Source organism: Taudactylus pleione, unplaced genomic scaffold, assembly GCF_031769625.1.
Source record: "Taudactylus pleione unplaced genomic scaffold, aTauple2 ptg001716l, whole genome shotgun sequence".
Taxonomy (NCBI): Eukaryota; Metazoa; Chordata; class Amphibia; order Anura; family Myobatrachidae; genus Taudactylus; species Taudactylus pleione.
The window spans coordinates 103,631-175,719 of record NW_028286113.1 but is presented as its reverse complement, the minus strand read 5'-3'; the positions used below and the strand labels follow the sequence as shown (position 1 = coordinate 175,719).

The 72,089-nt window shown below is 46.2% G+C and overlaps 1 protein-coding gene across 2 annotated transcripts; it reads right to left on the bottom strand.

Annotated features, from left to right (window-relative positions):
- Positions 1 to 19,129: 19,129 nt before the first annotated feature.
- Positions 19,130 to 68,411, bottom strand: LOC148439544 (uncharacterized). 2 transcript variants are annotated; one of them, XM_088464604.1, is made up of 4 exons: positions 68,337 to 68,411; positions 38,239 to 38,431; positions 36,371 to 36,449; positions 19,130 to 21,568 (listed from the first exon to the last, which is right to left on the bottom strand). In XM_088464604.1, exons 3-4 carry the CDS (start codon positions 36,405 to 36,407, stop codon positions 19,377 to 19,379), a joined length of 2,229 nt encoding a protein of 742 aa, XP_088320730.1. In that variant the 5' UTR covers positions 36,408 to 36,449; positions 38,239 to 38,431; positions 68,337 to 68,411; the 3' UTR covers positions 19,130 to 19,376. The 2 variants fall into 2 exon arrangements, with proteins under 2 accessions (XP_088320730.1, XP_088320731.1); XM_088464605.1 differs by lacking the exon at positions 68,337 to 68,411 and adding an exon at positions 56,062 to 56,167.
- Between the last annotated feature and the right edge of the window lie 3,678 nt (positions 68,412 to 72,089).

The window sequence follows — 72,089 nt, the reverse complement described above, 5'->3', positions numbered from 1 at the left end:
TACTCTATAATGTCCCATTCCCAGCAGTCACCTCTCCGGTCATCACCCAGACACATCCCCCGGTGTTACTGTATAATGTCCCATCCCCAGCAGTCACCTCTCCGGTCATCACCCAGACACATCCCCCGGTGTTACTGTATAATGTCCCATTCCCAGCAGTCACCTCTCCGGTCATCACCCAGACACATCCCCTGTGTTACTGTATAATATCCCATTCCCAGCAGTCACCTCTCCAGTCATCACCCAGACACATCCCCTGGTGTTACTGTATAATGTCCCATTCCCAGCAGTCACCTCTCCAGTCATCACCCAGACACATCCCCTGGTGTTACTGTATAATGTCCCATTCCCAGCAGTCATCACCCCAGTCATCACCCAGACACATCCCCTGGTATTACTCTATAATGTCCCATTCCCAGTAGTCACCTCTCCAGGCATCACCCAGACACATCCCCTGTGTTACTGTATAATATCCCATTCCCAGCAGTCACCTCTCTTGTCATCACCCAGACACAGTCATTAGCCAGACACATCCCCCGGTGTTACTGTATAATGTCCCATTCCCAGCAGTCACCTCTCCGGTCATCACCCAGACACATCCCCTGTGTTACTGTATAATATCCCATTCCCAGCAGTCACCTCTCCAGTCATGACCCAGACACATCCCATGTGTTACTGTATAATATCCCATTCCCAGCAGTCACCTATCCAGTCATCACCCAGACACATCCCCTGGTGTTACTGTATAATGTCCCATTCCCAGTAGTGACCTCTCCAGTCATCAACCAGACACATCCCCTGGTGTTACTGTACAATGTCCTATTCCCAGCAGTCACCCAGACACATCCCCGGGTGTTACTGTACAATGTCCCATTCCCAGCAGTCACCTCTCCAGTCATCACTCAGACACATCCCCTGGTGTTACTGTATAATGTCCCATTCCAAACAGTCACCTCTCCAGTCATCAGCCTGACACATCCCCCGGTGTTACTGTATAATGTCCCACTCCCAGCAGTCACCTCTCCGGTCATCATCCAAACACATCCCCCGGTGTTACTGTATAATGTCCCATTCCCAGCAGTCACCTCTCCAGTCATCACCCAGACACATCCCCTGGTGTTACTCTATAATGTCCCATTCCCAGCAGTCACCTCTCCGGTCATCACCCAGACACATCCCCCGGTGTTACTGTATAATGTCCCATTCCCAGCAGTCACCTCTCCGGTCATCACCCAGTCACATCCCCTGTGTTACTGTATAATATCCCATTCCCAGCAGTCACCTCTCTGATCATCACCCAGACACAGTCATTAGCCAGACACATCCCCTGGTGTTACTGTATAATGTCCCATTCCCAGCAGTCACCTCTCCGGTCATCACCCAGACACATCCCCTGGTGTTACTGTATAATGTCCCATTCCCAGCAGTCACCTCTCCAGTCACGCTCTGTAGAATGCTCTCCCACGCACAACGCATTACCTGCTCCCATTCCCGGGTACAGGACTGTATTTAGGCTGCACACACACTGTAGAATGCTCTCCCACGCACAACGCATTATCTGCTCCCATTCCCGGGTAGAGGACTGTATTTAGGCTGCACACACACTGTAGTAGGCTCTCCCACGCACAACGCATTACCTGATCCCATTCCCGGGTACAGGACTGTATTTGGGCTGCACACACACTGTGGAATGCTCTCCCACGCACAACGCATTACCTGCTCCCATTCCCGGGTACAGGACTGTATTTAGGCTGCACACACACTGTAGAATGCTCTCCCACGCACAACGCATCACCTGCTCCCTTTCCTGGGTACAGGACTATTTGGGCTGCACACACACTGTGGAATGCTCTCCCACGCACAACGCATTACCTGCTCCCATTCCCGGGTACAGGACTGTATTTAGGCTGCACACACACTGTAGAATGCTCTCCCACGCACAACGCTTTACCTGCTCCCTTTCCCGGGTACAGGACTGTATTTGGGCTGCACACACACTGTCGAATGCTACGCACAACGCATTATCTGCTCCCATTCCAGGGTACAGGACTGTATTTGGGCTGCACACACACTGTGGAATGCTATCCCACGCACAACGCATTATCTGCTCCCATTCCCGGGTACAGGACTGTATTTAGGCTGCACACACACTGTAGAATGCTCTCCCACGCACAACGCATTACCTGCTCCCATTCCCGGGTACAGGACTGTATTTGGGCTGCACACACACTGTGGAATGCTCTCCCACGCACAACGCATTACCTGCTCCCATTCCCGGGTACAGGACTGTATTTAGGCTGCACACACACTGTGGAATGCTCTCCCACGCACAACGCATTACCTGCTCCCTTTCCCGGGTACAGGACTGTATTTGGGCTGCACACACACTGTGGAATGCTCTCCCACGCACAACGCATTATCTGCTCCCATTCCCGGGTACAGGACTGTATTTAGGCTGCACACACACTGTGGAATGCTCTCCCACGCACAACGCATTACCTGCTCCCTTTCCCGGGTACAGGACTGTATTTGGGCTGCACACACACTGTGGAATGCTCTCCCACGCACAACGCATTACCTGCTCCCTTTCCCGGGTACAGGACTGTATTTGGGCTGCACACACACTGTGGAATGCTCTCCCACGCACAACGCATTACCTGCTCCCATTCCCGGGTACAGGACTGTATTTGGGCTGCACACACACTGTAGAATGCTCTCCCACGCACAACGCATTATCTGCTCCCATTCCCGGGTACAGGACTGTATTTGGGCTGCACACACAGTGTGGAATGCTCTCCCACGCACAACGCATTATCTGCTCCCATTCCCGGGTACAGGACTGTATTTGGGCTGCACACACACTGTGGAATGCTCTCCCACGCACAACGCATTACCTGCTCCCATTCCCGGGTACAGGACTGTATTTGGGCTGCACACACACTGTAGAATGCTCTCCCACGCACAACGCATTATCTGCTCCCATTCCCGGGTACAGGACTGTATTTGGGCTGCACACACAGTGTGGAATGCTCTCCCACGCACAACGCATTATCTGCTCCCATTCCCGGGTACAGGACTGTATTTGGGCTGCACACACACTGTGGAATGCTCTCCCACGCACAACGCATTACCTGCTCCCATTCCCGGGTACAGGACTGTATTTGGGCTGCACACACACTGTGGAATGCTCTCCCACGCACAACGCATTATCTGCTCCCATTCCCGGGTACAGGACTGTATTTGGGCTGCACACACACTGTGGAATGCTCTCCTACGCACAACGCATTATCTGCTCCCATTCCCGGGTACAGGACTGTATTTGGGCTGCACACACACTGTAGAATGCTCTCCCACGCACAACGCATTACCTGCTCCCATTCCCGGGTACAGGACTGTATTTGGGCTGCACACACACTGTGGAATGCTCTCCCACGCACAACGCATTACCTGCTCCCATTCCCGGGTACAGGACTGTATTTGGGCTGCACACACTGTGGAATGCTCTCCCACGCACAACGCATTATCTGCTCCCATTCCCGCGTACAGGACTGTATTTGGGCTGCACACACTGTGGAATGCTCTCCCACGCACAACGCATTACCTGCTCCCATTCCCGGGTACAGAACTGTATTTGGGAGCAGTAGGAGTATAGGGAAGGACAGAGCAGATGATAGGGGGGCAGTAGGAGTATAGGGAAGGACAGGGCAGATGACAGGGGGCAGTAGGAGTATAGGGAAGGACAGGGCAGATGACAGGGGGCAGTAGGAGTATAGGGAAGGACAGGGCAGATGACAGGGGGCAGTAGGAGTATAGGGAAGGACAGGGCAGATGACAGGGGGGCAGTAGGAGTATAGAGAAGGACAGGGCAGATTACAGGGGGCAGTAGGAGTATAAGGAAGGACAGGGCAGATGAGAGGGGGCAGTAGGAGTATAGGGAAGGACAGGGCAGATGACAGGGGGCAGTAGGAGTATAATGAAGGACAGGGGCAAATGACAGGGGGGCAGTAGGAGTATAGGGAAGGACAGGGCAGATGACAGGGGGCAGTAGGAGTATAGGGAAGGACAGGGCAGATGACAGGGGGCAGTAGGAGTATAGGGAAGGACAGGGCAGATGACAGGGGGCAGTAGGAGTATAAGGAAGGACAGGGCAGATGACAGGGGGCAGTAGGAGTATAGGGAAGGACAGGGCAGATGACAGGGGGGCAGTAGGAGTATAGGGAAGGACAGGGGCAGATGACAGGGGGGCAGTAGGAGTATAGGGAAGGACAGGGCAGATGACAGGGGGCAGTAGGAGTATAAGGAAGGACAGGACAGATGACAGGGGGGCAGTAGGAGTATAGGGAAGGACAGGGCAGATGACAGGAGGCAGTAGGAGTATAGGGAAGGACAGGGCAGATGACAGGGGGCAGTAGGAGTATAAGGAAGGACAGGGCAGATGACAGGGGGCAGTAGGAGTATAGGGAAGGACAGGGCAGATGACAGGAGGGCAGTAGGAGTATAAGGAAGGACAGGGCAGATGACAGGGGGCAGTAGGAGTATAAGGAAGGACAGGGCAGATGACAGGGGGCAGTAGGAGTATAGGGAAGGACAGGGCAGATGACAGGGGGCAGTAGGAGTATAGGGAAGGACAGGGCAGATGACAGGGGGCAGTAGGAGTATAGGGAAGGACAGGGCAGATGACATGGGCAGTAGGAGTGTAAGGAAGGACAGGGCAGATGACGGGGCAGTAGGAGTGTAAGGAAGGACAGATGACAGGGGGCAGTAGGAGTATAGGGAAGGACAGGGCAGATGACAGGGGGCAGTAGGAGTATAGGGAAGGACAGGGCAGATGACAGGGGGCAGTAGGAGTATAGGGAAGGACAGAGCAGATGACAGGGGGCAGTAGGAGTATAGGGAAGGACAGGGCAGATGACAGGGGGGCAGTAGGAGTATAGGGAAGGACAGGGCAGATGACAGGGGGCAGTAGGAGTATAAGGAAGGACAGGGCAGATGACAGGGGGCAGTAGGAGTATAGGGAAGGACAGGGCAGATGACAGGGGGCAGTAGGAGTATAAGGAAGGACAGGGGCAGATGACAGGGGGGCAGTAGGAGTATAGGGAAGGACAGGGCAGATGACAGGGGGCAGTAGGAGTATAAGGAAGGACAGGGCAGATGACAGGGGGCAGTAGGAGTATAGGGAAGGACAGGGCAGATGACAGGGGGCAGTAGGAATATAAGGAAGGACAGGGCAGATGACAGGGGGAAGTAGGAGTATAAGGAAGGACAGGGCAGATGACAGGGGGCAGTAGGAGTATAGGGAAGGTCAGGGCAGATGACGGGGCAGTAGGAGTATAAGGAAGGACAGGGCAGATGACGGGGCAGTAGGAGTATAGGGAAGGACAGGGCAGATGACAGGGGGCAGTAGGAGTATAAGGAAGGACAGGGCAGATGACAGGGAGGCAGTAGGAGTATAGGGAAGGACAGGGCAGATGACAGGGGGCAGTAGGAGTATAAGGAAGGACAGGGGCAGATGACAGGGGGCAGTAGGAGTATAGGGAAGGACAGGGCAGATGACAGGAGGCAGTAGGAGTATAAGGAAGGACAGGGGCAGATGACAGGGGGCAGTAGGAGTATAAGGAAGGTCAGGGCAGATGACAGGGAGGCAGTAGGAGTATAGGGAAGGACAGGGCAGATGACAGGGGGCAGTAGGAGTATAAGGAAGGACAGGGCAGATGACAGGGGGCAGTAGGAGTATAAGGAAGGACAGGGGCAGATGACAGGGGGCAGTAGGAGTATAGGGAAGGACAGGGGCAGATGACATGGGGGCAGTAGGAGTATAGGGAAGGACAGGGCAGATGATAGGGGGCAGTAGGAGTATAGGGAAGGACAGGGCAGATGACAGGGGGCAGTAGGAGTATAGGGAAGGACAGGGCAGATGACAGGGGGCAGTAGGAGTATAGGGAAGGACAGGGCAGATGACAGGGGGCAGTAGGAGTATAAGGAAGGACAGGGGCAGATGACATGGGGGCAGTAGGAGTATAGGGAAGGACAGGGCAGATGACAGGGGGCAGTAGGAGTATAAGGAAGGACAGGGCAGATGATAGGGTGCAGTAGGAGTATAGGGAAGGACAGGGCAGATGATAGGGGGCAGTAGGAGTATAGGGAAGGACAGGGCAGATGACAGGGGGCAGTAGGAGTATAGGGAAGGACAGGGCAGATGACAGGGGGCATTAGGAGTATAGGGAAGGACAGGGCAGATGACAGGTAGGGAGGAGAGTGGGGGCACATAATATACAGGAGAGGACAGGATATATAGTAATAATATAATAATATACATCACCTCCTGGTATGATGGGCAGTGACTATCTGTGGCCACGCCCCTATAGCACGTCACGTGTCTCAGTCCTCCTCCATGTGAGTCTGTGGGGGGGATACAGGAAATGGCCACCGCTCAGCACTATAGGACATGTTATACAGTATATAGCCTGACCCTCTGTGTCACACTGATAGCCGCCCCGGTGTGCTGAGTAACCGGAATCTCCCATCACTCTGCTTCCTGTACTCCCCTGACCTGTCTCTGCGCACGCGCGTTACTACGGCAACGTGGGTGACGCCCCGGCGGCCATGTTGGATTGGGGCAGTGGGAATAACAGGGTGAGGTGATATAATTATGTCCCCGGATAATGAATGTAATATACATATATGGTGTGTAATATACAGTACAGATATATAATATATACCATACAGTGTATAATATAACATACAGGGTAATGTACATATGTAACATGTATGTAGTATAACATATAACACAGTACATATAATATACATATATGGTGTGTAATATACAGTATAGTACAGATATATAATATATACCATACAGTGTATAATATAACATACAGGGTAATGTACACATGTAACATGTATGTAGTATAACATATAACACACAGTACATATAATATACATATATGGTGTGTAATATACAGTATAGTACAGATATATAATATATACCATACAGTGTATAATGTAACATACAGGGTAATGTACACATGTAACATGTATGTAGTATAACATATAACACACAGTACATATAATATACATATATAGTGTGTAATATACAGTACAGATATATAATATATACCATACAGTGTATAATATAACATACAGGGTAATGTACACATGTAATATGTATGTAGTATAACATATAACACACAGTACATATAATATACATATATGGTGTGTAATATACAGTACAGATATATAATATATACCATACAGTGTATAATATAACATACAGGGTAATGTACACATGTAATATGTATGTAGTATAACATATAACACACAGTACATATAATATACATATATGGTGTGTAATATACAGTATAGTACAGATATATAATATATACCATACAATGTATAATATAACATACAGGGTAATGTACACATGTAACATGTATGCAGTATAACATATAACACACAGTACATATAATATACATACAAGGTGTGTAATATACAGTATAGTACAGATATACAATTTATACCATACAGTGTAGAATATAACATACAGGGTAATGTACACATGTAACATGTATGTAGTATAACATATAGCACACAGAACATATAATATACATATATGGTGTGTAATATACAGTATAGTACAGATATATAATATATACCATACAGTGTATAATATAACATACAGGATAATGTACACATGTAACATGTATGTCGTAAAACATATAATACATAGTACATATAATATACATATATGGTGTGTAATATACAGTATAGTACACATATATATAATATATACCATACAGTGTATAATATAACATACAGGGTAATGTACACATGTAACATGTATGTAGTATAACATATAACACACAGTACATATAATATACATATATAGTGTGTAATATACAGTATAGTACATATATATATAATATATACCATTAAGTGTATAATATAACATACAGGGTAATGTACACCTGTAACATGTATGTAGTATAATATATAACACACAGTACATATAATATACATATATGGTGTGTAATATACAGTATAGTACATATATATATATAATATATACCATACAGTTTATAATATAACATACAGGGTAATGTACACATGTATGTAGTATAACATATAACACAGTACATATAATATACACATATAGTGTGTAATATACAGTATAGTACAGATAAATAATATATACCATACAGTGTATAATATAACATACAGGGTAATGTACACATGTAACATGTATTAAGTATAACATATAACACACAGTACATATAATATACATATATGGTGTGTAATATACAGTATAGTACAGATATATAATATATACCATACAGTGTATAATATAACATACAGGGTAATGTACATATGTAACATGTATGTAGTATAACATATAACACACAGTACATATAATATACATATATGGTGTGTAATATACAGTACAGATATATATATACCATACAGTGTATAATATAACATACAGGGTAATGTACACATGTAACATGTATGTAGTATAACATATAACACACAGTACATATAATATACATACAAGGTGTGTAATATACAGTACAGATATATAATATATACCATACAGTGTATAATATAACATACAGGGTAATGTACACATGTAACATGTATGTAGTATAACATATAACACACAGTACATATAATATACATATATGGTGTGTAATATACAGTATAGTACATATATATATAATATATACCATACAGTGTATAATATAACACAGGGTAATGTACACATGTAACATGTATGTAGTATAACATATAACACACAGTACATATAATATACATATATGGTGTGTAATATACAGTACAGATATATAATATATACCATACAGTGTATAATATAACATACAGGGTAATGTACACATGTAACATGTATGTAGTATAACATATAACACACAGTACATATAATATACATATATGGTGTGTAATATACAGTACAGATATATAATATATACCATACAGTGTATAATATAACATACAGGGTAATGTACACATGTAATATGTATGTAGTATAACATATAACACACAGTACATATAATATACATACAAGGTGTGTAATATACAGTATAGTACAGATATACAATTTATACCATACAGTGTATAATATAACATACAGTGTAATGTACACATGTAACATGTATGCAGTATAACTTATATTGTCACAAGGCGGTACGGTAAAACTGGATGGTTTATTCACTTCAGCTTAGTAGCTACTGCACAAGAAGCACCAAGTCTGGTATTACGGCAGGTCACAAATATCATACAAGATAAAGCAGTACCAGGTTTGCCACTCAGGCTTACAGACAGCTGGGCACAAGATCTGTGGACCTGCCAAGTCCTGGCACCCTAATGCTGAGCTGAAATTGGGTGGGTAGAACTGTCGGTCATTGCTTCATGCCAGATTTCAGGGCAAAAACATAAAAAGCATTTAGGAGAAATCTAATGTTCCAACTGTCAGTTGTTTTTTCTGCCACTCTCAGTTAGGACCACTTTTCTGCTGTAGTCTATAGGGGATAACATTGGATTGCCACCGGATTGGAGATGACACAAAAGCAAATTTGAGATGGAGAAATGCTCAATTGCTTTTGGAGACCATTCCGTATTGGGATCGTCTGGTCATGTGTTGTGGGAGACACTAGAGCAGCGTAGTTCCTGATTGAACTCAGGGGAATTTGGAGACCATTCCATATTGGGATCGTCTGGTCATGTGTTGTGGGAGACACCAGAGCAGCGTAGTTCCTGATTGAGCTCAGGGGAATTTGGAGGCCATTCCGTATTGGGATCGTCTGGTCATGTGTTGTGGGAAACACCAGAGCAGCGTAGTCCCTGATTGAGCTCAGGGGAATTTGGAGACCATTCCGTATTGGGATTGTCTGGTCATGTGTTGTGGGAGACACCAGAGCAGCGTAGTTCCTGATTGAGCTCAGGGGAATTTGGAGACCATTCCGTATTGGGATTGTCTGGTCATGTGTTGTGGGAGACACCAGAGCAGCGTAGTTCCTGATTGAGCTCAGGGGAATTTGGAGGCCAAGTCTACACCTTGAACTCTTTGTCATGTTTTTATACCATACCTGAACAATTGCTGCAGTGTGGCACTGCCATCAGGGAATACCATTACCATGACGGGGTGGACTTGGACTACAGCAATGTTTAGGTAGGTGGTACATGTCAAAGTAACAGCCACATGAATGCCAGGACCTAAGGTTTCTCAGCAGAACATTGCCCTGAGCGACCCCCTCGTACAGCATGTCTTCCTTCCATGTGCAACATGGTGCCATCTCTTCCCCAGGTAAATGACGCACAGTCGTCCACATCATGTAAAAGAAAACGCGATTGATAAGACCAGGACACTTTCATTGCTCAATGGTGGACAGGGGTCAGCATGGGCACTATAACTGGTCTGTGGCTATGAAGCCCCATATACAGCAAGCTGCAATGCGCTATATGTTCTGACAGCCAGCATGATCTTTTTCAGCAATGTTAGCTCTTCTGTGGGTACGGACCACTTGCGCTAGCCTTCCCTCCCTATGCACATCACTGAGCCTCGGGCACCTGTGACCCTGTTGCCAGTTTTCCGGTTGTCCTTCCTTACACCATCTTTTATAGGCACTAACCAATGCATACTGACAATACCCTCACAAGACCAGTCGTTGTGAAAATGCTCTGACCCAGTCGTACTGGCAAAACAAATTTGGCCCTTGTCAAAGTCAGATCCTTACGCTCACCCAGTTTTCCTGCATACAACACATTCATATCACTTGCTGCTTAATATAACCCTCCTCTACCAGTGCCATCGTAGTAAGATAATCAACGCTATTCCATTCGCCTGTTAGTAGTTTTAATGTTAAGGCTGATGGGTGTGTGTATATATATATATATATTTTATATGCTAGCCATGCCTACCAGTCGCTGCCAAGTGATTAATGCCCTGGGTGCTCCCAATCACCCCCCGGCTGTCGGCTCCTCTGTGCACGGTCTGATGTTTCCCAGGGAAGTTTCAGATGCTGGGCAGGTAGATCCCAGAGGCAGCGGTGTGCCCGGTGCTCAGAGCAGGTCATCTCCAACTAGCAGATAGGGAATCAGCAGCAGCAACGCCCCCAGGGACTCATGCGCAAAGGCAGGGAAGGACGACGCACATGCATGGGGACATGGTGGATGCAGCCCCAGCAGCGGTCCATAAACATCAAGATGGAAGAAGCTGATGGGGGGTCAGAAATCCTGCAAACAGGCAGAAGAGACACAAGAACAGCTCAGACCAGTCCTTACTCCACCTCCCGGGGCACAGAGCACCAGAGCCAGGCAGTGCAGTCCCTTCGCCTCCTGGGGCACAAAGCACCAGAGAGCCAGGCAGTGCAGTCCTTACTCCGTCTCCCAGGGCACAGAGCACCAGAGCCAGGCAGTGCAGTCCTTACACCACCTCCCGGGGCACAGAGCACCAGAGCCAGGCAGTGCAGTCCTTACTCCACCTTCCGGGGCACAGAGCACCAGAGCCAGGCAGTGCAGTCCTTACTCCACCTCCCGAGGCACAGAGCACCAGAGCCAGGCAGTGCAGTCCCTTCTCCGCTTCCCGGGGCACAGAGCACCAGAAACAAGCAGTGCAGTCCCTACTCCACCACCCGGGGCACAGAGCACCAGAGCCAGGCAGTGCAGTCCCTTCACCTCCCGGGGCACAGAACACCAGAGCCAGGCAGTGCAGTCCCTTCACCTCCCAGGGCACAGAACACCAGAGCCAGGCAGTGCAGTCCCTACTCCACCTCCCGGGGCACAGAGCACCAGAGCCAGGCAGTGCAGTCCCTACTCCACCTCCCCGGGCACAGAGCACCAGAACCAGGTAATGCCGTCCCTACTCCACCTCCCTAGGCACAGAGCACCAGAGCCAGGCAGGTCAGTCCCTACTCCGCCTCCCGGGCATAGAGCACCAGAGCCAGGCAGTGCAGTCCCTACTCCGCCTCCCGGGCACAGAGCACCAGAGAGCCAGGCAGTGCAGTCCCTTCTCCGCCTCCTGGGGCACAGAGCACCAGAGAGCCAGGCAGTGCAGTCCCTTCTCCGCCTCCCGGGGCACAAAGCACCAGAGAGCCAGGCAGTGCAGTCCCTTCTCCGCCTCCCAAGCACAGAGCACCAGAGCCAGGTAGTGCAGTCCTTACTCTGTCTCCCGGGACACAGAGCACCAGAGCCAGGCAGTGCAGTCCCTTCTCCGCCTCCCGGGCATAGAGCACCAGAGCCAGGCAGTGCAGTCCCTACTCCATCTCCCGGGGCACAGAGCACCAGAGCCAAGCAGTGCAGTCCCTTCTCCACCTTCCGGGGCACAGAGCACCAGAGCCAGGCAGTGCAGTCCTTACTCCACCTCCCGGGCACAGAGCCAGGCAGTGCAGTCCCTTCTCCGCTTCCCCGGGCACAGAACACCAGAACCAGGTAGTGCCGTCCCTACTCCACCTCCCTAGGCACAGAGCACCAGAGCCAGGCAGTGCAGTCCCTACTCCGCCTCCCGGGCATAGAGCACCAGAGCCAGGCAGTGCAGTCCCTACTCCGCCTCCCGGGCACAGAGCACCAGAGAGCCAGGCAGTGCAGTCCCTTCTCCGCCTCCCAGGCACAGAGCACCAGAGCCAGGTAGTGCAGTCCTTACTCCACCTTCCGGGGCACAGAGCACCAGAGCCAGGCAGTGCAGTCCTTACTCCATCTCCCGGGGCACAAAGCACCAGAGCCAGGCAGTGCAGTCCTTACTCCATCTCCCGGGGCACAAAGCACCAGAGCCAGGCAGTGCAGTCCCTACTCCGCCTCCCGGGCATAGAGTACCAGAGAGCCAGGCAGTGCAGTCCCTTCTCCGCCTCCCAGGCACAGAGCACCAGAGCCAGGTAGTGCAGTCCCTACTCCACCTCCCGTGGGCACAGAGCACCAGAGCCAGGCAGTGCAGTCCCTTCTCTGCCTCCCGGGGCACAGAGCACCAGAGCCAGGCAGTGCAGTCCCTACTCCGCCTCCTGGGGCACAGAGCACCAGAGCCAGGCAGTGCAGTCCTTACACCACCTCCCGGGGCACAGAGCACCAGAGCCAGGCAGTGCAGTCCCTACTCCGCCTCCCGCGGCACAGAGCACCAGAGCCAGGCAGTGCAGTCCCTACTCCGCCTCCCGGGGCACAGAGCACCAGAGCCAGGCAGTGCAGTCCCTACTCCGCCTCCCGGGGCACAGAGCACCAGAGCCAGGCAGTGCAGTCCTTACTCCGTCTCCCAGGGCACAGAGCACCAGAGCCAGGCAGTGCAGTCCTTACACCACCTCCCGGGGCACAGAGCACCAGAGCCAGGCAGTGCAGTCCTTACTCCACCTTCCGGGGCACAGAGCACCAGAACCAGGCAGTGCAGTCCTTACTCCACCTCCCGTGGGCACAGAGCACCAGAGCCAGGCAGGCAGTGCAGTCCCTTCTCTGCCTCCCGGGGCACAGAGCTCCAGAGCCAGGCAGTGCAGTCCCTACTCTGCCTCCCGGGGCACAGAGCACCAGAGCCAAGCAGTGCAGTCCCTTCTCCGCCTCCCTGGGCACAAAGCACCAGAGCCAGGCAGTGCAGTCCCTACTCCGCCTCCCGGGCATAGAGCACCAGAGCCAGGTAGTGCAGTCCCTACTCCGTCTCCCGAGGCACAGAGCACCAGAGCCAGGCAGTGCAGTCCCTACTCCTCCTCCCGGGCATAGAGCACCAGAGCCAGTCACTGCAGTCCCTTCTCTGCTTCCCGGGGCACAGAGCACCAGAACCAGGCAGTGCAGTCCCTACTCCACCTCCCGGGGCACAGAGCACCAGAACCAGGCAGTGCAGTCCCTACTCCACCTCCCGGGGCACAGAGCACCAGAACCAGGCAGTGCAGTCCCTACTCCACCTCCTGGGGCACAAAGCACCAGAGCCAGGCAGTGCAGTCCCTTCTCCGCCTCCCGGGGCACAGAGCACCAGAACCAGGCAGTGCAGTCCCTACTCCACCTCCCGGGGCACAGAGCACCAGAGCCAGGCAGTGCAGTCCCTCGCCTCCTGGGCATAGAGCACCAGAACCAGGCAGTGCAGTCCCTTCTCCGCTTCCCGGGGCACAGAGCACCAGAACCAGGCAGTGCAGTCCCTACTCCACCTCCCGGGGCACAGAGCACCAGAGCCAGGCAGTGCAGTCCCTACTCCGCCTCCCGGGCATAGAGCACCAGAACCAGGCAGTGCAGTCCCTACTCCACCTCCCGGGGCACAGAGCACCAGAACCAGGTAGTGCCGTCCCTACTCCACCTCCCTAGGCACAGAGCACCAGAGCCAGGCAGGTCAGTCCCTACTCCGCCTCCCGGGCATAGAGCACCAGAGCCAGGCAGTGCAGTCCCTACTCCGCCTCCCGGGCACAGAGCACCAGAGAGCCAGGCAGTGCAGTCCCTTCTCCGCCTCCCGGGGCACAGAGCACCAGAGAGCCAGGCAGTGCAGTCCCTTCTCCGCCTCCCGGGGCACAAAGCACCAGAGAGCCAGGCAGTGCAGTCCCTTCTCCGCCTCCCAAGCACAGAGCACCAGAGCCAGGTAGTGCAGTCCTTACTCTGTCTCCCGGGACACAGAGCACCAGAGCCAGGCAGTGCAGTCCCTTCTCCGCCTCCCGGGCATAGAGCACCAGAGCCAGGCAGTGCAGTCCCTACTCCATCTCCCGGGGCACAGAGCACCAGAGCCAAGCAGTGCAGTCCCTTCTCCACCTTCCGGAGCACAGAGCACCAGAGCCAGGCAGTGCAGTCCTTACTCCACCTCCCGGGCACAGAGCCAGGCAGTGCAGTCCCTTCTCCGCTTCCCCGGGCACAGAACACCAGAACCAGGTAGTGCCGTCCCTACTCCACCTCCCTAGGCACAGAGCACCAGAGCCAGGCAGTGCAGTCCCTACTCCGCCTCCCGGGCATAGAGCACCAGAGCCAGGCAGTGCAGTCCCTACTCCGCCTCCCGGGCACAGAGCACCAGAGAGCCAGGCAGTGCAGTCCCTTCTCCGCCTCCCAGGCACAGAGCACCAGAGCCAGGTAGTGCAGTCCTTACTCCACCTTCCGGGGCACAGAGCACCAGAGCCAGGCAGTGCAGTCCTTACTCCATCTCCCGGGGCACAAAGCACCAGAGCCAGGCAGTGCAGTCCTTACTCCATCTCCCGGGGCACAAAGCACCAGAGCCAGGCAGTGCAGTCCCTACTCCGCCTCCCGGGCATAGAGTACCAGAGAGCCAGGCAGTGCAGTCCCTTCTCCGCCTCCCAGGCACAGAGCACCAGAGCCAGGTAGTGCAGTCCCTACTCCACCTCCCGTGGGCACAGAGCACCAGAGCCAGGCAGTGCAGTCCCTTCTCTGCCTCCCGGGGCACAGAGCACCAGAGCCAGGCAGTGCAGTCCCTACTCCGCCTCCCGGGCACAGAGCACCAGAGCCAGGCAGTGCAGTCCCTTCTCCGCTTCCCGGGGCACAGAGCACCAGAGCCAGGCAGTGCAGTACCTACTCCGCCTCCCGGGGCACAGAGCACCAGAGCCAGACAGTGCAGTCCTTACTCCGTCTCCTGGGGCATAGAGCACCAGAGCCAGGCAGTGCAGTCCTTACTCCGTCTCCTGGGGCACAGAGCACCAGAGCCAGGCAGTGCAGTCCTTACACCACCTCACGGGGCACAGAGCACCAGAGCCAGGCAGTGCAGTCCTTACACCACCTCCCGTGGGTACAGAGCACCAGAGCCAGGCAGTGCAGTCCCTTCTCTGCCTCCCGGGGCACAGAGCACCAGAGCCAGGCAGTGCAGTCCCTACTCCGCCTCCTGGGGCACAGAGCACCAGAGCCAGGCAGTGCAGTCTTTACACCACCTCCCGGGGCACAGAGCACCAGAGCCAGGCAGTGCAGTCCCTACTCCGCCTCCCGCGGCACAGAGCACCAGAGCCAGGCAGTGCAGTCCCTACTCCGCCTCCCGGGGCACAGAGCACCAGAGCCAGGCAGTGCAGTCCCTACTCCGCCTCCCGGGGCACAGAGCACCAGAGCCAGGCAGTGCAGTCCTTACTCCGTCTCCCAGGGCACAGAGCACCAGAGCCAGGCAGTGCAGTCCTTACACCACCTCCCGGGGCACAGAGCACCAGAGCCAGGCAGTGCAGTCCTTACTCCACCTTCCGGGGCACAGAGCACCAGAACCAGGCAGTGCAGTCCTTACTCCACCTCCCGTGGGCACAGAGCACCAGAGCCAGGCAGGCAGTGCAGTCCCTTCTCTGCCTCCCGGGGCACAGAGCTCCAGAGCCAGGCAGTGCAGTCCCTACTCTGCCTCCCGGGGCACAGAGCACCAGAGCCAAGCAGTGCAGTCCCTTCTCCGCCTCCCTGGGCACAAAGCACCAGAGCCAGGCAGTGCAGTCCCTACTCCGCCTCCCGGGCATAGAGCACCAGAGCCAGGTAGTGCAGTCCCTACTCCGTCTCCCGAGGCACAGAGCACCAGAGCCAGGCAGTGCAGTCCCTACTCCTCCTCCCGGGCATAGAGCACCAGAGCCAGTCACTGCAGTCCCTTCTCTGCTTCCCGGGGCACAGAGCACCAGAACCAGGCAGTGCAGTCCCTACTCCACCTCCCGGGGCACAGAGCACCAGAACCAGACAGTGCAGTCCCTACTCCACCTCCTGGGGCACAAAGCACCAGAGCCAGGCAGTGCAGTCCCTTCTCCGCCTCCCGGGGCACAGAGCACCAGAACCAGGCAGTGCAGTCCCTACTCCACCTCCCGGGGCACAGAGCACCAGAGCCAGGCAGTGCAGTCCCTCGCCTCCTGGGCATAGAGCACCAGAACCAGGCAGTGCAGTCCCTTCTCCGCTTCCCGGGGCACAGAGCACCAGAACCAGGCAGTGCAGTCCCTACTCCACCTCCCGGGGCACAGAGCACCAGAGCCAGGCAGTGCAGTCCCTACTCCGCCTCCCGGGCATAGAGCACCAGAACCAGGCAGTGCAGTCCCTACTCCACCTCCCGGGGCACAGAGCACCAGAACCAGGCAGTGCAGTCCCTTCTCCACCTCCCGGGGCACAAAGCACCAGAGCCAGGCAGTGCAGTCCCTTCTCCGCCTCCCTGGCACAGAGCACCAGATCCAGGCAGTGCAGTCCCTACTCCACCTCCCGGGGCACAGAGCACCAGGCAGTGCAGTCCCTACTCCACCTACCGGGGCACAGAGCACCAGAGCCAAGCAGTGCAGTCCCTTCTCCGCTTCCCTGGGCACAGTGCACCAGAGCCAGGTAGTGCAGTCCCTACTCTGCCTCCCAGGCATAGAGCACCAGAGCCAGGTAGTGCAGTCCCTTCTCCTTCTCCCGGGGCATAGAGCACCAGAGCCAGGCAGTGCAGTCCCTTCTCCGCCTCCCTGGCACAGAGCACCAGATCCAGGCAGTGCAGTCCCTACTCCACCTCCCGGGGCACAGAGCACCAGGCAGTGCAGTCCCTACTCCACCTACCGGGGCACAGAGCACCAGAGCCAAGCAGTGCAGTCCCTTCTCCGCTTCCCTGGGCACAGTGCACCAGAGCCAGGTAGTGCAGTCCCTACTCTGCCTCCCAGGCATAGAGCACCAGAGCCAGGTAGTGCAGTCCCTTCTCCTTCTCCCGGGGCATAGAGCACCAGAGCCAGGCAGTGCAGTCCCTACTCCTTCTCCCGAGGCACAGAGCACCAGAGCCAGGCAGTGCAGTCCCTTCTCCGCCTCCCGGGCATAGATAGAACACCAGAGCCAAGCAGTGCAGTCCCTTCTCCGCTTCCCTGGGCACAGTGCACCAGAGCCAGGTAGTGCAGTCCCTACTCTGCCTCCCAGGCATAGAGCACCAGAGCCAGGTAGTGCAGTCCCTTCTCCTTCTCCTGGGGCATAGAGCACCAGAGCCAGGCAGTGCAGTCCCTACTCCTTCTCCCGGGGCACAGAGCACCAGAGCCAGGCAGTGCAGTCCTTACTCCGCCTCCCGGGCATAGATAGAACACCAGAGCCAGGCAGTGCAGTCCCTTCTCCGCCTCCCGGGGCACAGAGCACCAGAGCCAGGCAGTGCAGTCCTTACTCCGCCTCCCGGGCACAGAGCACCAGAGCCAGGCAGTGCAGTCCTGCCGTGCAAACTTCTCCCAGCACATCACGCAGCCTGCACCATATGGGGCGCTTGGTGTGACAGGGTGCGGGTATAGGTGGAGACTGTGAGCTGGAAGTGGCTGTTCAAGACACAAACATCTCTAGGGCTGCCCTCGTCTCTTCACAACTGGTTATATTAACATGCGGTGTCACAGTCCACCAGCTAACAAGAGCCCGGCCCCACCCCGTCGGTGGTCACGGAAGTCGTGCGTGTCCTTTTCCCCACAGCACTGTCACGACCAACTGGCATTATGAAATCACCAAAACAAACTGGAAGCTGCATAGGTGTGGTATGTGTGTAGCCAATTAATATGAGAGGAGATGATTCATAGCCTATGTTACTGGGAGGGTCTCAAGGAACATTTCAGGGCAAACCTGATCAAAATCGGTTCAGTAGTTCTTGAGATTATTGGGAACATACAAACAATTTTATATGTGGTATATTAGAATAGATCCCACCAACATGATTGGACACACTAGATCACATGACCGTGCATTATTTCCTAACAACCTGACACCTGATCTACTTCCCACTGTTATCAAAACCTCATCACAAAGCCACAGTTGTATCACTCTACAATTGTAAACAATAACATCTCTCACAGATACACTACTCACGGAATAGCAGCACATCACTGCCTCACTGAAATATACATTTGTAATAGAAAAATCTAAATGGCAAAATTACTTAACAGCTCAAAGCAATGTTAACTAGTTAAATGTTTATTCATTAAAATAATTCATTTGAAACAGCCTATTCTGAACACTTTTTTTTAATCTCCTATTCTTTATCTGTGTCACCGTACATCATCTCCAAACTTGGTTAACAAATTGAGCGAAGACCAAAGGACAAGTAACTAATAGATAACCGTATACAAGGAAGTGTAACTAATCTACAGGAACCAAAATAAAAGGAGCAGAGCTGATAATGTACATAGTCATGTGGATGTAGCTCTAAGCCGAGCTCCCTTAGCTAAGGCAGGAATTCTGCAGCTCATCACCAAGGAAGAGATAATAAGGAATGACAAATACACATTGTTAGTTAGTATACTTTTATTAGGATATACGTGAACGTTAAATTAAACATAAAGCACTTTAATGGAAGAATATAGGTAATATAAAGTGTTTCTCATGAGAATCTTAGGTGCCAATATACACTTATGACGATACCCATGGGTAAAGTTTTATCCTTGGATTCCAATGTGTAATTATTTCCTCAGTATACCACCGGGGGGCTCCACTGTCCAGCTGGACCTATGTAGAAACTGCTACATAACATTAGTAATAATAGAAGAACTTTAGCTGTGGGATTTTATATGTTTGTATAAACCACTTTTGGTGACAAAACATTTCCCACAATCAGAGCAGGAATATGGCTTCTCTCCTGTGTGGCTTCTCTGATGTCTAATAAGTTCCGCATTGCTCCTACAGCCCTTTCCACATGCGGAGCATGAATACGGTCTCTCTCCGGTGTGTAGTCTCTGGTGTATAACAAGTTCTGAATTGCTTCTACACCCTTTCCCACACTCCGAGCAGGAATATGGGTATACTCCAGTGTGACTTATCTTATGTGCAATAAGTTGTGAATTACATGTAAAACATTTCCCACATTCCGAGCAAGAATACGATCTGTCTGCTCTGTGAACTTTCTGATGTCTAACAAGTTCCGAGTCATGTGTAAAACATTCCCCACACTCCGAGCAGGAATATGGTCTCTCTCCTGTGTGGGTTCTCTGATGAGTAACAAGCTCTGAATGGCTACTACACCCTTCCCCACACTCCGAGCAGGAATAGAGCTGTAGTACTGTGTGACTCATCTGATGTCTATCAAGTTCTGAGTTATCTGTAAAACATTCCCCACATTCAGTGCAGGAATACGGCCTCTCTCTGGTATGAATTTTCTGATGTGTATTAAGCTTCGTGTTACTGATGAAACATTTCCCACAATCAGAACAGGAATATGGCCTCTCCCCTGTGTGACGTCTCCGATGTACAACAAGTTCTGAATTGCTTCTACACCCTTTCCCACACTCTGAGCAGGAATACGGGTAAACACCTGTGTGACTTCTCTTATGTACAATAAGTTGTGAGTTACAAGTAAAACATTTTCCACATTCAAAGCAAGAATATGGCTTCTCTCCTGTGTGAATTCTCTGGTGCTTATTAAGCTTTGTGTTACTGTTAAAACATTTCCCACATTCAGAACAGATATACGGTCTTTCTCCTGTGTGACTTCTCTCATGTACTGTGAGACTTGACTTATGGATAAAACATTTCCCACATTCAGAGCAAGAATATGGTTTCTCTCCTGTGTGACGTCTCTGATGTCTAACACGTCCCGAATTATGTTTGAACCCTTTCCCACATTCAGAGCAGGAATACGGTTTCTCCCCTGTGTGACTTCTCAGATGTACAACAAGATGTGAATTGCTTCTAAACCCTTTCCCACATTCAGAGCAAGAAAATGGCTTTTCTACAATATGAGTTTTCTGATGATTAAGTAGAAGTGATTTTTTAATAAAACATTTACCACATTCTGAGCAGGGCCAAGACTTGTTTGTAGAGTGGTTGCTCTGATGTTTAACATTGCTTAACCTGTTTTGAAGACATTTATCATCATTCGATGATGATCTTGATTCCTCCTCAATATGAGTAGATTGTGATTGATCTGTGGGTATAAAAATGTTGGTGTCTTTGAGGTTTCCTCCATCACACAATTCTGGTTCCTCAATAATATGAGTAGATGTATATCGTGTATGATCTGTAGGTGTATAAATGTCACTGTCTGTGAGGTTTTCTTCATCACATGAGGCTGGTTCCTCCTTAATATAAAAAGATGTATATTCTATATGATCTGTGGGTGTATACATGTCATTGTCTGTAAGGTCTCCTCCATCACATGAGGCTGGTTCCTCCTTAATATGAGTAGATGTATACTGTGTATGATCTGTGAGTGTATTAATGTCGGAGTCTGTGAAGTTTTCACCATCACATGAGACGGATTCCTCCTTAATATAAAAAGATGTATATTCTATATGATCTGTGGGTGTATACATGTCGGTGTCTGTGCGGTCTCCTCCATCACATGAGGCTGGTTCCTCCTTAATATGAGTAGATGTATACGGTGTATGATCTGTGGGTGTATACATTACGGTGTCTGTGACGGTTCCTCCATCACATGAGACTGGTTCCTCCTTAATATGAGAAGATGTATATTGTGTATGATCTGTGGGTGTATAAATATTAGTCTCTCTTTGGTTTGCTCCATCACGTGAGACTGGTTCCTTCTTAATATGAGTAGATGTATGATCTGTGGGAGTATAAATGTTGGTGTCTTTGAGGTTTCCTCCATCACATGAAACTGGTTCCTCCTTAATATGAGATGTATATTGTGTATGATCTGAGGGTTTATAAATGTCAGTGTCTGTGAGGGTTCCTCCATCACATGAGACTGGTTCCTCCATAACATGAGATGAATCTTCATAATGATCTGTTGGAAAAAATGTATGGTGATTAGATTTATAAAATTTAATTTTATCTTTATTACTAATCACATCGTAAACTTTAAAATCATGTGGTCTTTCCATATGTGTCAACATGTAGGATTCCAATTGTAAATACATTCACTGTCCTTCAAAACTCTTGGTCAACATTTGGCAAATCTCCATCCCACCACCTTAGCTTATGCTGGGTACACACGTAAAGATTTTCTGGCCAACCATCCAACTAGTTGTTTGGTTTGATTGTCATTTGCTTTCATACCTTACCAGATTTTCAATCAGCAATTTTCTCCCAAACACCGGAAAATGGACAAAAACTGTTTTTGAACAAATTATTTAGATCAAACATTTAACAAACTTGTCTGACGACCATTTTCATCTGTTTTCTGGCATTTAGGAGCAAATTGCTGATCATCATTTACTCCCATACGTTACCAGATTTTCATTCCAACCAATCAACTAGTCGGATGGTTGGACAGAAAATCTTTATGTGTGTACAGCCAGAAACCAGATGATCTTCTACATGATGGGAGTAATGCTGGGTACATGCTAGATGATTTCTTGGATAATATGGTGAATTGGACTGACATTGTCCGGATTGTCTAGTGTGTGTATACACTACTGCTCGCTCCCGCGCGGCTACATTTGTGGTCATTCCATCGGCCATGCATGCACAGCAGATGAGAGACCCAGCTACCGACGCCAGGAAAGTACAAAAAAAAAAAAACTACCAAAAGTTTCAGGGCACTACACAGAGGCATTTTTTCTGGGTGCACACAACCAACGTTTCAGGGATAGTCTGTGTCTGCAGCCCTGAAATGTTCATGAAGGTAATAAATCTAAGGGATCTCATCATTTGAAAAAAAAAAGGACTCCCCTCTTTACAATGTAGGTGCCCCTTAATTATTGGAAGACAGTTTGGGGGAGATCTTTCTCCATGAGTCTGTAATGTAGGGGGTAAACCTCTGGTGATCACAAGACATTAGATTTTATGGGGGCACCTAATTTGAAAGATGGATCTTATATTTTCAAAAAAGGGAGACTTCATCTTTCCAGGTGCTGTGGTTGGGGAGATTGAGTCATACACCCTCCCAATACTTTTAACCATTATTTTTCCACAAAAGCAACATTAGCATGCATGCTAAAGCAGCACATGGTAACGTGGGTAAAGGCATCAGTGACAACATGGTAGAGCCATAAAGCCATCCACTTGACCAGCTAAAAAGCCCAACCACAAGCCACCACCAAAAATGGTTGTGTCGCAAACTCATGGATGGATAGTAGATGCAAGCCCATATTTCGGGATTGACGAAACCCAGTACTGAGCCACTGAGTCAAACATAGTTGAAAAGCCAGGTCAGAACCAAACGGACAAGACGGTACCAGGGATCAGACAATGTCGGGTCAGGAATGAGCTGAAGGAACTAGACACTGGAGTAAGATAATGGAGCCTATACTCCAGCACCTGTCTAGTGCCCAGAGACTCCTCTTATAGGGAGGAGTTCAAATCTTGCACCAAATGTGACGACACGTTTGGTGTATCTGTCACTTTAAATCTTCCTGCTGGTCGGCGCACGCACCCCTAGGAGAGCCACGGCCACCTGCACTTACAGCTGCATAAGGAGACAGCGGGGAGGAGCCGGGAGCAGGAACACACCAGCAGTGGGCGCCGGGGATTCCCTGACCACTGCCCGCCACCGATCTGAACCCCAGTGCTGCCGGACCTGGTAAGTAACGGTCAGTGTCCGGCACACTTTGACAGGTTGTACATAAGATGGACACCGCTCTTCTTCTTGTCACCCTACAAAACAAGTATCCACTAATCGTTTTGGTCAACAACAGAAGTATTATGGGAAAAGTTGGCACCTGAGGATGAACTGTTCCTCCCCCCAAGCATCACATTTTTGTGCCCCAAATCCAAGAATTAGAGCCAGGCTTGCATGTTTAACATGTGAAGGTGAGAACAAAGAGATTAATTTCCCTCCAGTCAGTACAATGAAGACTGGATAGAAAGAGGAGAACTCTGCACAGCCAAAAGCCCACCACAAAATATGTAGAAACACCTTTAGCCAGTCCAAGTGGCGCCCCCATTAGGGAAAAGGACTAAGTGATTTTGAGGTCTCGATAACTGTAGTGTGCCCCCACTTTGTTGATCCTTCTGTAGGGTTGCACCACCAAAGTTACCGTGAAAGATGGATTGGAGCCAGAGGTACCCATGTCATGTGTCTACCTGGACTGGGGAGCTGAAAAATGTTATGATTATGGATGGCCACCCAAATGATGTAGTACTAGGAAATGATCCTGATGGTGGAATCGTGATCACGTTCTAACCTCAACACTCTAATTACATAACTGCAGTCTTCATCTGCACCAGCACAACCAGGCCCATAGAACAGAGCACCGCCAGCACAGCCAATCAAATGATGTAGTACTAGGAAATGATCCTGATGGTGGAATCGTGATCACGTTCTAACCTCAACACTCTAATTACATAACTGCAGTCTTCATCTGCACCAGCACAACCAGGCCCATAGAAACAGAGCACCGCCAGCACAGCCACCCAAATGATGTAGTACTAGGAAATTATCCTGATGGTGGAATCGTGATCACATTCTAACATCAACACTCTAATTACATAACTGCAGTCTTCATCTGCACCAGCACAACCAGGCCCATAGAAACAGAGCACCGCCAGCACAGCCAACCAAATGATGTAGTACTAGGAAATGATCCTGATGGTGGAATCGGGATCACGTTCTAACCTCAACACTCTAATTACATAACTGCAGTCTTCATCTGCACCAGCACAACCAGGCCCATAGAACAGAGCACCGCCAGCACAGCCAACCAAATGATGTAGTACTAGGAAATGATCCTGATGGTGGAATCGTGATCACGTTCTAACCTCAACACTCTAATGACATAACTGCAGTCTTCATCTGCACCAGCACAACCAGGCCCATAGAACAGAGCACCGCCAGCACAGCCAACCAAATGATGTAGTACTAGGAAATGATCCTGATGGTGGAATCAGGATCACGTTCTAACCTCAACACTCTAATTACATAACTGCAGTCTTCATCTGCACCAGCACAACCAGGCCCATAGAACAGAGCACCGCCAGCACAGCCAACCAAAACACCAACCAGTCCAGTGAAAAATACTCTAAGTTTAGAATAAAAAAAATGTACTAAGAGTATAAATATGAATAAATCAAGACTCTTCTGAGGTTATCATAGAACCTATCATAGAACCTGTGAAGGAAACGCTTCCATCTGCCGGCCAGTAAGAGTAAAACACTGACTACCTTACCTTAGTCAATCTTTCTAACTTTACCCTTGGGAAAGCCAGATGACTTAATGTCACATTGCTCACATTTATTTCAAATTGGGTGGACTCTAAGGTATTTCCTAAAGTTTGTTTTTAAATTACTACACTCTGTTATTGTATGGTTTCATGTTTATGTGTATGGGAACTAATTCTGTGGCTGAAGAAGAAGGAAACATTGAAACTCAGTGCCAAGAGGTAATGTACTTTATTATTTATCAAATTTAAAATACGAGAAGACCAACTGGAACTGGAATGTGTCTCTAAAATCACTATAAAAAAGAAAACTATAGCAAATGATTTTATCCACATCAAAAAAAGAAATTCCTAGTTTTCTCAGAGCTTCTCTCCTTCTAAAGATGAGAACGTGTACATACAGGTTTCTTTTCTTCCTGAAATATCTCTACCTCCCGTTGTGATCTTTCTCCACATGAAACTTCTCATAGTATCACATTTATTGGCACAAAATCTAAACATAAGAATTCACTTTGTACCATATGTGGCCTGTCCAGAAAGGCACAAAAAAAGACATGACACAATGTTGGGGCTGATATCCGGGTAAATCAGTTCCCTCTTGATGCACCTTTCACCAGAAGAGGTCACTAAATGGGTACACAACGTCTCCTTCAGGAGTGATCTTAGAGACACATTCCAGCGCCAGTGTCCTAGATGTGGTATGTAGGAGGTGTGGTGATCCGGAGCTGGACTCTAGCAGCAGGATTGGAAAACGCAGGTTATACCGGCCACCAGAAGAGGTCACTAAATGGGTACACGACGTCTCCTCCAGGAGTGATCTTAGAGACACCTTCCAGCGTCAGTGTACTAGATGTGATATGTATGAGGTGTGGTGATACGGAGCTGGACTCTAGCAGCAGGATTGGAAAACGCAGGTTATACCGGTCACCAGAAGAGGTCACTAAATGGGTACACGATGTCTCCTCCAGGAGTGATCTTAGAGACACATTCCAGCACCAGTGTCCTAGATGTGATGTGTATGACGTGTGGTGATCCGGAGCTGGACTCTAGCAGCAGGATTGGAAAACGCAGGTTATACCTGTCACCAGAAGAGGTCACTAAATGGATACACGACGTCTCCTCCAGGACTGATCTTAGAGACACAATCCAGCGCCAGTGTACTAGATGTGATATGTATGAGGTATGGTGATCCGGAGCTGGACTCTAGCAGCAGGATTGGAAAACGCAGGTTATACCTGTCACCAGAAGAGGTCACTAAACGGATACACGACGTCTCCTCCAGGACTGATCTTAGAGACACAATCCAGCGCCAGTGTACTAGATGTGATATGTATGAGGTATGGTGATCCGGAGCTGGACTCTAGCAGCAGGATTGGAAAACGCAGGTTATACCTGTCACCAGAAGAGGTCACTAAATGGGTACACGACGTCTCCTCCAGGACTGATCTTAGAGACACATTCCAGCGTCAGTGTCCTAGATGTGGTATGTAGGAGGTGTGGTGATCCGGAGCTGGACTCTAGCAGCAGGATTGGAAAACGCAGGTTATACCGGTCACCAAAAGAGGTCACTAAATGGGTACACGACGTCTCCTGCAGGAGTGATCTTAGAGACACCTTCCAGCGTCAGTGTACTAGATGTGACATGTATGAGGTGTGGTGATACGGAGCTGGACTCTAGCAGCAGGATTGGAAAACGCAGGTTAAACCTGTCACCAGAAGAGGTCACTAAATGGATACACGACGTCTCCTCCAGGAGCGATCTTAGAGACACATTCCAGCGCCAGTGTCCTAGATGTGATGTGTATGACGTGTGGTGATACGGAGCTGGACTCTAGCAACAGGAATGGAAAACGCAGCTTATACCTATCACCAGAAGAGGTCACTAAATGGGTACACAACGTCTCCTCCAGGAGCAATCTTAGAGACACATTCCAGCGTCAGTGTACTAGATGTGATATGAGGTGTGGTGATCCAGAGCTGGACTCTAGCAACAGGAATGGAAAACTCAGGTTATACCGGTCACCAAAAGAGGTCACTAAATGGGTACACGACGTCTCCTGCAGGAGTGATCTTAGAGACACCTTCCAGCGTCAGTGTACTAGATGTGATATGTATGAGGTGTGGTGATACGGAGCTGGACTCTAGCAGCAGGATTGGAAAACGCAGGTTAAACCTGTCACCAGAAGAGGTCAACACCACCATTGAAAAAAAATAAAAAAAATGTATGTGTGCGTTAGCCCCATTTATCAGCAACGTAGGTGCGCAGGAGGGTGCTGTGCTGCCTGTTTCTGTTTTCAAGAGGCTGGTTCCTCGTTCGGGTGTTCTCCCTCCCAAGTGCCCCAAAAAATGAATTCAATTACTCAATCTGGTTTTTTTGTGTGTGTGCGAGCGTTAGCCATGGCATCACAAAACGCCTTTGCTGAGATTTCCATAAACATTTTCAAAGGTGAAATTAGAGGATATGGTTTAAAAAAATGGAATAAAGCAGCTAAAACTGCGTTCTGACTATAGTGTCCCTACTCCCAGTCCCTACCCATGGCCCCTCTACCTGAATTTCAGCGAGGCAGAGGGGCAACTCCATGCAACCGTATACCAGAGTGCAGCTGCTCCTCCTGTAGCCCAGGTCAGAAGATGTGTAGGGGGTGTGGTGATGATATGGACTAAAATGGAGCTCACATCCACTAAAGTGGACAATGAATCCCCAATCTAACAGGGAACGCAGCTGTAATTTATACACAACACAGGATGGGATGACGATATAGGCTTGGGTGCTGGAATAATCTGGGGTGATGTATACATCATCCTCTTCACACAATATTCATTTGTCCCCGCTGGAATCCACCATTACAGGTGCCTCTGTAATTTTTGCCCGTAATTGACAGTAAAGGTCTTCCTCGTAGAATTTGTAGTTCATTTTGATGGACATCATCTTTTCCACATTTTGGGGAAGTACTCTCAGGCCGATCACTGACAACGTTCCCGGCTGTGCTGAAAACTCTTTCTGAGTACACACTGGAAGGTGGGCAGCTCAAGTAAAGCAAAGGCAGTTTGTGTAAGGGCCTCCAAATTGCCTTTTTCCTGTCAGTAGTTATTTACATCTCTTCAGATCTGTGTCTTCTAGGATGAATATCCACTCCCAGCAGCAGGCATGGCGCTCAAGACACAACGTAAGACTTAAATCTTAAATCTACTCTGTTCCGCTTGTCCACAATATCTGCTCCGGTTAAGTGGACAGTGGGTACAACGGCAGTTTGAACTGAAGGCCACTAACTATGTTTTTTTTAATGTCCCTGTACAGATTGGGAAATGCTTTTTTGGAAGGTTTGCAAAGGATTATTTAGTCTATTGTTTTTGGAAAGCACTCTTCCTGGTCCCCTTCTGGGATGAAAATCCACTCCTAGCCGCAGAAGCAGGATTCTCAAGAAAGACAATATAAGGCCTTAAATCAGGGGTAGCCAACCTCGGTCCTCGAGAGCTACTAACAGTTCACGATTTCCAGACAACCTAGCAGGTGCACAGGTGTATTCATTACTCAGTACCACATTTGAAAAGATCCACAGGTGGAGTTATTATTTATTATTTATTTATTACCAGTTATTTATATAGCGCACACATATTCCGCAGCGCTTTACAGAGAATATTTGGCCATTCGCATCAGTCCCTTCCCCAGTGGAGCTTGCAATCATTCCCTATCACATGCGCACACCTATACACACTATTTGTGTTGGGAGCCAATTAACCTACCAGTATATTTTTGGAGTGTGGGAGGAAACCGGAGTACCCGGAGGAAACCCACGCAAGCACAGGGAAAATATACAAACTCCACACAGGTAGGGCCGTGGTGGGAATCGAACCCATGACCTCAGTGCTGTGAGGCAGTAATGCTAACCATTACACCATCTGTGCTGCCCTAATTATTACAGTTGTAATACTGTGAGGAGACCTGGAAAACATGCACTGTTGGTAGCTCTCGAGGACCAGGGTTGGCTACCCCTGCCATAAATCATAGATCTTACGCTTGTCCACATATCTGTGCTGGTTAAGTGGAACTTTGAGGCCACTAACTATGTTTTTTTTAATGTCCCTGTACGTACAGGTTGGGAAATGTTCAATGTGGAAGCTTTGCAAAGGCTTATTTTACAGTCAGTTGTTTTGGAAAGAAGCCTTCCTGGTCCCCTTCTGTGATGAAAATTCACTCCTAGCAGCAGAAATTGGCAAAGGATTCTCAAGAAAGACACAACCTAATACCTTAAGGGGTAAATTTAATTTACTAAAGTGAGATTTTTTTAGAAGTGCGTTCTAGAAGTAATGTTGCTTGCCCATAGAAAATAATCAGATTCTAGCTATTATCTTCTAGAAAGTGATATTAAGTAGAATCTGATTGGTTGTTATGGGCAACATCACTTCTAAAACGCACTTCTAAAAACTCTCACTTTAGTAAATTAAATTTACCCCTTAATATCTTTGTGCTGGTTAAGTGGCAGTTTGGAGGCCACTAACTAAGTTTTTTTAATGTCCCTGCACAGGTTGGGAAATGCTTTTTCATGTAGAATGCACTACTAGAAATTTTCCTGGTCTCCTCCTGGGATGAGAAAATCCACTCCCAGCAGCAGGCATGGCGCTCAAGGATTCTTCTGGGCCAAGGACTGATGTGAAGGAGTAAAATATTTTTTTGGAAATGCCTCCTCCCCTCCCCTTAAATTTACTACAAAACCCTTCCTGTCCCTGCCTTCAACTACATACATACTCCAACTCCCTCAGGCCTCTCTTGAATAATAAAAACATTTGTTTCCTGATGTGCCATGTTGGAAGTTGAACTGCCACGTTTTTGTACCGCCCACTGCTGCCGCATAGCTCAGTCAGCTTGGTGCAAATGTTGGGCCCAAACTGGATGAAACCAATATAGTGAGCTGTGAGGTGGTCAAAATTGACTGGAAACGAGTGGAAATAAATGTTATTGAGGATAATAATACTGTAGGAACAAAAACAGGCTCATTTTATGTGATTTTAGCTGTTTTTATGATTTTTTTTAAGAACAAATCCAGATCAAAAACCAAAACCGAAAAAAAAAAAAATACGGAGGTGAGGTTTTGACTAAACCAATACAGATCCAAAACCAGGGGAGATCCAAAACACGGGGGTTTGCGCACATCTCTAATTTATATCCATATATGAAATAACAGCCGGTACTGCTGCCAATATTACATTTAGACCATATATGAAATATTATTATAATCTCATGCAATGACGGCTTTCTGCCATGGTTACTTTACTAGAACATCAGATGAGATTTTTGTGCTCCCTGTTATATTCCCTGCCCGGTAATCCCACCAGTGTCATATACCTATGTGCTTTATAATTCATCTCCTTCTGATAGAAACTAAAATGTCCACCTTATCTTTCTGGTTGTATTGCCTGTGTGATTCAGAGCACATGAAGGTAACGGTTCCCCATCGGTATCTCTCTGGTTGTATTGCCTGTGTGATTCTGAGCACATGGAGGTAACGGTTACCCATCGGTATCTCTCTGGTTGTATTGCCTGTGTGATTCTGAGCACATGGGGGTAACGGTTACCCATCGGTATCTTTCTGGTGGTATTGCCTCTGTGATTCTGAGCACATGGAGGTAGCCGTTACCCATCGGTATCTATCTGTTGGTATTGCCTGTGTGATTCTGAGCACATGGAGGTAACTGTTCCCCATCGGTATCTCTCTGGTTGTATTGCCTGTGTGATTCTGAGCACATGGAGGTAACGGTTCCCCATCGGTATCTCTCTGGTTGTATTGCCTGTGTGATTCTGAGCACATGGAGATAACGGTTCCCCATCGGTATCTCTCTGGTTGTATTGCCTGTGTGATTCTGAGCACATGGAGGTAACTGTTCCCCATCGGTATCTCTCTGGTTGTATTGCATGTGTGATTCTGAGCACATAGAGGTAACGGTTACATATCGGTATCTCTCTGGTTGTATTGCATGTGTGATTCTCAGCACATGGAGGTAGCCGTTACCCATCGGTATCTCTCTGGTTGTATTGCCTGTGTGACTCTGAGCTCATGGAGGTAGCGGTTACTCATCGGTATCTCTCTGGTTGTATTGCCTGTGTGACTCTGAGCTCATGGAGGTAGCGGTTACTCATCGGTATCTCTCTGGTTGTATTGCCTGTGTGATTCAGAGCACATGGAGGTAACGGTTACTCATCGGTATCTCTCTGGTTGTATTGCCTGTGTGATTCTGAGCACATGGAGGTAACGGTTACCCATCGGTATCTCTCTGGTTGTATTGCCTGTGTGATTCTGAGCACATGGAGGTAACGGTTACCCATCGGTATCTCTCTGGTTGTATTGCCTGTGTGATTCTGAGCACATGGAGGTAACGGTTACCCATCGGTATCTTTCTGGTTGTATTGCCTGTGTGATTCTGAGCACATGGAGGTAGCCGTTACCCATCGGTATCTCTCTGGTTGTATTGCCTGTGTGATTCTGAGCACATGGAGGTAACGGTTCCTCATCGGTATCTCTCTGGTTGTATTGCCTGTGTGATTCTGAGCACATGGAGGTAACGGTTACTCATCGGTATCTCTCTGGTTGTATTGCCTGTGCGATTCTGAGCACATGGAGGTAACGGTTACCCATCGGTATCTCTCTGGTTGTATTACCTGTGCGATTCTGAGCACATGGAGGTAACTGTTGCATATCGGTATCTTTCTGGTTGTATTGCCTGTGCGATTCTGAGCACATGGAGGTAATGGTTACCCATCGGTATCTCTCTGGTTGTATTGCCTGTGTGATTCTGAGCACATGGAGGTAACTGTTACCCATCGGTATCTCTCTGGTTGTATTGCCTGTGTGATTCTGAGCACATGGAGGTAACGGTTACCCATCGGTGTCTCTCTGGTTGTATTGCCTGAGTGATTCTGAGCACATGGAGGTAACGGTTACATATCGGTATCTCTCTGGTTGTATTGCCTGAGTGATTCTGAGCACATGGAGGTAACGGTTACCCATCTGTATCTCTCTGGTTGTATTGCCTGTGTGATTCTGAGCACATGGAGGTTAAGGTTACCCATCGGTATCTCTCTGGTTGTATTGCCTGTGTGACTCTGAGCACATGGAGGTAACGGTTACCCATCGGTATCTTTCTGGTTGTATTGCCTGTGTGATTCTGAGCACATGGAGGTAACGGTTACATATCGGTATCTCTCTGGTTATATTGCCTGAGTGATTCTGAGCACATGGAGGTAACAGTTACCCATCTGTATCTCTCTGGTTGTATTGCCTGTGTGATTCTGAGCACATGGAGGTAACGGTTCCCCATCGGTATCTCTCTGGTTGTATTGCCTGTGTGATTCTGAGCACATGGAGGTAACGGTTCCCCATCGGTATCTCTCTGGTTGTATTGCCTGTGTGATTCTGAGCACATGGAGGTAACTGTTCCCCATCGGTATCTCTCTGGTTGTATTGCATGTGTGATTCTGAGCACATAGAGGTAACGGTTACATATCGGTATCTCTCTGGTTGTATTGCATGTGTGATTCTCAGCACATGGAGGTAGCGGTTACTCATCGGTATCTTTCTGGTTGTATTGCCTGTGTGATTCTGAGCTCATGGAGGTAGCGGTTACTCATCGGTATCTTTCTGGTTGTATTGCCTGAGTGATTCTGAGCACATGGAGGTAACGGTTATTCATCGGTATCTCTCTGGTTGTATTGCCTGTGTGATTCTGAGCACATGGAGGTAACGGTTACCCATCGGTATCTCTCTGGTTGTATTGCCTGTGTGATTCTGAGCACATGGAGGTAACGGTTACCCATCGGTATCTCTCTGGTTGTATTGCCTGTGTGATTCTGAGCACATGGAGGTAACGGTTACCCATCGGTATCTTTCTGGTTGTATTGCCTGTGTGATTCTGAGCACATGGAGGTAACGGTTACCCATCTGTATCTTTCTGGTTGTATTGCCTGTGTGATTCTGAGCACATGGAGGTAGCCGTTACCCATCGGTATCTCTCTGGTTGTATTGCCTGTGTGATTCTGAGCACATGGAGATAACGGTTCCTCATCGGTATCTCTCTGGTTGTATTGCCTGTGTGATTCTGAGCACATGGAGGTAACGGTTACTCATCGGTATCTCTCTGGTTGTATTGCCTGTGTGATTCTGAGCACATGGAGGTAACAGTTACCCATCGGTATCTCTCTGGTTGTATTACCTGTGCGATTCTGAGCACATGGAGGTAACTGTTGCATATCGGTATCTTTCTGGTTGTATTGCCTGTGCGATTCTGAGCACATGGTGGTAACGGTTCCCCATCAGTATCTTTGTGGTTGTATTGCCTGTGCGATTCTGAGCACATGGAGGTAACGGTTACCCATCGGTATCTCTCTGGTTGTATTGCCTGTGTGATTCTGAGCACATGGAGGTAACGGTTACCCATCGGTGTCTCTCTGGTTGTATTGCCTGAGTGATTCTGAGCACATGGAGGTAACGGTTACATATCGGTATCTCTCTGGTTGTATTGCCTGAGTGATTCTGAGCACATGGAGGTAACGGTTACCCATCTGTATCTCTCTGGTTGTATTGCCTGTGTGATTCTGAGCACATGGAGGTTAAGGTTACCCATCGGTATCTCTCTGTTTGTATTGCCTGTGTGACTCTGAGCACATGGAGGTAACGGTTACCCATCGGTATCTTTCCGGTTGTATTGCCTGTGTGATTCTGAGCACATGGAGGTAACGGTTACCCATCGGTATCTCTCTGGTTGTATTGCCTGTGTGATTCTGAGCACATGGAGGTAACGGTTACCCATCGGTATCTCTCTGGTTGTATTGCCTGAGTGATTCTGAGCACATGGAGGTAACGGTTACATATCGGTATCTCTCTGGTTGTATTGCCTGTGTGATTCTGAGCACATGGAGGTAACTGTTACCCATCGGTATCTCTCTGGTTGTATTGCCTGTGTGATTCTGAGCACATGGAGGTAACGGTTACCCATCGGTATCTCTCTGGTTGTATTGCCTGTGTGATTCTGAGCACATGGAGGTAACGGTTACCCATCGGTATCTCTCTGGTTGTATTGCCTGTGTGATTCTGAGCACATGGAGGTAACGGTTACCCATCGGTATCTCTCTGGTTGTATTGCCTGTCTGATTCTGAGCACATGGAGGTAACGGTTACCCATCGGTATCTCTCTGGTTGTATTGCCTGTGTGATTCTGAGCACATGGAGGTAACGGTTACCCATCGGTATCTCTCTGGTTGTATTGCCTGAGTGATTCTGAGCACATGGAGGTAACGGTTACCCATCTGTATCTCTCTGGTTGTATTGCCTGAGTGATTCTGAGCACATGGAGGTAACGGTTACATATCGGTATCTCTCTGGTTGTATTGCCTGAGTGATTCTGAGCACATGGAGGTAACGGTTACATATCGGTATCTCTCTGGTTGTATTGCCTGTGTGATTCTGAGCACATGGAGGTTAAGGTTACCCATCGGTATCTCTCTGGTTGTATTGCCTGTGTGACTCTGAGCACATGAAGGTAACGGTTACCCATCGGTATCTTTCTGGTTGTATTGCCTGTGTGATTCTGAGCACATGGAGGTAAGAGTTACCCATCTGTATCTCTCTGGTTGTATTGCCTGTGTGATTCTGAGCACATGGAGGTAAGAGTTACCCATCTGTATCTCTCTGGTTGTATTGCCTGTGTGATTCTGAGCACATGAAGATAACGGTTACCCATCGGTATCTCTCTGGTTGTATTGCCTGAGTGATTCTGAGCACATGGAGGTAGCGGTTACCCATCGGTGTCTTTCTGGTTGTATTGCCTGTGTGATTCTGAGCACATGGAGGTAACGGTTACCCATCAGTATCCTTCTGGTTGTATTACCTGTGTGATTCTGAGCACATGAAGGTAACGGTTACCCTCAGGCTGATTATATACTCAGGTGCTGATGCGAGGCTGCAGGTAAAGAGGTTTTGAAGACGGGTGTTCCGTAACTAAATGCACGCATCCAGGGGCGACCCATAGCCAGACGTTACTGGGCGGGTGTAAGGATCTGAGGGACTGTGTCCAGGGCAAAATTGTGATGGCTAGACGCCTAGGTCAGAGCATTTTTTTCCCTTCCCTTTTAGAACCCAATTCAAGGTTCTCACACTCATTTACAAAGCCCTCACCCATTCCTCTCCCATTTACATCTCTGACCTCATATCGCCTCCACTCTCCTGTCCGTCCCCTTCGCTCAACTAATACACGCCGCCTCTCATGCCAACTGATTACTTCTTCCCACTCCCGCCTACAAGATTTTGCCCGTGCTGCTCCCGACCTTTGGAACTCTCTCCCTATCAACTCTCCACAATCCTTCAAACGGGCCCTCAAGACCCACTACTTCATCAGAGCCTTCCAGCTCCCATCCTAACCCCCTGCTACCTGCTCCTTCCTCCCTGTTTACTCCATCTGTGTCACACCTGATTGTCTGCCCCTCCTCTTTAGAATGTAAGCTCTTACGAGCAGGGCCCTCTACCCTCTTGTGCTATTCCTTACTTTACTTTCACCTACTTCTTACCCCCCACTAGGGCACCTATCATTTGGTTGCTTATGCTCTGTTGCATATCTAGGTGTTATGGTCACTAATGTAGCAATATATATTATCCATGTCCTTGTCCTATTTTGTACTGTAAGTCACTTATCAAATTATTTATGTACTATGTGAGGCGGTGCGGAACACTTATGGCGCCATATAAATAAAGGATAATAATAATCATAATAATAATTTCCAAAACGGCAGGCCTTGTGGGGTCTTACCGGTATGCAATGGTTAGTACCTACTAAAAGAGCATCACTGCACCATGGAGAAATGGAGGTAGGTGGCTGGCTGGTCTAATTAATCAGGTTTTCTTTTACGGCCAGGTGTGAGTCATTTACCTGGAGAAGAGATGGCACCAGGATGCACTATGGGAAGAAGGAAGCCGGCGGGGGAGTGTGACGCTCTGGGCAATGTTCTACTGGGAAACCCTGGGTTCTGCCATTCGTGTATATGTTACTGTAGCACGTACCACCTACCTAACCATTGCTGCAGACCAAGTACACCCCATCAGGGCAGCGCTATTGCCTAGTGGCAGGAACCTCTTCAGCAGGATAACATTGTTCAGGCATGGTATGAAGAAGAGGACAAAAAGTTTAAGGCGTTGACTTGGCCTCCAAATCCCCAGCTCACACTCCAATCCAGCATCTGTGAGAAAGAAGTCCGAGCCATGGAGGCCGCACCTCACACCTTACGGGACTTATAGGACCTGCTGCTAACGTCTTGGTGCCAGATACCACAGGACACATTCAGAGGTCATGTGGAGTCCATGCCTCCATGGAGCAGTGCGTCAAAAGGGGTACCGACACACTATTAGGCCGGGGGTTTTAATCTTACAGCTGATGGATGTACAGACAAACATAGTAGTGACATCTCCTATATAGACAGACAGGACTATAATATAATCTCCTCTTACCCAGTGATGTGAGGGGCCGGTGATTCTCCATCATCATGTCCTTGTACAGACCACTCAGTTCCTCTATATACTCCCCCTCCTGCATGGAGACATAGACAGTGACATCCTGACACCTTATAGGAACCTGACACACACAATGATACTGTAATCACCCAGACACATCCCCCGGTGTTACTGTATAATGTCCCATTCCCAGCAGTCACCTCTCCAGTCATCATCCAGACACATACCCCGGTGTTACTGTATCATGTCCCATTCCCAGCAGTCACCTCTCCAGTCATCACCCAGACACATCCCCTGGTGTTACTGTATAATGTCCTATTCCCAGCAGTCACCTCTACAGTCAAAACCCAGAGACATCCCCTGGTGTTACCGTATAATATCCCATTCCCAGCATTCACCTCTCCAGTCATCAACCAGACACATTCCCTGGTATTACTGTATATGTCCTATTCCCAGCATTCACCTCCTAGGTCATCACCCAGACACATCCCCCGGTGTTACTGTATAATGTCCCATTCCCAGCAGTCATCACCCAGACACATCCCCAGGTGTTATTGTATAATGTCCCCATCCCAGCAGCCACCTCTCCAGTCATCATCCAGACACATACCCCGGTGTTACTGTATCATGTCCCATTCCCAGCAGTCACCTCTCCAGTCATCACCCAGACACATCCCCTGGTGTTACTGTATAATGTCCTATTCCCAGCAGTCACCTCTACAGTCAAAACCCAGAGACATCCCCTGGTGTTACTGTATAATATCCCATTCCCAGCATTCACCTCTCCAGTCATCAACCAGACACATTCCCTGGTATTACTGTATATGTCCTATTCCCAGCATTCACCTCCTAGGTGATCACCCAGACACATCCCCCGGTGTTACTGTATAATGTCCCATTCCCAGCAGTCACCTCTCCAGTCATCACCCAGTCCCATCCCCTGGGGTTACTGTATAATGTCCCATTCCCAGCAGTCATCACCCAGACACCTCCCCTGGTGTTACTGTATAATGTCCCATTCCCAACACTCACCTCTCCGGTCATCACCCAGACACATCCCCTGGTGTTACTGTATAATGTCCCATTCCCAGCAGTCATCACCCAGACACATCCCCTGGTGTTATTGTATAATGTCCCCATCCCAGCAGCCACCTCTCCAGTCATCATCCAGACACATACCAGAGTGTTACTGTATCATGTCCCATTCCCAGCAGTCACCTCTCCAGTCATTACCCAGACACATCCCCTGGTGTTACTGTATAATGTCCTATTCCCAGCAGTCACCTCTACAGTCAAAACCCAGAGACATCCCCTGGTGTTACCGTATAATATCCCATTCCCAGCATTCACCTCTCCAGTCATCAACCAGACACATTCCCTGGTATTACTGTATATGTCCTATTCCCAGCATTCACCTCCTAGGTCATCACCCAGACACATCCCCTGGTGTTACTGTATAATGTCCCATTCCCAGCAGTCATCACCCAGACACATCCCCAGGTGTTATTGTATAATGTCCCCATCCCAGCAGCCACCTCTCCAGTCATCATCCAGACACATACCCCGGTGTTACTGTATCATGTCCCATTCCCAGCAGTCACCTCTCCAGTCATCACCCAGACACATCCCCTGGTGTTACTTTATAATGTCCTATTCCCAACACTCACCTCTCCGGTCATCACCCAGACACATCCCCCATTGTTACTGTATAATGTCCCATTCCCAGCAGTCACCTCTCCAGTCATCACCCAGACACATCCCCCGGTGTTACTGTATAATGTCCCATTCCCAGCAGTCACCACTCCAGTCATCACCCAGACACATCCCCCATTGTTACTGTATAATGTCCCATTCCCAGCAGTCACCTCTCCAGTCAGCAGCTGAATGATCTTGTTGGTGAGATCCAGGATCTTCTGGTCATTGTGTCTCTAATGTATCAGTGAGTGAGGTGGAGGCACCGTGCTGGGACGCTGGATCCTGCTCAGATCTCCTGACACATGGGGATGGCTGCTGGGTGTCTCACACTCACCGGATGTCTTCTTCACTACTGTGTAATCCCTAGCATTGGGGGAGACAATGATCCCTATTTAGTAAGTGGATGAGGGGGGTTATATTATCACTATATAGGGCACTGGTAATACTTCCCCTTGAGTACTGTGTATAAGAGTACTGTGTATAAGAAGAGGTATTAGTAGCAAGGAGAGGGGGGTTATATTACCACTATATAGGGCACTGGTAATACTTCCCCCTGAGTACTGTGTATAAGAGTACTATGTATAAGAGTACTGTGTATAGGAAGAGGTATTAGTAGCAGGGAGAGGGGGGTTATATTACCACTATATAGGGCACTGGTAATACTTCCCCCTGAGTACTGTGTATAAGAGTACTGTGTATAGGAAGAGGTATTAGTAGCAGGGATAGGGGGGTTATATTACCACTATATAGGGCACTGGTAATACTTCCCCCTGAGTACTGTGTATAAGAAGAGGTATTAGTAGCAGGGAGAGGGGGGTTATATTACCACTATACAGGGCACTGGTAATACTTCCCCCTGAGTACTGTGTATAAGAGTACTGTGTATAGGAAGAGGTATTAGTAGCAGGGAGAGGGGGGTTACATTACCACTATACAGGGCACTGGTAATACTTCCCCCTGAGTACTGTGTATAAGAGTACTATGTATAAGAGTACTGTGTATAGGAAGAGGTATTAGTAGCAGGGAGAGGGGGGTTATATTACCACTATATAGGGCACTGGTAATACTTCCCCCTGAGTACTGTGTATAAGAGTACTGTGTATAGGAAGAGGTATTAGTAGCAGGGAGAGGGGGGGTTATATTACCACTATATAGGGCACTGGTAATACTTCCCCCTGAGTACTGTGTATAAGAGTACTGTGTATAGGAAGAGGTATTAGTAGCAGGGAGAGGGGGGTTATATTACCACTATAAAGGGCACTGGTAATACTTCCCCCTGAGTACTGTGTATAAGAGTACTGTGTATACGAGTACTGTGTATAGGAAGAGGTATTAGTAGCAGGTAGAGGGGGGTTATATTACCACTATACAGGGCACTGGTAATACTTCCCCCTGAGTACTGTGTATAAGAGTACTGTGTATAGGAAGAGGTATTAGTAGCAGGGAGAGGGGGGTTATATTACCACTATATAGGGCACTGGTAATACTTCCCACTGAGTACTGTGTATAAGAGTACTGTGTATAGGAAGAGGTATTAGAAGCAGGGAGAGGGGGGTTATATTACCACTATACAGGGCACTGGTAATACTTCCCCCTGAGTACTGTGTATAAGAGTACTGTGTATAAGAGTACTGTGTATAGGAAGAGGGGGGGTTATATTACCACTATATAGGGCACTGGTAATACTTCCCCCTGAGTACTGTGTAGAAGAGTACTGTGTATAAGAGTACTGTGTATAGGAAGAGGGGGGGTTATATTACCACTATATAGGGCACTGGTAATACTTCCCCCTGAGTACTGTGTATAAGAGTACTGTGTATAGGAAGAGGTATTAGTAGCAGGGAGAGGGGGGTTACATTACCACTATATAGGGCACTGGTAATACTTCCCCCTGAGTACTGTGTATAAGAGTACTGTGTATAGGAAGAGGTATTAGTAGCAGGGAGAGGAGGGTTATATTACCACTATACAGGGCACTGGTAATACTTCCCCCTGAGTACTGTGTATAAGAGTACTGTGTATAGGAAGAGGTATTAGTAGCAGGGAGAGGGGGGTTACATTACCACTATACAGGGCACTGGTAATACTTCCCCCTGAGTACTGTGTATAAGAGTACTGTGTATAGGAAGAGATATTAGTAGCAGGGAGAGGGGGGTTACATTACCACTATATAGGGCACTGGTAAAACTTCCCCCTGAGTACTGTGTATAAGAGTACTGTGTATAGGAAGAGGTATTAGTAGCAGGGAGAGGGGGGTTATATTACCACTATATAGGGCACTGGTAAAACTTCCCCCTGAGTACTGTGTATAAGAGTACTGTGTATAAGAAGAGGTATTAGTAGCAGGGAGAGGGGGGTTACATTACCACTATATAGGGCACTGGTAATACTTCCCCCTGAGTACTGTGTATAGGAAGAGGTATTAGTAGCAGGGAGAGGGGGGTTATATCACCACTATATAGGGCACTGGTAATACTTCCCCCTGAGTACTGTGTATAAGAGTACTGTGTATAGGAAGAGGGGGGTTATATCACCACTATATAGGGCACTGGTAATACTTCCCCGAGTACTGTGTATAAGAGTACTGTGTATAGGAAGAGGTATTAGTAGCAGGGAGAGGGGGGTTATATTACCACTATATAGGGCACTGGTAATACTTCCCCCTGAGTACTGTGTATAAGAGTACTGTGTATAGGAAGAGGTATTAGTAGCAGGGAGAGGGGGGTTATATTACCACTATATAGGGCACTGGTAATACTTCCCCCTGAGTACTGTGTATAAGAGTACTGTGTATAGGAAGAGGGGGGTTACATTACCACTATATAGGGCACTGGTAATACTTCCTCCTGAGTGCTGTGTATAAGAGTACTGTGTATAAGAAGAGGTATTAGTAGCAGGGAGAGGGGGGTTATATTACCACTATATAGGGCACTGGTAATACTTCCCCCTGAGTACTGTGTATAAGAGTATTGTGTATAAGAAGAGGTATTAGTAGCAGGGAGAGGGGGGTTATATTACCACTATATAGGGCACTGGTAATACTTCCCCCTGAGTACGGTGTATAAGAGTACTGTGTATAAGAAGAGGTATTAGTAGCAGGGAGAGGGGGGTTATATTACCACTATGTAGGGCACTGGTAATACTTCCCCCTGAGTACTGTGTATAAGAGTACTGTGTATAGGAAGAGGTATTAGTAGCAGGGAGAGGGGGGTTATATTACCACTATACAGGGCACTGGTAATACTTCCCCCTGAGTACTGTGTATAAGAGTACTGTGTATAGGAAGAGGTATTAGTAGCAGGGAGAGGGGGGTTATATTACCACTATATAGGGCATTGGTAATACTTCCCCCTGAGTACTGTGTATAAGAGTACTGTGTATAGGAAGAGGGGGGTTACATTACCACTATATAGGGCACTGGTAATACTTCCCCCTGAGTACTGTGTATAAGAGTACTGTGTATAGGAAGAAGGGGGTTACATTACCACTATATAGGGCACTGGTAATACTTCCCCCTGAGTACTGTGTATAAGAGTACTGTGTATAGGAAGAGGGGGGTTACATTACCACTATATAGGGCACTGGTAATACTTCCCCCTGAGTACTGTGTATAAGAGTACTGTGTATAGGAAGAGGGGGGTTACATTACCACTATATAGGGCACTGGTAATATTTCCCCCTGAGTACTGTGTATAAGAGTACTGTGTATAGGAAGAGGGGGGTTATATTACCACTATATAGGGCACTGGTAATACTTCCCCCTGAGTACTGTGTATAAGAGTACTGTGTATAGGAAGAGGTATTAGTAGCAGGGAGAGGGGGGTTACATTACCACTATATAGGGCACTGGTAATACTTCCCCCTGAGTACTGTGTATAAGAGTACTGTGTATAAGAAGAGGTATTAGTAGCAGGGAGAGGGGGGTTATATCACCACTATATAGGGCACTGGTAATACTTCCCCCTGAGTACTGTGTATAAGAGTACTGTGTATAGGAAGAGGTATTAGTAGCAGGGAGAGGGGGGTTATATTACCACTATATAGGGCACTGGTAATACTTCCCCCTGAGTACTGTGTATAAGAGTACTGTGTATAGGAAGAGGTATTAGTAGCAGGGAGAGGGGGGTTATATTACCACTATATAGGACACAGGTAATACTTCCCCCTGAGTACTGTGTATAGGAAGAGGGGGGTTACATTACCACTATACAGGGCACTGGTAATACTTCCCCCTGAGTACTGTGTATAAGAGTACTGTGTATAAGAGTACTGTGTATAGGAAGAGGGGGGTTATATTACCACTATATAGGGCACTGGTAATACTTCCCCCTGAGTACTATGTAGAAGAGTACTGTGTATAGGAAGAGGTATTAGTAGCAGGGAGAGGGGGGTTATATTACCACTATATAGGGCACTGGTAATACTTCCTGCTGAGTATTGTGTATAAGAGTACTGTGTATAGGAAGAGGGGGGTTACATTACCACTATATAGGGCACTGGTAATACTTCCTCCTGAGTGCTGTGTAGAAGAGGTATTAGTAGCAGGGAGAGGGGGGTTATATTACCACTATATAGGGCACTGGTAATACTTCCCCCCTGAGTACTGTGTATAAGAGTACTGTGTATAGGAAGAGGTATTAGTAGCAGGGAGAGGGGGATTATATTACCACTATATAGGGCACTGGTAATACTTCCCCCTGAGTACTGTGTATAAGAGTACTGTGTATAGGAAGAGGTATTAGTAGCAGGGAGAGGGGGGTTATATTACCACTATATAGGGCACTGGTAATACTTCCCCCTGAGTACTGTGTATAAGAGTACTGTGTATAGGAAGAGGTATTAGTAGCAGGGAATAGGGGGGTTATATTACCACTATATAGGGCACTGGTAATACTTCCCCCTTGAGTACTGTGTATAAGAGTACTGTGTATAAGAGTACTGTGTATAGGAAGAGGTATTAGTAGCAAGGAGAGGGGGGTTATATTGCCACTATATAGGGCACTGGTAATACTTCCCCCTGAGTACTGTGTATAAGAGTACTATGTATAGGAAGAGGTATTAGTAGCAGGGAGAGGAGGGTTATATTACCACTATACAGGGCACTGGTAATACTTCCCCCTGAGTACTGTGTATAGGAAGAGGTATTAGTAGCAGGGAGAGGGGGGTTACATTACCACTATATAGGGCACTGGTAATACTTCCCCCTGAGTACTGTGTATAAGAGTAATGTGTATAGGAAGAGGTATTAGTAGCAGGGAGAGGGGGGTTATATCACCACTATATAGGGCACTGGTAATACTTCCCCCTGAGTACTGTGTATAAGAGTAATGTGTATAGGAAGAGGTATTAGTAGCAGGGAGAGGGGGGTTAAATTACCACTATATAGGGCACTGGTAATACTTCCCCCTGAGTGCTGTGTATAAGAGTACTGTGTATAAGAGTACTGTGTATAGGAAGAGGTATTAGTAGCAGGGAGAGGGGGTTATATTACCACTATATAGGGCACTGGTAATACTTCCCCCTGAGTACTGTGTATAAGAGTACTGTGTATAGGAAGAGGTATTAGTAGCAGGGAGAGGGGGGTTAAATTACCACTATATAGGGCACTGGTAATACTTCCCCCTGAGTACTGTGTATAAGAGTACTGTGTATAGGAAGAGGTATTAGTAGCAGGGAGAGGGGGGTTATATCACCACTATATAGGGCACTGGTAATACTTCCCCCCGAGTACTATGTATAAGAGTACTGTGTATAAGAGTACTGTGTATAGGAAGAGGTATTAGTAGCAGGGAGAGGGGGGTTATATTTCCACTATATAGGGCACTGGTAATACTTCCCCCTGAGTACTGTGTATAGGAAGAGGGGGGTTACATTACCACTATATAGGGCACTGGTAATACTTCCCCCTGAGTACTGTGTATAAGAGTACTGTGTATAGGAAGAGGGGGGTTATATTACCACTATATAGGGCACTGGTAATACTTCCCCCTGAGTACTGTGTATAAGAGTACTGTGTATAGGAAGAGGGGGGTTACATTACCACTATATAGGGCACTGGTAATACTTCCCCCTGAGTACTGTGTATAAGAGTACTGTGTATAGGAAGAGGGGGGTTACATTACCACTATATAGGGCACTGGTAATACTTCCTCCTAAGTACTGTGTATAAGAGTACTGTGTATAGGAAGAGGGGGGTTACATTACCACTATATAGGGCACTGGTAATACTTCACCCTGAGTACTGTGTATAAGAGTACTGTGTATAAGAAGAGGTATTAGTAGCAGGGAGAGGGGGGTTATATTACCACTATATAGGGCACTGGTAATACTTCCCCCTGAGTACTGTGTATAGGAAGAGGTATTAGTAGCAGGTAGAGGGGGGTTATATTACCACTATACAGGGCACTGGTAATACTTCCCCCTGAGTACTGTGTATAAGAGTACTGTGTATAAGAAGAGGTATTAGTAGCAGGAAGAGGGGGGTTACATTACCACTATATAGGGCACTGGTAATACTTCCCCCTGAGTACGGTGTATAAGAGTACTGTGTATAAGAAGAGGTATTAGTAGCAGGGAGAGGGGGGTTATATTACCACTATATAGGGCACTGGTAATACTTCACCCTGAGTACTGTGTATAAGAGTACTGTGTATAGGAAGAGGTATTAGTAGCAGGGAGAGGGGGGTTATATTGCCACTATATAGGGCACTGGTAATACTTCCCCCCCTGAGTACTGTGTATAGGAAGAGGTATTAGTAGCAGGGAGAGGGGGGTTATATTACCACTATATAGGGCACTGGTAATACTTCCCCCTGAGTACTGTGTATAAGAGTACTGTGTATAGGAAGAGGTATTAGTAGCAGGGAGAGGGGGGTTATATTACCACTATATAGGGCACTGGTAATACTTCCACCTGAGTACTGTGTATAAGAGTACTGTGTATAGGAAGAGGTATTAGTAGCAGGGAGAGGAGGGTTATATTACCACTATACAGGGCACTGGTAATACTTCCCCCTGAGTACTATGTAGAAGAGTACTGTGTATAGGAAGAGGTATTAGTAGCAGGGAGAGGGGGGTTATATTACCACTATATAGGGCACTGGTAATACTTCGCCCTGAGTACTGTGTATAAGAGTACTGTGTATAGGAAGAGGTATTAGTAGCAGGGAGAGGGGGGTTATATTACCACTATACAGGGCACTGGTAATACTTCCCCCTGTGTACTGTGTATAAGAGTACTGTGTATAAGAAGAGGTATTAGTAGCAGGGAGAGGGGGGTTACATTACCACTATATAGGGCACTGGTAATACTTCCCCCTGAGTACTGTGTATAAGAGTACTGTGTATAGGAAGAGGTATTAGTAGCAGGGAGAGGGGGGTTATATCACCACTATATAGGGCACTGGTAATACTTCCCCCCGAGTACTGTGTATAAGAGTACTGTGTATAGGAAGAGGTATTAGTAGCAGGGAGAGGGGGGTTATATTACCACTATATCGGGCACTGGTAATACTTCCCCCTGAGTACTGTGTATAAGAGTACTGTGTATAGGTAGAGGGGGGTTACATTACCACTATATAGGGCACTGGTAATACTTCCTCCTGAGTACTGTGTATAAGAGTACTGTGTATAAGAGTACTGTGTATAGGAAGAGGGGGGTTACATTACCACTATATAGGGCACTGGTAATACTTCCCCCTGAGTACTGTGTATAAGAGTACTGTGTATAGGAAGAGGTATTAGTAGCAGGAAGAGGGGGGTTACATTACCACTATATAGGGCACTGGTAATACTTCCCCCTGAGTACTGTGTATAAGAGTACTGTGTATAGGTAGAGGGGGGTTACATTACCACTATATAGGGCACTGGTAATACTTCCCCCTGAGTACTGTGTATAAGAGTACTGTGTATAAGAAGAGGTATTAGTAGCAGGGAGAGGGGGGTTATATTACCACTATATAGGGCACTGGTAATACTTCCCCCTGAGTACTGTGTATAGGAAGAGGTATTAGTAGCAGGTAGAGGGGGGTTATATTACCACTATACAGGGCACTGGTAATACTTCCCCCTGACTACTGTGTATAAGAGTACTGTGTATAAGAAGAGGTATTAGTAGCAGGGAGAGGGGGGTTATATTACCACTATACAGGGCACTGGTAATACTTCCCCCTGAGTACTGTGTATAAGAGTACTGTGTATAGGAAGAGGTATTAGTAGCAGGAAGAGGGGGGTTACATTACCACTATATAGGGCACAGGTAATACTTGACCCCGGAGTACTGTGTATAAGAGTACTGTGTATAAGAAGAGGTATTAGTAGCAGGAAGAGGGGGGTTACATTACCACTATATAGGGCACAGGTAATACTTCCCCCTGAGTACTGTGTATAAGAGTACTGTGTATAAGAAGAGGTATTAGTAGCAGGGAGAGGGGGGTTATATTACCACTATATAGGGCACTGGTAATACTTCCCCCTGAGTACTGTGTATAGGAAGAGGTATTAGTAGCAGGTAGAGGGGGGTTATATTACCACTATACAGGGCACTGGTAATACTTCCCCCTGACTACTGTGTATAAGAGTACTGTGTATAAGAAGAGGTATTAGTAGCAGGGAGAGGGGGGTTATATTACCACTATATAGGGCACTGGTAATACTTCCCCCTGAGTACTGTGTATAGGAAGAGGTATTAGTAGCAGGTAGAGGGGGGTTATATTACCACTATACAGGGCACTGGTAATACTTCCCCCTGACTACTGTGTATAAGAGTACTGTGTATAAGAAGAGGTATTAGTAGCAGGGAGAGGGGGGTTATATTACCACTATATAGGGCACTGGTAATACTTCCCCCTGAGTACTGTGTATAAGAGTACTGTGTATAAGAAGAGGTATTAGTAGCAGGGAGAGGGGGGTTATATTACCACTATATAGGGCACTGGTAATACTTCCCCCTGAGTACTGTGTATAAGAGTACTGTGTATAAGAAGAGGTATTAGTAGCAGGGAGAGGGGGGTTATATTACCACTATATAGGGCACTGGTAATACTTCCCCCTGAGTACTGTGTATAAGAGTACTGTGTATAAGAGTACTGTGTATAGGAAGAGGTATTAGTAGCAGGGAGAGGGGGGTTATATTACCACTATATAGGGCACTGGTAATACTTCCCCCTGAGTACTGTGTATAAGAGTACTGTGTATAAGAAGAGGTATTAGTAGCAGGGAGAGGGGGGTTATATTACCACTATATAGGGCACTGGTAATACTTCCCCCTGAGTACTGTGTATAAGAGTACTGTGTATAAGAAGAGGTATTAGTAGCAGGGAGAGGGGGGTTATATTACCACTATATAGGGCACTGGTAATACTTCCCCCTGAGTACGGTGTATAAGAGTACTGTGTATAAGAAGAGGTATTAGTAGCAGGGAGAGGGGGGTTATATTACCACTATATAGGGCACTGGTAATACTTCCCCCTGAGTACTGTGTATAGGAAGAGGTATTAGTAGCAGGGAGAGGGGGGTTATATTACCACTATATAGGGCACAGGTAATACTTCCCCCTGAGTACTGTGTATAAGAGTACTGTGTATAAGAGTACTGTGTATAAGAGTACTGTGTATAGAAGAGGTATTAGTAGCAGGGAGAGGAGGGTTATATTACCACTATACAGGGCACTGGTAATACTTCCCCCTGAGTACTGTGTATAGGAAGAGGTATTAGTAGCAGGGAGAGGGGGGTTATATTTCCACTATATAGGGCACTGGTAATACTTCCCCCTGAGTACTGTGTATAAGAGTACTGTGTATAGGAAGAGGGGGGTTACATTACCACTATATAGGGCACTGGTAATACTTCCCCCTGAGTACTGTGTATAAGAGTACTGTGTATAGGAAGAGGGGGGTTACATTACCACTATATAGGGCACTGGTAATACTTCCCCCTGAGTACTGTGTATAAGAGTACTGTGTATAGGAAGAGGGGGGTTACATTACCACTATATAGGGCACTGGTAATACTTCCCCCTGAGTACTGTGTATAAGAGTACTGTGTATAGGAAGAGGTATTAGTAGCAGGGAGAGGGGGGTTATATTACCACTATATAGGACACAGGTAATACTTCCCCCTGAGTACTGTGTATAGGAAGAGGGGGGTTACATTACCACTATACAGGGCACTGGTAATACTTCCCCCTGAGTACTGTGTATAAGAGTACTGTGTATAGGAAGAGGTATTAGTAGCAGGGAGAGGGGGGTTACATTACCACTATATAGGGCACTGGTAATACTTCCCCCTGAGTACTGTGTATAAGAGTACTGTGTATAGGAAGAGGTATTAGTAGCAGGGAGAGGGGGGTTATATTACCACTATACAGGGCACTGGTAATACTTCCCCCTGAGTACTGTGTATAAGAGTACTGTGTATAGGAAGAGGTATTAGCAGCAGGGAGAGGGGGGTTATATTACCACTATACAGGGCACTAGTAATACTTTCTCCTGAGTACTGTGTATAAGAGTACTGTGTATAGGAAGAGGTATTAGTAGCAGGGAGAGGGGGGTTATATTACCACTATATAGGGCACTGGTAATACTTCCCCCTGAGTACTGTGTATAAGAGTACTGTGTATAGGAAGAGGTATTAGCAGCAGGGAGAGGGGGGTTATATTACCACTATACAGGGCACTAGTAATACTTTCTCCTGAGTACTGTGTATAAGAGTACTGTGTATAGGAAGAGGTATTAGTAGCAGGGAGAGGGGGGTTATATTACCACTATATAGGGCACTGGTAATACTTCCCCCTGAGTACTGTGTATAAGAGTACTGTGTATAGGAAGAGGTATTAGTAGCAGGGAGAGGGGGGTTATATTACCACTATATAGGGCACTGGTAATACTTCCCCCTGAGTACTGTGTATAAGAGTACTGTGTATAGGAAGAGGGGGGTTACATTACCACTATATAGGGCACTGGTAATACTTCCTCCTGAGTGCTGTGTATAAGAGTACTGTGTATAAGAAGAGGTATTAGTAGCAGGGAGAGGGGGGTTATATTACCACTATATAGGGCACTGGTAATACTTCCCCCTGAGTACTGTGTATAAGAGTATTGTGTATAAGAAGAGGTATTAGTAGCAGGGAGAGGGGGGTTATATTACCACTATATAGGGCACTGGTAATACTTCCCCCTGAGTACGGTGTATAAGAGTACTGTGTATAAGAAGAGGTATTAGTAGCAGGGAGAGGGGGGTTATATTACCACTATGTAGGGCACTGGTAATACTTCCCCCTGAGTACTGTGTATAAGAGTACTGTGTATAGGAAGAGGTATTAGTAGCAGGGAGAGGGGGGTTATATTACCACTATACAGGGCACTGGTAATACTTCCCCCTGAGTACTGTGTATAAGAGTACTGTGTATAGGAAGAGGTATTAGTAGCAGGGAGAGGGGGGTTATATTACCACTATATAGGGCATTGGTAATACTTCCCCCTGAGTACTGTGTATAAGAGTACTGTGTATAGGAAGAGGGGGGTTACATTACCACTATATAGGGCACTGGTAATACTTCCCCCTGAGTACTGTGTATAAGAGTACTGTGTATAGGAAGAAGGGGGTTACATTACCACTATATAGGGCACTGGTAATACTTCCCCCTGAGTACTGTGTATAAGAGTACTGTGTATAGGAAGAGGGGGGTTACATTACCACTATATAGGGCACTGGTAATACTTCCCCCTGAGTACTGTGTATAAGAGTACTGTGTATAGGAAGAGGGGGGTTACATTACCACTATATAGGGCACTGGTAATATTTCCCCCTGAGTACTGTGTATAAGAGTACTGTGTATAGGAAGAGGGGGGTTATATTACCACTATATAGGGCACTGGTAATACTTCCCCCTGAGTACTGTGTATAAGAGTACTGTGTATAGGAAGAGGTATTAGTAGCAGGGAGAGGGGGGTTACATTACCACTATATAGGGCACTGGTAATACTTCCCCCTGAGTACTGTGTATAAGAGTACTGTGTATAAGAAGAGGTATTAGTAGCAGGGAGAGGGGGGTTATATCACCACTATATAGGGCACTGGTAATACTTCCCCCTGAGTACTGTGTATAAGAGTACTGTGTATAGGAAGAGGTATTAGTAGCAGGGAGAGGGGGGTTATATTACCACTATATAGGGCACTGGTAATACTTCCCCCTGAGTACTGTGTATAAGAGTACTGTGTATAGGAAGAGGTATTAGTAGCAGGGAGAGGGGGGTTATATTACCACTATATAGGACACAGGTAATACTTCCCCCTGAGTACTGTGTATAGGAAGAGGGGGGTTACATTACCACTATACAGGGCACTGGTAATACTTCCCCCTGAGTACTGTGTATAAGAGTACTGTGTATAAGAGTACTGTGTATAGGAAGAGGGGGGTTATATTACCACTATATAGGGCACTGGTAATACTTCCCCCTGAGTACTATGTAGAAGAGTACTGTGTATAGGAAGAGGTATTAGTAGCAGGGAGAGGGGGGTTATATTACCACTATATAGGGCACTGGTAATACTTCCTGCTGAGTATTGTGTATAAGAGTACTGTGTATAGGAAGAGGGGGGTTACATTACCACTATATAGGGCACTGGTAATACTTCCTCCTGAGTGCTGTGTAGAAGAGGTATTAGTAGCAGGGAGAGGGGGGTTATATTACCACTATATAGGGCACTGGTAATACTTCCCCCTGAGTACTGTGTATAAGAGTACTGTGTATAGGAAGAGGTATTAGTAGCAGGGAGAGGGGGGTTATATCACCACTATATAGGGCACTGGTAATACTTCCCCCCGAGTACTGTGTATAAGAGTACTGTGTATAGGAAGAGGTATTAGTAGCAGGGAGAGGGGGGTTATATTACCACTATATCGGGCACTGGTAATACTTCCCCCTGAGTACTGTGTATAAGAGTACTGTGTATAGGTAGAGGGGGGTTACATTACCACTATATAGGGCACTGGTAATACTTCCTCCTGAGTACTGTGTATAAGAGTACTGTGTATAAGAGTACTGTGTATAGGAAGAGGGGGGTTACATTACCACTATATAGGGCACTGGTAATACTTCCCCCTGAGTACTGTGTATAAGAGTACTGTGTATAGGAAGAGGTATTAGTAGCAGGAAGAGGGGGGTTACATTACCACTATATAGGGCACTGGTAATACTTCCCCCTGAGTACTGTGTATAAGAGTACTGTGTATAGGTAGAGGGGGGTTACATTACCACTATATAGGGCACTGGTAATACTTCCCCCTGAGTACTGTGTATAAGAGTACTGTGTATAAGAAGAGGTATTAGTAGCAGGGAGAGGGGGGTTATATTACCACTATATAGGGCACTGGTAATACTTCCCCCTGAGTACTGTGTATAGGAAGAGGTATTAGTAGCAGGTAGAGGGGGGTTATATTACCACTATACAGGGCACTGGTAATACTTCCCCCTGACTACTGTGTATAAGAGTACTGTGTATAAGAAGAGGTATTAGTAGCAGGGAGAGGGGGGTTATATTACCACTATACAGGGCACTGGTAATACTTCCCCCTGAGTACTGTGTATAAGAGTACTGTGTATAGGAAGAGGTATTAGTAGCAGGAAGAGGGGGGTTACATTACCACTATATAGGGCACAGGTAATACTTGACCCCGGAGTACTGTGTATAAGAGTACTGTGTATAAGAAGAGGTATTAGTAGCAGGAAGAGGGGGGTTACATTACCACTATATAGGGCACAGGTAATACTTCCCCCTGAGTACTGTGTATAAGAGTACTGTGTATAAGAAGAGGTATTAGTAGCAGGGAGAGGGGGGTTATATTACCACTATATAGGGCACTGGTAATACTTCCCCCTGAGTACTGTGTATAGGAAGAGGTATTAGTAGCAGGTAGAGGGGGGTTATATTACCACTATACAGGGCACTGGTAATACTTCCCCCTGACTACTGTGTATAAGAGTACTGTGTATAAGAAGAGGTATTAGTAGCAGGGAGAGGGGGGTTATATTACCACTATATAGGGCACTGGTAATACTTCCCCCTGAGTACTGTGTATAGGAAGAGGTATTAGTAGCAGGTAGAGGGGGGTTATATTACCACTATACAGGGCACTGGTAATACTTCCCCCTGACTACTGTGTATAAGAGTACTGTGTATAAGAAGAGGTATTAGTAGCAGGGAGAGGGGGGTTATATTACCACTATATAGGGCACTGGTAATACTTCCCCCTGAGTACTGTGTATAAGAGTACTGTGTATAAGAAGAGGTATTAGTAGCAGGGAGAGGGGGGTTATATTACCACTATATAGGGCACTGGTAATACTTCCCCCTGAGTACTGTGTATAAGAGTACTGTGTATAAGAAGAGGTATTAGTAGCAGGGAGAGGGGGGTTATATTACCACTATATAGGGCACTGGTAATACTTCCCCCTGAGTACTGTGTATAAGAGTACTGTGTATAAGAGTACTGTGTATAGGAAGAGGTATTAGTAGCAGGGAGAGGGGGGTTATATTACCACTATATAGGGCACTGGTAATACTTCCCCCTGAGTACTGTGTATAAGAGTACTGTGTATAAGAAGAGGTATTAGTAGCAGGGAGAGGGGGGTTATATTACCACTATATAGGGCACTGGTAATACTTCCCCCTGAGTACTGTGTATAAGAGTACTGTGTATAAGAAGAGGTATTAGTAGCAGGGAGAGGGGGGTTATATTACCACTATATAGGGCACTGGTAATACTTCCCCCTGAGTACGGTGTATAAGAGTACTGTGTATAAGAAGAGGTATTAGTAGCAGGGAGAGGGGGGTTATATTACCACTATATAGGGCACTGGTAATACTTCCCCCTGAGTACTGTGTATAGGAAGAGGTATTAGTAGCAGGGAGAGGGGGGTTATATTACCACTATATAGGGCACAGGTAATACTTCCCCCTGAGTACTGTGTATAAGAGTACTGTGTATAAGAGTACTGTGTATAGGAAGAGGTATTAGTAGCAGGGAGAGGAGGGTTATATTACCACTATACAGGGCACTGGTAATACTTCCCCCTGAGTACTGTGTATAGGAAGAGGTATTAGTAGCAGGGAGAGGGGGGTTATATTTCCACTATATAGGGCACTGGTAATACTTCCCCCTGAGTACTGTGTATAAGAGTACTGTGTATAGGAAGAGGGGGGTTACATTACCACTATATAGGGCACTGGTAATACTTCCCCCTGAGTACTGTGTATAAGAGTACTGTGTATAGGAAGAGGGGGGTTACATTACCACTATATAGGGCACTGGTAATACTTCCCCCTGAGTACTGTGTATAAGAGTACTGTGTATAGGAAGAGGGGGGTTACATTACCACTATATAGGGCACTGGTAATACTTCCCCCTGAGTACTGTGTATAAGAGTACTGTGTATAGGAAGAGGTATTAGTAGCAGGGAGAGGGGGGTTATATTACCACTATATAGGACACAGGTAATACTTCCCCCTGAGTACTGTGTATAGGAAGAGGGGGGTTACATTACCACTATACAGGGCACTGGTAATACTTCCCCCTGAGTACTGTGTATAAGAGTACTGTGTATAGGAAGAGGTATTAGTAGCAGGGAGAGGGGGGTTACATTACCACTATATAGGGCACTGGTAATACTTCCCCCTGAGTACTGTGTATAAGAGTACTGTGTATAGGAAGAGGTATTAGTAGCAGGGAGAGGGGGGTTATATTACCACTATACAGGGCACTGGTAATACTTCCCCCTGAGTACTGTGTATAAGAGTACTGTGTATAGGAAGAGGTATTAGCAGCAGGGAGAGGGGGGTTATATTACCACTATACAGGGCACTAGTAATACTTTCTCCTGAGTACTGTGTATAAGAGTACTGTGTATAGGAAGAGGTATTAGTAGCAGGGAGAGGGGGGTTATATTACCACTATATAGGGCACTGGTAATACTTCCCCCTGAGTACTGTGTATAAGAGTACTGTGTATAGGAAGAGGTATTAGCAGCAGGGAGAGGGGGGTTATATTACCACTATACAGGGCACTAGTAATACTTTCTCCTGAGTACTGTGTATAAGAGTACTGTGTATAGGAAGAGGTATTAGTAGCAGGGAGAGGGGGGTTATATTACCACTATATAGGGCACTGGTAATACTTCCCCCTGAGTACTGTGTATAAGAGTACTGTGTATAGGAAGAGGTATTAGTAGCAGGGAGAGGGGGGTTATATTACCACTATATAGGGCACTGGTAATACTTCCCCCTGAGTACTGTGTATAAGAGTACTGTGTATAGGAAGAGATATTAGTAGCAGGGAGAGGGGGGTTATATTACCACTATATAGGGCACTGGTAATACTTCCCCCTGAGTACTGTGTATAAGAGTACTGTGTATAAGAAGAGGTATTAGTAGCAGGGAGAGGGGGGTTATATTACCACTATATAGGGCACTGGTAATACTTCCCCCTGAATACTGTGTATAAGAGTACTGTGTATAGGAAGAGGTATTAGTAGCAGGGAGAGGGGGGTTATATTACCACTATACAGGGCACTAGTAATACTTCCCCCTGAATACTGTGTACAGTTGTAGAAAACGTATTTCACAAAAAAAAAGCCAATAGAAAAGCTAATACAATGATACATGGGCTATGTAACAACTTAAAGAGAAGACTTGAAGACCTAAATAGAACTAAGAGAAGAGAAGGGAGAGGTGATGAGTTAATTGGAGGAAAACTAATTGGGAACTTGCAAATGGCAGCGTAACCCTGGAAGGGATGATGGCCAGTACTTCTCAGGTCAGTACTGCTGTATAAGCTTAAACTGACTCTGAAGGAGGAGAACGTCCCAGCAATATACTTTTACACATACTGCTGCCTTCAGCTTAGGGGGAGGATCTAATCCCAGGAACAGATCTCCAATAAATCTCAGAGCCAAGACTTAGTGATAGACCCCCGACTTACGAATGACCCCAGCAGACCCAATATACACCCCCTAATAAAAACTGAGAGATCCAGGAGAGCGGTCTCCTAGCCAACTATGGAGGCACCAAACTTACCTTTCATGGAACAAGTGATGGTCCCAGAGTCTTAGTGCACAGCATATGTCACCCATAGCGTACACCACCGTGACCCGCACCAGCCCCATGATAGGAGCAGAATCTTCAGCAGACTATGATCTCCAATATTGGTGACTTAGCGCCCTCTGTTAGCATCTACTTCTGCAACACTTCCATTACAAACCCGTAGGATGGACCATCACCGTCCATCTTAGAAGCCGCTTCCCAGCCACCGCCCAATACATGTTAGACTCTGTGCGTCTCAATCGGTCCTGTGACTGGACGCACACACTTTGGACACACAGTACGACTATTTAGCTACTTAGGTGCAGTAGAAAAACGTTGACCATGATAAGTGGAATATCGGCATTGTGTCCAGATCGTGCCTTGAAGATTCCTGAGACTGTAGCTCTTTCCAGGAACACCACAGAGGAATATTCAACAGGGTCTATTTCCTCAGTGAGGTCCTAACAGATGAAGGCATGCAGTTCATGGGACAACTGCCCAATGTCTCAGGGAAAAGTGCAGAGTCATGCTACTCCATACAACCCCAGACGAAAGGGCAGCTCAACAAGAATCTGAGTCCACCTTCAAGTTACTATATGGTCAGAGTCCAGGGAGCCCTCAAACTGCCTGTACAGGATGTCTCTGTGGTGGAGTATGAGAAAGGATCAGCGATCAGTTACAGAGCCTCAGGGGTCTTGCAGAAACCCTGGATCATCACAGACCAAGCAGGAATCTTGGCATGATCGTGGGTGCATGATGTTGGGCTGAAGGTGCCCGAGTTCCTGACTGCCCAAGTTGAACCATGCATGGTCACAAAATACCAAGTGTCATGTGATGTTCATTTTAAGCGGCATATTGCCTACCATGTAACATGTTTGAGGCATACCATGAGCATGTGATGGTTTGCTACTTACCGATGGAAGTACCAGACAACGATCCACTACCCGATCTTCTCCCAGATGCCAATGGTGAAGGCGGTGTAGGTGAGCAACTCGGTGCCCATAGGAGGGAGCAGCTGAAGTGAGGCCCGATTCTGTAAGAAGCTGTGGACGAAGATCCACATCAAAGGAAGTCAGGGAGGCGCTAGGATAAGTACAAATGAAATGTAATGTGTTGTATGTGCTGCAAGTACCTGCGGCACAGAGCCTCTGCCGCCGGAACAAATGTTCCAGGCTCCAGAGTTAGGAGTGTGGCACGATGGGGGTGAGGGACAGACGGCACCTGTGTGCAGAAGGGAAAAAGTGTGCTGCAGCCCGGACCAAGTCTGGTGGTTGTGACGGTACGCAGTTAATCCCCGGGGTGCCGTGCTGCACCGGGAAACAGTACCAGCACTTCCCAGACTGCAGGGGGGGAAGTCTGGCGCTCAGCGCCGGGCACTGTATGTGCTGCAGTGTTCTGAGAACAGGGGGAGTAGCTCCCATTGCCGCCAGCAGGAAAATGGTTAAACTCACAGTGCTGGGACTAGTGTACCAAAGGCAAGTATAATAAAATAAACTGTATTCAAAATTTATATTGCGCTAAAGCGCTGCAGCTCTTGGGTATGTGAAGCCGTGTGATGAGCATTAGGCACAGAATGTAATATAAAAACAAGGTTAAATGTAATTGTATATAAAAATGTGCCTGAAACACTGAAGTGTCAAAAGTCATGGGATAGGTGCCTAGTATCGTGTAGGACCCATCCTAGCCCAGCAAATTGTAGCAACGCGACGTGGCCTCGATTCCACAAGTGGATGGAAGACCTGTGGAGAGATGCTGACCCATACTGTCTGGATAGCTTCCCGCAGTTACATGATATTTGTAAGTACGGGATCTAGGGTGCAAATGGACCTGTCCACCACGTTCCAAAGATGCTCCATTGGTTTCATGGCGGGTGTATGTGGTGGCCATACCATTTATCGGAACTCTCCAGAATGACCCTGAAAATAATTTTGTACAATGTGAGACCGATTTTTGTGGGGGGTACATGAAGTCGATGAAGGGCTGCAAATGGTCATCAAGCAAAGCAACATATCGGTTACCGGTCAATGACGGGTTCAGGCAGACCAGCGGACTCAACCCATGCCACGTGAACACACTATTATGGAACCACCACCAGCCTGCACAGTGCCTTGTTGACAACTGGAATCCATGGCCTCATGGGTTCTGCACCACACCTGAACCCTGCCATCGGACCACACCACATGTTGCCAGTCCTCCAGGATCCTATGTCATGAGCCCAGGTGAGACAAAGTGTCCCCTGTCATAGTGGTAACAGAGTACTTCGGGTGGGTCTTCTGCTCCCATATCCCATGGAAGATAAAGAACGCTGCACTGACCTGCTGGATATGCGTCAGGTACCTCCTGCATTGAATGTGGATGTGATTTGAGCCAGTGTCACTTGTCTGTTACTATGGACAATTCTGGACAGATGCTGCTAGTCACGATCATTAAGCACCTGTGGTTGGCCATTGTGCTGTCCACAGTGGGTGGTAATGCCTTCCATGAGGTATTCCCGGTACCCGTGTCACACCATATATAATGGAATGTTAACTTCGGAATTGGAATGTCCCATCCATGAGACACTATCATTCCCCTTTCAAACTCTTGCCAAGATTGGCCTAGCCGGTGTTCACACTGACTCACGAGATGTCAGATTACAAATGATGCAGGTTTAGGCATTTCGGAGAGGTCACAGTACGTTGACGACACTTACCATTACCTCTGCATACTGCTATCCCAAATATGCACTTACTTTTTTCCGAGGTCGTCTAGGAGGATCTGGAGCCCTCCATGGGCTGCTGGTTCCCCCTGTCCCCATCCCAGGGAACTAGAATAACTTGTCCTGCAGCCTCAAGGCTCAGAGTGGTATGAGGAGGTGCAGAGAGTTGGCCAGTACAGCCAGCTAATTGCTGACTGGAGTTCCACACTCGGTGGTCAGGAGTCTGATGCCTGGGGATCTTGTCTACCTACCTCTGGAGCCCAAATGCAGCCAGAAAGGGTGGTCAGGTCCCTTAGCAGAATTTTGGAAGGAAAGTCTTGGAGGGAATCATCTCCCCAGTCCAGACGTGATGGCACCTGGGCGGAGGCTATCTGGCCAGGTGGTCTCAGACACAGAGTAGTGACCACTCCACACTATCCATTAGGGACAATGTGAAAAGCGTGCATGCACAGCACATACACTTTGCTTGATTAGTTAAGGGACCCAGGAGGGGCTCACCCTCTTCCGTTTTGTGTGTTGGAACTGCGTGACCTGAGTATGTGATAAAAATGTTATCTATAAAGCACGTGTCTCCTAAGAGGACTCAAAGTGCTTTACATTTGCCTTTATAGCATAAAATACAAACAAGCTTAAGAAGGGACATTAGTGAGACACTTGTTTGAACTGGAAACTCTTGAGTCTATTTTTGATGGATTCCAGAGTGGAGTCTTCTCGAACTGTGTGGGGAAGCGAGTTCTACAGAGTCGGAAACACAAAGCTGAATGCCCGACCCCCAATCGAATTCAGGGAGAGTCTAGGTACTCGTAATAGCCCTTCGTCAATGGATCGCAGTAATCGAGTGGGGCAGAAAGTGATCAGAAGCTGCTTCAGGTATCTCGGGCCCTGGTCATGTAGGGCCGTGAAAGTCAATGAATAAGCCAATCTTGAAAATGATTCGCCATCTTACAGGCAGACAGATAAGGGAGAAGAGAGTGGGTGTTATGTGGCTGAAACGGGGCTGGTTGGTTAATAGCCTGGCAGCTGCATTTTGTACCATCTGCAAGCGGTGCAATTATTCTGCTGGGAGAACCAGGTAGAGGGCGTTGCAATACTCTAGGCCTGATGATATAAATGCATGTATGACTTAAGGCAGATCTTCTGAGGGAATTGTGCTTGATTCTGGCTATGTTCCTCAGATGAAGGAATGAGGATTTGATTGTGGCTGATACCTGATGTCTAAGTGTCTAACGAGATTCCGCACATGTTCTTTATGCCCAAATGTAACTGCAGCCTATCATAAGGAACTCTGGGCCTATTTCAGACCCGCTTGCGAGCGCTGAGCGCTCGCAAGCGGGTCGATGTTGGCCCAGTGCACAAGGGAGCCGGCTCCGTCGTGCGCATGCGCGAGACCCGGATAGCGACGGCCAAGCCGTCGCTATGGGTCTCGCTACAAAGGGGGCGTGCTGACGATGTTGAATGAGAGCACGTCCCCTTTGGTGGGCGTGCCGGGGGCGTTGCTGCCCAGACGGAGGCGTTCCCATGGGAACACCTACCGTCTGGGGCCGGCCCCGCTGACATCACAAGTGATGTCAGTGGGAGTGCTCTCGGCTCTGATAGAGCCGAAAGCACCCACAGCTATGCGAGCGGCAAGGAGGCCGCTCTAAAATTAGGAAGGACGGCCCTGATTCAGAGCGAGCGCTCTGTCAGAGCGTCCAGCTCTGAATCAGGGCCTCTGTTTTACCAGGGTTCACTAGCAGCCAACTGTAAATAAAGGGTTAAATAAATACGTGCCCCCCCCCCCCCACCCCAATCCGTAACCTGCCCTGTACCTGTCAGCCTGAACTAGTACTGACAAAAAGGGGGAATAAACGGCATGGTGCACCCCCTATTCTACAATAACCAGGTCAGGCAAAATAACTTTGCGAAGTAGTGATGGTCTAAATTTTTCCAAAAAACATATCACCGAAATCTAATAAAGACTTTTCATTATAACTTTCCACAAACATACAAAAAAAAAAATCTCATTGAATTATGGAACCAAAATGATAATATTGCTATATTAGATATATGTGGCAAAGGCCAAATATCAGTGTGTGCCGGTAACTGTGTTATTCCCCCTCATATATCACTGTACGGTCCCATCCCCACTATATAATAATAATACCACATATCAGTGTGTGCTGGGAGCTGTGTTATTCCCCCTCACATATGACTGTACAGTCCCCTCTCCCCTATATAATAATAATACCACATATAAGTGTGTGCTGAGAGCTTTGTTATTCCCCCTCAAATCACTGTACAGCCCCATCCCCCTATATAATAATAATAGCACATATCAGTGTGTGATGGGAGCTGTGTTATTCCTCCTCATATATCACTGTACAGTCCCCTAACCCTATATAATAATACCACATATCAGTGTGTGCTGGGAGCTGTGTTATTCCTCCTCATATATCACTGTACAGTGCCCTCTCCCCTATATAATAATAATACCACATATCAGTATGTGCTGGAAGCTGTGTTATTCCTCCTCATATATCACTGTACAGTCCCCTCTCCCCTATATAATAATAATAGCACATATCAGTGTGTGATGGGAGCTGTGTTATTCCTCCTCATATATCACTGTACAGTCCCCTCTCCCCCTATATAATAATAATACCACATATCAGTGTGTGCTGGGAGCTGTGTTATTCCCCCTCATATATCACTGTACAGTCCCCTCTCCCCTATATAATAATAATAGCACATATCAGTGTGTGCTGGGAGCTCTGTTATTCCCCCTCATATATCACTGTACAGTCCCCTAACCCTATATAATAATACCACATATCAGTGTGTGCTGGGAGCTGTGTTATTCCTCCTCATATATCACTGTACAGTCCCCTCTCCCCTATATAATAATACACATATCAGTGTGTGCTGGGAGCTGTGTTATTCCCCCTCGTATCACTGAACAGCCGCCTCTCCCCTATATAATAATAATACCACATATAAGTGTGTGCTGGGAGCTGTGTTATTCCCCCTCAAATCACTGTACAGCCCCATCCCCCTATATAATAATACCACATATCAGTGTGTGCTAGGAGCTGTGTTATACCACCTCATATATCACTGTACAGTCCCCTCCCCCTATATAATAATACCACATATCAGTGTGTGCTGGGAGCTGTGTTATTCCCCCTCATATATCACAGTACAGTCCCCTCCCCCCTACATAATAATAATACCACATATCAGTGTGTGTTGGGAGCTGTGTTATTCCCCCTCATATATCACTGTACGGTCCCCTCTCCCCTATATATAATAATACCACATATCAGTGTGTGTAGGGAGCTGTGTTATTCCCCCTCATATATCACTGTACAGTCCCCTCTCCCCTATATAATAATACCACATATCAGTGTGTGCTGGGAGCTGTGTTATTCCCCCTCATATATCACTGTACAGTCCCCTCTCCCCTATATAATAATACTACCACATATCAGTGTGTGCTGGGAGCTGTGTTATTCCACCTCATATATCACTGTACATTCCCCTCTCCCCTATATAATAATAATATCACATCTCAGTGTGTGCTGGGAGCTGTGTTATTCCCTCATATATCACTGTACAGTCCCCTCTCCCCTATATAATAATAATACCACATATCAGTGTGTGCTGGGAGCTGTGTTATTCCTCCTCATATATCACAGTACAGTACCCTCTCCCCCTATATAATAATACTACCACATATCAGTGTGTGCTGGGAGCTGTGTTATTCCACCTCATATATCACTGTACAGTCCCCTCTCCCCTATATAATAATAATAATAACACATATCAGTGTGTGCTGGGAGCTGTGTTATTCCCCCTCATATATCACTGTACAGTCACCTCTCCCCTCTATAATAATAATACCACATATCAGTGTGCGCTGGGAGCTGTTTTATTCCACCTCATATATCACTGTACAGTCCCCTCCCCCTATATAATAATAATACCACATATCAGTGTGTGCTGGGAGCTGTGTTATTCCCCCTCATATATCACTCCACAATCCCCTCTTCCCTATATAATAATAATACCACATATCAGTGGGTGCTGGGAGCTGTGTTATTCACCCTCATATATCACTGTACAGTCCCCTCTCCCCTATATAATAATACTACCACATATCAGTGGGTGCTGGGAGCTGTGTTATTCCCCCTCATATATTGCTGTACAGTCCCCTCTCCCCCTATATAATAATACTAACACATATCAGTGTGTGCTGGGAGCTGTGTTATTCCCCCTCATATATCACTGTACAGTCCCCTCTCCTCTATATAATAATAATACCACATATCAGTGTGTGCTGGGAGCTGTGTTATTCCCCCTCATATATCACTGTACAGTCCCCTCTCCCCTATATAATAATAATACCACATATCAGTGTGTGCTGGGAGCTGTGTTATTTCCCCCCATATATCACTGTACGGTCCCCTCTCCCTATATAATAATAATAACACATATCAGTGTGTGCTGGGAGCTGTGTTATTCCCCCTCATATATCAGTGTACAGTCCCCTCTCCCCTATATAATAATAATACCACATAGTGTGTGCTGGGAGCTTTGTTATTCCCCCTCATATATCACTGTACAGTCCCCTCTCCGCTATATAATAATAATACCACATAGTGTGTGCTGGGAGCTGTGTTATTCCCCCTCATATCACTGTACAGTCCCCTCTCCCCTATATAATAATAATACCACATATCAGTGTGTGCTGGGAGCTGTGTTATTCCCCCTCATATTTCACTGTACGGTCCCCTCTCCCCTATATAATAATAATACCACATATCAGTGTGTGCTGGGAGCTGTTATTCCCCCTCATATATCACTGTACAGTCCCCTCTCTCCCCCTAATAATACAACATATCAGTGTGTGCTGGGAGCTGTGTTATTCCCCCTCATATATCACTGTACAGTCCCCTCTCTCCCCCTATATAATAATAATACAACATATCAGTGTGTGCTGGGAGCTGTGTTATTCCCCCTCATATCACTGTACAGTCCCCTCTCCCTATATAATAATAATAGCACATATCAGTGTGTGCTGGGAGCCGTTTTATTCCCCCTCATATATCACTGTACAGTCCATTCTCCCCCTATATAATAATAATACCACATATCAGTGTCTGCTGGGAGCTGTGTTATTCCCCCTCATATATCACTGTACAGTCCCCTCTCCCCTATATAATAATAATAGCACATATCAGTGTGTGCTGGGAGCTGTGTTATTCCCCCTCATATTTCACTGTACGGTCCCCTCTCCCCTATATAATAATAATACCACATATCAGTGTGTGCTGGGAGCTGTTATTCCCCCTCATATATCACTGTACAGTCCCCTCTCTCCCCCTATATAATAATAATACTACATATCAGTGTGTGCTGGGAGCTGTTATTCCCCCTCATATATTACTGTACAGTCCCCTCTCCCCTATATAATAATAATACTACATATCAGTGTGTGCTGGGAGCTGTGTTATTCCCCCTCATATATTACTGTACAGTCCCCTCTCCCCTATATAATAATAATAGCACATATCAGTGTGTGCTGGGAGCTGTGTTATTCCCCCTCATATATTACTGTACAGTCCCCTCTCACCTATATAATAATAATAGCACATATCAGTGTGTGCTGGGAGCTGTGTTATTCCCCCTCATATATCACTGTACAGTCCCCTCTCCCCTATATAATAATAATAGCACATAGTGTGTGCTGGGAGCGGTGTTATTCCCCCTCATATATCACTGTACAGTCCCCTCCCCCTATATAATAATAATAGCACATATCAGTGTGTGCTGGGAGCTGTGTTATTCCCCCTCATATATCACTGTACAGTCCACTCCCCCCTATATAATAATACCACATATCAGTGTGTGCTGGGAGCTGTGTTATTCCCCCTCATATATCACTGTACAGTCCCCTCTCCCCTATATAATAATAATACCACATATCAGTGTGTGCTGGGAGCTGTGTTATTCCCCCTCATATATCACTGTACAGTCCCCTCTCCCTTATATAATAATAATACTATATATCAGTGTGTGCTGGGAGCTGTGTTATTCCCCCTCATATATCACTGTACAGTCCACTCCCCCCTATATAATAATAATACCACATATCAGTGTGTGCTGGGAGCTGTGTTATTCCCCCTCATATATCACTCTACAGTCCCCTCTCCCCTATATAATAATAATAGCACATAGTGTGTGCTGGGAGCGGTGTTATTCCCCCTCATATATCACTGTACAGTCCCCTCCCCCTATATAATAATAATAGCACATATCAGTGTGTGCTGGGAGCTGTGTTATTCCCCCTCATATATCACTGTACAGTCCCCTCTCCCCTATATAATAATAATAGCACATATCAGTGTGTGCTGGGAGCTGTGTTATTCCCCCTCATATATTACTGTACAGTCCCCTCTCCCCTATATAATAATAATACTACATATCAGTGTGTGCTGGGAGCTGTGTTATTCCCCCTCATATATTACTGTACAGTCCCCTCTCCCCTATATAATAATAATAGCACATATCAGTGTGTGCTGGGAGCTGTGTTATCCCCCCTCATATATCACTGTACAGTCCCCTCTCACCTATATAATAATAATAGCACATATCAGTGTGTGCTGGGAGCTGTGTTATTCCCCCTCATATATCACTGTACAGTCCCCTCTCCCCTATATAATAATAATACCACATATCAGTGTGAGCTTGGAGCTGTGTTATTCCCCCTCATATATCACTGTACAGTCCCCTCTCCCCTATATAATAATAATACCACATATCAGTGTGTGCTGGGAGCTGTGTTATTCCCCCTCATATATTACTGTACAGTCCCCTCTCCCCCTATATAATTATAATACCACATAGTGTATGCTGGGAGCTGTGTTATTCCCCCTCATATATCACTGTACAGTCCCCTCTCACCTATATAATAATAATACCACATATCAGTGTGTGCTGGGAGCTGTGTTATTCCCCCTCATATATTACTGTACAGTCCCCTCTCCCCTATATAATAATAATACCACATATCAGTGTGTGCTGGGAGCTGTGTTATTCCCCCTCATATATCACTGTACAGTCCCCTCCCCCTATATAATAATAATACCACATATCAGTGTGTGCTGGGAGCTGTGTTATTCCCCCTCATATATCACTGTACAGTCCCCTCTCCCCTATATAATAATAATACCACATATCAGTGTGTGCTGGGAGCTGTGTTATTCCCCCTAATATATCACTGTACAGTCCCCTCTCCCCTATATAAAGATAATACCACATATCAGTGTGTGCTGGGAGCTGTGTTATTCCCCCTCATATATCACTGTACGGTCCCCTCTCCCCTATATAATAATAATACCACATATCACTGTGTGCTGGGAGCTGTGTTATTCCCCCTCATATATCACTGTACGGTCCCCTCTCCCCTATATAATAATAATAGCACATATCAGTGTGTGCTGGGAGCTGTGTTATTCCCCCTCATATATCACTGTACGGTCCCCTCTCCCCTATATAATAATAATACCACATATCAGTGTGTGCTGGGAGCTGTGTTATTCCCCCTCATATATTACTGTACAGTCCCCTCTCCCCCTATATAATTATAATACCACATAGTGTGTGCTGGGAGCTGTGTTATTCCCCCTCATATATCACTGTACAGTCCCCTCTCACCTATATAATAATAATACCACATATCAGTGTGTGCTGGGAGCTGTGTTATTCCCCCTCATATATTACTGTACAGTCCCCTCTCCCCTATATAATAATAATACCACATATCAGTGTGTGCTGGGAGCTGTGTTATTCCCCCTCATATATCACTGTACAGTCCCCTCCCCCTATATAATAATAATACCACATATCAGTGTGTGCTGGGAGCTGTGTTATTCCCCCTCATATATCACTGTACAGTCCCCTCTCCCCTATATAATAATAATACCACATATCAGTGTGTGCTGGGAGCTGTGTTATTCCCCCTCATATATCACTGTACGGTCCCCTCTCCCCTATATAATAATAATACCACATATCACTGTGTGCTGGGAGCTGTGTTATTCCCCCTCATATATCACTGTACGGTCCCCTCTCCCCTATATAATAATAATAGCACATATCAGTGTGTGCTGGGATTTGAGTTATTCCCCCTCATATATCACTGTACATTCCCCTCTCCCCTATATAATAATAATAGCATATATCAGTGTGTGCTGGGTGCTGTATTATTCCCCCTCATATATCACTGTACAGTCCCCTCTCCCCTATATAATAATAGCACATATCAGTGTGTGCTGGGAGCTGTGTTATTCCCCCTCATATATCACTGTACGGTCCCCTCTCCCCTATATAATAATAGCACATATCAGTGTGTGCTGGGAGCTGTGTTATTCCCCCTCATATATCACTGTACAGTCCCCTCTCCCCTATATAATAATAATACCACATATCAGTGTGTGCTGGGAGCTGTGTTATTCCCCCTCATATATTACTGTACAGTCCCCTCTCCCCCTATATAATTATAATACCACATAGTGTATGCTGGGAGCTGTGTTATTCCCCCTCATATATCACTGTACAGTCCCCTCTCACCTATATAATAATAATACCACATATCAGTGTGTGCTGGGAGCTGTGTTATTCCCCCTCATATATTACTGTACAGTCCCCTCTCCCCTATATAATAATAATACCACATATCAGTGTGTGCTGGGAGCTGTGTTATTCCCCCTCATATATCACTGTACAGTCCCCTCCCCCTATATAATAATAATACCACATATCAGTGTGTGCTGGGAGCTGTGTTATTCCCCCTCATATATCACTGTACAGTCCCCTCTCCCCTATATAATAATAATACCACATATCAGTGTGTGCTGGGAGCTGTGTTATTCCCCCTAATATATCACTGTACAGTCCCCTCTCCCCTATATAAAGATAATACCACATATCAGTGTGTGCTGGGAGCTGTGTTATTCCCCCTCATATATCACTGTACGGTCCCCTCTCCCCTATATAATAATAATACCACATATCACTGTGTGCTGGGAGCTGTGTTATTCCCCCTCATATATCACTGTACGGTCCCCTCTCCCCTATATAATAATAATACCACATATCAGTGTGTGCTGGGAGCTGTGTTATTCCCCCTCATATATTACTGTACAGTCCCCTCTCCCCCTATATAATTATAATACCACATAGTGTGTGCTGGGAGCTGTGTTATTCCCCCTCATATATCACTGTACAGTCCCCTCTCACCTATATAATAATAATACCACATATCAGTGTGTGCTGGGAGCTGTGTTATTCCCCCTCATATATTACTGTACAGTCCCCTCTCCCCTATATAATAATAATACCACATATCAGTGTGTGCTGGGAGCTGTGTTATTCCCCCTCATATATCACTGTACAGTCCCCTCCCCCTATATAATAATAATACCACATATCAGTGTGTGCTGGGAGCTGTGTTATTCCCCCTCATATATCACTGTACAGTCCCCTCTCCCCTATATAATAATAATACCACATATCAGTGTGTGCTGGGAGCTGTGTTATTCCCCCTCATATATCACTGTACGGTCCCCTCTCCCCTATATAATAATAATACCACATATCACTGTGTGCTGGGAGCTGTGTTATTCCCCCTCATATATCACTGTACAGTCCCCTCTCCCCTATATAATAATAATAGCACATATCAGTGTGTGCTGGGATTTGAGTTATTCCCCCTCATATATCACTGTACGGTCCCCTCTCCCCTATATAATAATAATAGCATATATCAGTGTGTGCTGGGTGCTGTATTATTCCCCCTCATATATCACTGTACAGTCCCCTCTCCCCTATATAATAATAGCACATATCAGTGTGTGCTGGGAGCTGTGTTATTCCCCCTCATATATCACTGTACGGTCCCCTCTCCCCTATATAATAATAGCACATATCAGTGTGTGCTGGGAGCTGTGTTATTCCCCCTCATATATCACTGTACAGTCCCCTCTCCCCCTATATAATAATAATACCACATATCAGTGTGTGCTGGGAGCTGTGTTATTCCCCCTCATATATCACTGTACAGTCCCCTCTCCCCTATATAATAATAATACCACATATCAGTGTGTGCTGGGAGCTGTGTTATTCCCCCTCATATATCACTGTACGGTCCCCTCTCCCCTATATAATAATAATACCACATATCACTGTGTGCTGGGAGCTGTGTTATTCCCCCTCATATATCACTGTACAGTCCCCTCTCCCCTATATAATAATAATACCACATATCAGTGTGTGCTGGGTGCTGTGTTATTCCCCCTCATATATCACTGTACGGTCCCCTCTCCCCTATATAATAATAATAGCACATATCAGTATGTGCTGGGAGCTGTGTTATTCCCCCTCATATATCACTGTACAGTCCCCTCTCCCCCCTATATAATAATAATAATATAACGACATATAACACATTACCTTCTTAGAGGATGGAGGAGGAGTCAGTCAGTGAGTGATGACATCAAAGCACGAGCGTCGTTTCTCATTGTTGTGTACAGGACTACAAGAACATGGCCTCCTCGCCGCCTGCTTCCTTCTTAAGCAGTATGTGAACCACAGGAAAATGGCCGTCCGACGATTTAAACGAGTTTTTACTACAATTTGTCGTCATATAGATCGGTCTCTAGTGTTCACCTTTCCAGTTTTGTTACTTGTTTCGCGCATGCGCGTTACTACGGCAACCGATGTGACACCCCGGCGGCCATGTTGGATTGGGGCAGTGGGATTAACAGGGTGAGGTGATATAATTATGTCCCCGGATAATGAATGGGTGTAACAGAGATGTGAGAGGCTGCTGGTTATTATTCCTCTATGTATATGTTCTGTGTGTTATACTACATACATGTTACATGTGTACATTATCCTGTATGTTATATTATACACTGTATGGTATATATTATAGATCTGTACTATACTGTATATTACACACCATGTATGTATATTATATGTACTGTGTGTTATATATTATACTACATACATGTTATATGTGTACATTACACTGTATGTTATATTATACACTGTATGGTATATATTATATATCTGTACTATACTGTATATTACACACCATATATGTATATTACATGTGCTGTGTGTTATATGTTATGCTACATACATGTTACATATTATGTGTACATTACCCTGTATGTTATATTATACACTGTATGGTATATATTATATATCTGTATTATACTGTATATTACACACCATATATGTATATTATATGTACTGTGTGTTATATGTTATACTACATACATGTTACATGTGTACATTACCCTGTATGTTATATTATACACTGTATAGTATATATTATATATATATATATGTACTGTACTGTATATTACACACCATATATGTATATTATATGTACTGTGTGTTATATGTTACACTACATACATGTTACATGTGTACATTACCCTGTATGTTATATTATACACTGTATGGTATATATTATATATATGTACTATACTGTATATTACACACCATATATGTATATGTACTGTGTTTTATATGTTATACTACATACATGTTATATGTGTACATTACCCTGTATGTTATATTATACACTGTATGGTATATATTATATATATGTACTATACTGTATATTACACACCATATATATATATATATATATATGTACTGTGTTTTATATGTTATACTACATACATGTTACATGTGTACATTACCCTGTATGTTATATTATACACTGTATGGTAAATAGTATATATCTGTACTATACTGTATATTACACACCATATATGTATATTATATGTACTGTGTGTTATATGTTACACTACATACATGTTACATTTGTACATTACCCTGTATGTTATATTATACACTGTATGGTATATATTATATATATGTACTATACTGTATATTACACACCATATATGTATATTATATGTACTGTGTGTTATATGTTATACCACATACATGTTACATGTGTACATTACCCTGTATGTTATATTATACACTGTATGGTATATATTATATATATGTACTATACTGTATATTACACACCATATATGTATATGTACTGTGTTTTATATGTTATACTACATACATGTTACATGTGTACATTACCCTGTATGTTATATTTTACACTGTATGGTATATATTATATATATGTACTATACTGTATATTACACACCATATATGTATATGTACTGTGTTTTATATGTTATACTACATACATGTTACATGTGTACATTACCCTGTATGTTATATTATACACTGTATGGTATATATTATATATCTGTACTATACTGTATATTACACACCATATATGTATATTATATGTACTGTGTGTTATATTTATACTACATACATGTTACATGTGTACATTATCCTGTATGTTATATTATACACTGTATGGTATATATTATATATCTGTACTATACTGTATATTACACACCATATATGTATATTATATGTACTGTGTGTTATATTTATACTACATACATGTTACATGTGTACATTACCCTGTATGTTATATTATACACTGTATGGTATATATTATATATATGTACTATACTGTATATTACACACCATATATGTATATGTACTGTGTTTTATATGTTATACTACATACATGTTACATGTGTACATTACCCTGTATGTTATATTATACACTGTATGGTATATATTATATATATGTACTATACTGTATATTACACACCATATATGTATATGTACTGTGTTTTATATGTTATACTACATACATGTTACATGTGTACATTACCCTGTATGTTATATTATACACTGTATGGTATATATTATATATCTGTACTATACTGTATATTACACACCATATATGTATATTATATGTACTGTGTGTTATATTTATACTACATACATGTTACATGTGTACATTATCCTGTATGTTATATTATACACTGTATGGTATATATAATACAGTCAGGTGCCTAAATATTGGGACATTGACAGAATGTTCATATTTTGGCCTGTATTCACCACCACAATGGCTGTGTAATGAAACAAACAAGATGTGATTTACCTGCAGACTTTCAGATTTAATTTGAGGGTAATTACATATAAAATCAGGTGACCGGTGTAGGAATTACAACGGTTTCTATATTTGCCTCCCACTTTTTAAGGGGCCAAAAGTAATGGGACAAACTAAACAATCCTAAATCTAACTTTCACTTTTTAATACTTTGTTGCAAATCCTTTGCAGGCAATTTGCAGGTAATAAGTCCATATTACCACAGGGGGTAAGTCCATATTACCACAGGGGGTAAGTCCGTATTACCACAGGGGGTAAGTCCATATTACCACAGGGGGTAAGTCCGTATTACCACAGGGGGTAAGTCCATATTACCACAGGGGGTAAGTCCGTATTACCACAGGGGGTAAGTCCATATTACCACAGGGGGTAAGTCCGCCCTGTGGTTTTTACCCAATCACATTAAGTGCATGTGCCTTGCAAGCCCAATGCATGCTCACCTTTACCATGGTCCCCTATGGACAGTGGCGAGTGCTATCTCCCCTGTGCCAGAGCCCACCCACAGGGCTCAGCTAAGCCCCTGGGTCCGTCACGCCCGGAATGAACATATTGTTCCCTCAAAAATGTACTTCCAGGATTCTGCTAAGGGACCAAGCCTAGTACCTCTGGCCTGAATCTGAGCTCCAGAGGTGGGCAACCGAGGTCCCCGGGCAGGGCTTCCTGGCCACAGAGGGGAAGCTCTTTGGAGCTTCCTGAAAACAATTAGCTGGCTGAATTATCCAGTTCCCCCATGCACCTCCTCATAGCACTCTCAGGCATGAGGCTGCATAGGAGGACAGTTTGTTTCCATGGAAGAGGCTGAGGGATCCAGCAACCCACCCAGAGCCCTGGATCCCCTGAGACGTCCAGGGAAACCAAGGTAAGTGCAATTTTAACTTTACTTATGCATTTAAAATACAAAGATTTTATATATATACATTTTAGGCAGATCAGGCTAAAATATATATACCAAGCCTGTGCCCTGTAACCAGCTTATACAGACTGTAGCTCGGGGGCTCGGGGCCTGCTGTGACGGGTCAGTGCTGTACACACCTTATATAGTATATATACACCTAGCCTGTGCCCTGTAACCGGCTTATACAGACTGTAGCTCGGGGGCTGCTGTGATGGGTCAGTGCTGTACACACCTTATATAGTATATATAC

What these genes read in the sequence shown, in the direction of transcription:
- LOC148439544 (XM_088464604.1), bottom strand. Translation starts at nt 36,407, where the DNA reads ATGATGATGGAGAATCACCGGCCCCTCACATCACTGG. An exon ending in CCGGCCCCTCACATCACTGG is followed by an intron (nt 21,569 to 36,370) that starts GTAAGAGGAGAT and finishes TTTTTCCAACAG; the next exon opens with ATCATTATGAAGATTCATCT.